General features: G+C 30.7%; 3 protein-coding genes, 1 long non-coding RNA gene and 2 other non-coding genes across 12 annotated transcripts; 4 read left to right on the top strand and 2 right to left on the bottom strand.

Moving 5' to 3' along the window:
- The first annotated feature begins 1,210 nt into the window (after positions 1 to 1,210).
- LOC146919373 (small nucleolar RNA R71) lies at positions 1,211 to 1,317 on the top strand. The gene has a single exon (XR_015013022.1). It is a non-coding gene; the product is annotated as a small nucleolar RNA R71 (small nucleolar RNA).
- Positions 1,318 to 6,525: 5,208 nt separating this feature from the next.
- Positions 6,526 to 15,556, top strand: LOC146919372 (SNARE-interacting protein KEULE-like). 4 transcript variants are annotated; one of them, XM_085712730.1, is made up of 20 exons: positions 6,526 to 6,692; positions 6,847 to 6,905; positions 7,679 to 7,760; positions 7,965 to 8,043; positions 8,581 to 8,631; positions 8,721 to 8,817; positions 8,930 to 8,962; positions 9,712 to 9,837; positions 9,947 to 10,138; positions 10,232 to 10,315; positions 10,404 to 10,502; positions 10,572 to 10,648; positions 11,481 to 11,577; positions 12,548 to 12,673; positions 12,842 to 12,937; positions 13,068 to 13,286; positions 13,557 to 13,741; positions 14,870 to 14,960; positions 15,052 to 15,141; positions 15,243 to 15,556. In XM_085712730.1, exons 1-20 carry the CDS (start codon positions 6,614 to 6,616, stop codon positions 15,294 to 15,296), a joined length of 2,016 nt encoding a protein of 671 aa, XP_085568856.1. In that variant the 5' UTR covers positions 6,526 to 6,613; the 3' UTR covers positions 15,297 to 15,556. The 4 variants fall into 4 exon arrangements, with proteins under 4 accessions (XP_085568856.1, XP_085568858.1, XP_085568857.1 ...); XM_085712732.1 differs by having other exon boundaries at positions 7,679 to 7,776; XM_085712731.1 differs by lacking the exon at positions 8,581 to 8,631.
- A 580-nt stretch (positions 15,557 to 16,136) lies between these two features.
- PHR1 (photolyase 1) lies at positions 16,137 to 19,641 on the bottom strand. Its single transcript, XM_085712735.1, has 9 exons — positions 19,294 to 19,641; positions 18,498 to 18,841; positions 18,055 to 18,295; positions 17,790 to 17,947; positions 17,680 to 17,716; positions 17,503 to 17,561; positions 17,234 to 17,315; positions 17,049 to 17,120; positions 16,137 to 16,723 (listed from the first exon to the last, which is right to left on the bottom strand). The coding sequence occupies exons 1-9, from the start codon at positions 19,609 to 19,611 to the stop codon at positions 16,535 to 16,537; spliced, it is 1,500 nt and encodes a 499-aa protein (XP_085568861.1). The 5' UTR covers positions 19,612 to 19,641; the 3' UTR covers positions 16,137 to 16,534.
- Positions 19,642 to 21,268: 1,627 nt separating this feature from the next.
- Positions 21,269 to 21,341, bottom strand: TRNAK-CUU (transfer RNA lysine (anticodon CUU)). Its single transcript has one exon. It is a non-coding gene; the product is annotated as a tRNA-Lys (tRNA).
- A 668-nt stretch (positions 21,342 to 22,009) lies between these two features.
- LOC146919369 (uncharacterized) lies at positions 22,010 to 26,405 on the top strand. 4 transcript variants are annotated; one of them, XR_015011483.1, is made up of 10 exons: positions 22,010 to 22,069; positions 22,273 to 22,360; positions 22,471 to 22,497; positions 22,696 to 22,776; positions 22,996 to 23,125; positions 23,258 to 23,376; positions 23,685 to 23,739; positions 23,840 to 23,984; positions 25,255 to 25,369; positions 25,674 to 26,405. It is a non-coding gene; the product is annotated as an uncharacterized LOC146919369 (long non-coding RNA). The 4 variants fall into 4 exon arrangements; XR_015011482.1 differs by having other exon boundaries at positions 22,010 to 22,164; XR_015011485.1 differs by lacking the exons at positions 22,010 to 22,069; positions 22,273 to 22,360; positions 22,471 to 22,497; positions 22,696 to 22,776 and having other exon boundaries at positions 22,987 to 23,125; positions 25,570 to 26,405.
- Positions 26,406 to 30,039: 3,634 nt separating this feature from the next.
- LOC146919368 (PPR containing protein) lies at positions 30,040 to 34,178 on the top strand. The gene is given in 3 exon segments (XM_085712729.1): positions 30,040 to 30,532; positions 32,647 to 32,865; positions 33,673 to 34,178. Coding segments are annotated over 3 exon segments (756 nt in total). The 5' UTR covers positions 30,040 to 30,222; the 3' UTR covers positions 33,900 to 34,178.
- Positions 34,179 to 60,948: the final 26,770 nt, after the last annotated feature.

The following is a 60,948-nucleotide window of genomic DNA, read 5'->3' as shown; positions in this document are numbered from 1 at the left end:
AAGTGCTATGTTCTCATCATCCTTAGGCTTCCTTCGTTTAGTCAACAAGTCTTTCATGAACTTAGCATACAACGGCATTTGATCAAGAGCTTCACCGAAAGGAATATTCACCTGAAGTTGTGAGAAAAGTTGCATGAACTTCTTGAATTGGCCTTCATCCTTTTCTTTCTTCTTTGAAAGGTGAGGGTATGGAAGCTTCACATATGATGGAATAACTTGTGGTTTGTCTCCATCTTTCAAAATTTGACTCTTCGACTTCCTCAAGATTGAATCTTCATCAATTAACTTCTCACTTTTTTCTCCCTCTATTTTTTTCTTCCTTTCGTTTTCAACTACTCCATGATCATTTTCTTTTTCAACTACACCCTCATCATTTTTTTCAACTACATCATTCTCCTCCACCTCAACTACTTCATCAACCTTCTTTGGAGCTTTTGGAACTAAAGGTGTCAAAACCTTTTTGCTCCTCAGTTCAATAGCATTACAAGACTCATTCTTAGGGTTATCTTTAGTGTTACCTGAGAATCCGCCTTTGTTTTGTTCAGCCAACTGCTTAGCTAATTGCCCCAGTTGAGTTTCAAGCATCTTCCTAGAAGCTTCATTGTTCTTTCTTTCAGCTTCTTGACTCTTCTTCATCTCTTCAAAGTTGCCTTGAGTCATCTTCATGAAGTTCATCATAGTTTCCTCAAGAGCAGATGGCTTCCTTTGTTGTTGTTGAGGAGGAGTTAGCATCTGAGAGTTCAAAGCATTGTTGTTTGAGTAGCTTAGATTTGGATGCTTATTAATGCCTGAATTGTAGTATTGATTCTGCCTTTGATATCCTCCCATGAAGTTAGCTTCTTCACTTGATCCTTCCGGAACACATTCACCGTTTGGATGTTCTTCACCACATAAGTCACATTTGATTGCAGCCACTTGTTGTTGCTTATGAGCCAAAGTGAAGCCTTGAAACTCCTTAGTTAGAGCTTCGATTTGTTTGTTCATAGCTGCTTGGTTAGCAAGGATAGCAGTTTGTTCACTCACCCCAAACACTCCTCTTTCTTTCTTTTTAGCTTGATCACGATACTCATTGCCAGCCATGTTTTCAATTAGAGCTTGAACTTCATGATCAGTTTTACTTTTGAGACTACCTCCCGCGGAAGCATCTAAGAACATTCGAGTGTTTGGTGTTACCCCCTCAGTGAAGATTTGGAGGTATTGCTTCTCGGTGAACTCATGATTAGGGCATCTCTTGAGAAGCAAATTGAATCGCTCCCAAGCATCATACAATGATTCACCTTCTCCTTGCTTGAAGTTAGAGATCTCCATCTTCTTGTCCCAATACTTAGACATAGGGAAGTATTTCTCCAAGAACTTCAGCTCTAACTCTTCCCATGTTTGGACAGTCCCGTTTGGAATTGTTAGCAACCAATCTTTTGCTCTTCCCGTCAAGGTGAAAGGAAACAGCCTTAACTTCTTTTGTGCTTCAGTCACGGTGGCTGGTTGCACACAAAACTCACAGGTTTCAGCAAAACGGCTCAAGTGTTCATGAGGACTCATAGCTTCAGTCCCATCGAATTGCTTGTCCCTCAAACCATTGAGGACAGTTGTCTTGATGTCGAACGCTACGGGGTTAGCTGGTTGAAAAGTGTGGGTCAGTTGACCGCGATGAGTGGCTAACCCGTAGTCTCCAAGCTTAGGTCTTGGTGGTACAACTCCTTCTCCTTCCATCGTTGCAGATTTAGGAGAAGAGATTGTTTCAGATTCACTTGAGAGTTGCTCCGGTACTTGTTCTCGAACACCCGGTGGAACGGATTGAGCTAACCTTTGCGATCGGACAGCTTTCCGAAGTGCTCTAGCAGTTCTTTCAATCTCCGGATCGTACTCTAAGTCGTCAGAGCTCTGTTTACCTCGCATAAACAGCAAAATACCTTAGTAGCACTGCACAACGCAAAGTAATCAAGTGAATATGAAAACAGAAAAATAAAAATTAAAAACAGAAAAGTAAATTGCAAAAACCCTAAATTATAACGTAATTGCCTTGTTGAAATAATTCAACAGTCCCCGGCAACGGCGCCAAAAACTTGATAGATCTCTGGCAAGTGCACCAAATACTATCGAAGTAGTAAAAATATCGTTCCCACGAGGACTGTTTTTAACTTCAATTATTCAATTTCGTTATAAAAGTAGGATGTATAAAAGTTTATTTTGTTTTGCCACTAGGCAGTAGATTTGGTTTGATTTTAAGAAATCAAATAAAATAGTAAAGATTTGATTAAGAAAATAGGAGAGAGATGAGATCAGGTCTTCGAATCCTCTATGTTTCCCCTAATTGGTTACTGCACCTATTATTACTAATGATTCTCTAGTTTCACGATAGTTAACAAATTAGCCCTAATCAATCCCTTGAGTTAGGACCCTCTTTTTAAACTACAGCCCCTAATTCCTTAGGTGGTCTAATAATCATCAAAGGTTTAAGCACGTTAACCTAATATCACTAACAAACGATTATCCATTCCTAGACTAACCATGTTTATTAGAACAATTCAATTTAGGTCTAAGTCGAAAGCTATGGTCAGTAGTCATTCGATCTCACAAAATCATGTTTATATTTGATCAGGATATAAAAAGCAGTAAGAACAATTGAATTGAATGAAAACTAGAATATCATTAATAAGTAATAGAGTTTCACAGCAACATATGATCAATTAGGGTTACATAGGTTCATCTCCGACCTAATCTCTAAGAGATTTAGCTACTCATAATTGAGTTTACAAATAGCATAATCAATGAAAGAATTAAAACATACATAAACTGGGTTAGAGATGATGAAATCCTCTCCGCTGCAGCCTTCTGGGTGTTAAAATCGCACTTTCGTTCTCCAAAATCGTAACTCCTGTTCTTCAGATTGAGTGCAGTATTTATAGAAGTCATGGGCCTGACCCATCAAAATCGCGCCGCGCCTTGTTAATTGGCGTGCCGCGATTTCCCTCAAACAGGGAGGATGTAATTTTTCTTCTAAAATCGCAGCACGGCTTGAAATTGGCGTGGCGCGATTTCCTTCGAACAGACTTCAACATTTAAGCTTTTTGCACTCCAGAACAGTAGAAATTGCATAAGAACTCTATCAAAATGTCACAATAAGTCCCTAATATTACGTAATGACAGAATGTCATCATTTTGTATGACTACTAGCCCTAGCTTTTAATCCTGAAATAGTAATTTTGTTTAACTCAACACTAGGAACCTAGAGATAGGAAATTGAGAGTTATGATACATGAATTAACGTTCCAACATCGCTTCCACGGTTATTCAATCAAGTTAAGAGATTAATAGGGTTATAACTTAGGAAAGGGTTTTGAGTTAAGAGATTGATCAAAACCACTTAGTTAATTTATCGTAAAAACTGAGTAGTAATTGAGAGTAGAGAGACGTGGACTTTTCATATAAAGCAATAGCGGATTCACCGGCTTAACCATTCATCTCAATATAATTTTCTCTCGCACTTTGTCTAATTTACTAAGTCTGATAAAACCAAACTTTTCTGCCTAGGGCAACCAAATACAAACTCTACACATCCTAAAGTATAACGCGCTTGCTAAAATTGAACTTAACACAGTCCTTGTGGATCGCTATTTATTACTACTTCGATAGTTTTTGGTACACTTGCCAGATTTCTATCAGGAAGCTTATTCTTCGCGCCAAGAGCATGTTGCATTGATCTACTCCATGCAAGATAATTGGAGCCATTGAACTTTGGAGAAATCACCACAGAATGAGGACCTTCGCTAGGATAAACATAGAAATGAGATTCAGTATCTTGACTCGATTGTTGAGAACGAACCATGGTGAAGCACTCAGAAATGGAGAAAAACAGAGGATTGAAGAATAACGAAGAAAACAATTGACACAAATGGTGAACCAAGAAAGAAGAATCTCAACAAGAAATTGAGATCAAGAAGCAAGAATAATCGGTGAAACAAAGAAGAATCACGCGAAAAATGATGAGAAATCAGAGAAAGAAGAAGCTTGAGCTTCAAGCTTCCATGGCAGAAACAGTTAGAAAAGAAAAACGGATCGTAACAAACTTCTCTCTCTTGAGAGAGTCTCGTGATACCATATTATGAATAGAGAAAATAGTAATTGTTATTAATGAATGATAGAGATTACAAGCATATATATACATAAAAAGAAGTTAAAGTGCAAATTGGAGAAAGTTTCTAACAAGTTCAATTGTTCTATCCAGTGGTTGATCGAAAACTTCAAGGGTCCGTTTGATGATCAGGATAGGAGAGAGGCAAGATATGATATAAAGCTGGATAGAGATAGGATATGATAAAGACATGATAAGCAATTAAGCATTAATCATATCATGTGTTTGATGCGCACATGATAACAAACAGGATATCATTGTAATTAAATGAAAAAATTGCTCTAATAATTAATTAAATATTGTAAAAATGGCATGTTATTAATTATAATAGAAAATACATGCTATGATTATTTTTTTTTAAATGACAATATTTTAAAAATGGAAGAATATCAAGGTAATAAATAAGGGATGATCTTCTAATCCCATCAGGATAATTTCTAACCCAGCTTATACTCAGGATAGAAATTACAAAGGAAGTCAGGATAGGATAGGAAAATGGTTTATTTTATCCTATCCCTTTGGTGCATCAAACATGAGATTTAAGCAGGATATGATTAATGTATCATATCATGTCTCCCTATCCTAACCATCAAACGGACCCCAAGAGTTCAGTAATATCATTTTCAAAAAATGACAAATAGTAGAGAATAATTGTGATGTATATTTATGCTTCCAAAATTTCTGGCTCTGCCACTGGATTGACATCACCAACAAACCAAAACACCGACAATTCGAATAACTATGTTCCATGATTCATTCATCGGGTTGATCTCAGATATGTTATCAAATTATGGTGCCATTATGATTTTTTTTATTTTTAATATTGATAACATTATGTAGAAGAGAAATAGACAAATGAAAAGATTGAATAACGATGGAGTTTTTATAGGCTAATAGCAAAATTAAAGTATTGTTTGAAGCAATAAAAAAATTTAAATTATGATGTAAAACAACAAAATAATGCTATCTGATTGGCCCAATAATATTAAAAGGACACATGTTAAATAAACATTGGATTAATTAATTCAAAAAAAAAAAAAAACATTGGATTAATAATCATCATTTACGTATGAAAGAAAATTGTCTAATTTGATTTCATATATTTTTAGGATCATGTTAACTTGTGCCCTTAGGGCACAAGTTAAGAAACTTAAAATGAAAATTAAAAATAAATTTTATATTGAAAGTATAACTTTTACAACTTTTAAGACATTGAATACACAAATTTCAAGAAAAACCTTCTACATTTGCTTTCTTAACTTATGCCCTAAGGGCACAAGTTAACATTTCCCATATTTTTATCTCATTTAAATGATAAATTAATTTGATTGCGTTACAAAAATCATTTCCAATTACATCACTGAATTCAATTCTCGTTGCGTTTCTTTTTCTCTTTGTTTTTACCGTACACACTTATTGGCATTTAATATTCACTTTATGGTTATTCATTATTCATTTAATGACTGTTTAATGAAACATTATGCAATAACATGATTGATTATAGTAGTTATAAAAAAAAACATGATTTTTTTGAGTAATAAAAAAATTTAAAAAAACATGATTGATTATAGTTGAAAAACAATTTTGGTTACATAAAGTGAAAAATTAATAAAAAATAATTTTAAAAAATATAGTAAAATAGAGATGAAATCATAAAAAAAATTTAAAAAATCATAAAAAATTGAGTTCAAATTTTGTTTTGTTACGTAGCCCAAATAAAAAAAATCATAAAAAAAAACAAAATTAATATGTTGAAATTGAGTAGTAAAATTGAGTTGAAATCACATAATAAATTTGAGTTGAAATTTTGTTTTTGTTACGTAGCCCAACTCAACTACCTAATAATTTTTTGGGTACAAAATTGAACTTTGTTAGTAGCATGAACCAAAAACACCACCATTAAATACAAACCTATGCAGTATAATTTTTTTTAAAAAGGAATAGACTTCCATGTCGAAAGTAAAGATTCGGTTAAAAACAAAGAACATATAAACACCAAAAGAAAAATTTTAAAAAGAATATGAATAAGAAAATAAAAACAAAAGAAATCACAATAAAAAGTAACATACGAATCAGAAATGTTAAACAAACAATAAAAAAAATAAAAAATTATAAATAAACAAATAAAGGAAAAGAGAATGAGTTGAAAGCAATGATTTTTTCTTGGAGGATGATGTAGATTAAAATAATGAAAAACAAATTATCTATATATAGGAAAAAAAAATCACGACATGATCAATTTTAATTGGCTCGTGAAAAATAAATGCATCATGATCCATTTTAATTGGCTAATATAAATGATTTAATATCCATTTTTATTGGTTGATATAAAAGCATTAAATGAAAAGAAGAATGTGAAATTATAAAATAATAAAATTAAACTTGGAAGAAACAATTTGGTTTTGTTGAATTGAATTGAATCAAAAAAGTGATCAAATCAAAGAGGAAGCGTGAGAAGAGAGAGAGAGAGAGAGGAGCATCATGTCTATGTCGGATTCTGATTCCTCCTCCTCTTACGGTGGCGCCAATTACCAAAATTTCAAGCAAATTACACGCGACCGTAAGCACTCGGAATTCTTCTTAATTCAATTTATATGCTTATAGCTTTAATCTCTCTTGTAATAACTTAGTATTTTTCAATGTTTTCTCAGTTATACTTTCTGATCAAGTAAGTTCATGTAATTTATGTATGATGATGATGATATTGTTTTCAGGATTATTACACGAAATGCTAAGGTCAACAAAAACAGGGGATTCCAAATCAACTTGGAAGGTATGTGAATGTGATGCTATCTGTTAAATGCATTTTTAGTGTAAAAGTTATTTTTCTAGTTTTCATTTCAAGTGTTGGCAAGTTGTCATTGCCTCATTGGTTGTATGTGTAAAAAATATTTACATCGACAGTGTATAGTTTTTCATATCAAATAATTATTCAGCTTTACTTTGGATATCTAGAATTAGGAGTTACCTGTTTGTTTCACATTTAGTTTGTAGTTTATATAATTTAACTCACGTGTCTTAATTGCTTGTTTTATTCATTGCATCATCTAAATATTTTTTCCTCTAGATATATGTACTGGTTTATGCACACTAAATGCTGGTAGGTATGTTTTTCAAAAGATTGAATAAAGAGCTACGCTATTCCTTATGATGAGCAAGCAAACCAAAACCGAATAATGCGAACTGGGCTATGTGCAATTGGTTTGTAAATAAAATATTTAATATTTAAAGATGGAAAAATATAAACTTTGACTTGTATGGAATTACGCCATAATTATGCCACTAAGTGGGGTCCGCTACATGTTGATCCATGTTGCCGACCCCACTTAGTGGGATAAGGCTTGATCTACAACATTTCTCTAGAATAAAATTGTTGCTAGATATGCATGCATGTTTGTGGACAGCCAGCCAGAGTAGCCGAAACATACTTTACATATGAGTGAACTGTTGAAGGTGAATTTAAGAAACAAAAAAGTATAACATAAACGTTCAATTTATTGATCAGTACTGCAATCTTATGCTGCTTCATCGTTTGCTTGCCTGTAGGTACTAATAATGGACAAACTTACTATAAAGATAATGTCTAACTCATGCAAGATGGCTGATATCACCGACGAAGGTGTTTCATGTAAGGATCACAAAATGTAAATGACCAGTTTTAGTGACTGTCAATGTATTGTATCAGTTAATTAACACATCTATTATTAAGGTTATTTAAATTGAAGTTTCTGATGCTCTCGTAACATCAAAATGGGGGGCATCCTCATTTATTGGGCATCCTTTTTTAGTTCTATTTCCTTTATGGTTTGATATTTTGGTGCTTTTTTCGTAGTGGTTGAAGACATATACAAACGAAGGCAACCATTACCAACAATGGATGCTATATATTTCATACAACCAACCAGAGAGAAGTAACACATCTGATTTTCTTTTCTGTTCCTATTGTTCGGCACTTTTCTGTTAAGTATGCGAGTAATGTCTCAATGATCATGCCGTTTACAAAACATTTTGGAATGTATAATTCCCTGTATCTTAGTTGCCAATAAATGTATGAAGTAATTTTTAAGTTTTGAATATCAAAGGGTATAATTTGTTCCAACTTTATCCGTAATTCTCTTTGACTTTCTGCTGTTTAGTTTTCCTTTTATTTTTCACCTTATGTTTACTTCCAAATATGACATGAGATTTGTATTACTTTTTAATTTTATCATTTTTGTTTTGAATTCTCCTTTCTATTCTCTACAAATAACATGATAATGAATTACATGGTCACTAAATATCTCTCTTCTAATTATTCATTTTCAATGTAAATTTCTGAATGATAATTATACCATAACCTTTTGGCTGTAAAATATTTTCATTTAGCTTTGCTGTAGAATCTAGTTACTAAGTTGTCGAGTTTTTTATTTCATCCCTATTTAGTTGTTTTCTCATCATTTTGTTTGCAGTATAATTATGTTTTTATCAGACATGGCTGGAAGGGCTCCCTTATACAGGAAGTATGTGACGACCATTATAGTATCTTATGTGTGTCATTCATCCTGGCTTCAACTTATTTATTTTCAAGTTTTTTTTTCTCTTCTTGTAGGGCATTTGTTTTCCTTAGCTCACCTATTTCCAGAGAATTAGTTTTGGACATTAGAAAAGGTCTGAGGGTGTCGTCTCGATTAGGTGCATTAAGAGAGGTGAAGATATTTTATTAATTAGAAACAAAATTGTGCTTAAAATCCATACTTTTAATGCAACAGTTTCATTGCCTATTGTGATTTTCCCCCTTATTTGGATGATACCATGCAGATGAATTTGGAGTATTTTGCCATGGATTGCCAGGTATATGGTTGTATCCTTTTCTTCCGTCATATTACCTTCGTTCATTATGACTATAATTAATTTTATTCCTTTTTGGTTCTTAATAAATTTCAAAACTTGTGAAAAGTGATGAATCATGATTTCTTCTATTTAAATTAATCATAATCTACTAACTGCTAAAGAATACCTTCTCCATATACAAAAGAAGGCTTAAATTCACTAATAAAGAGCACAACTTAACCATACCTAATTGCATATTTTTGAGTCGGGTGAGTTAGAAGCTTTGATGTGGGATATACATTGAAGCACTTTTTAAGAAGTGAACAGCCAGAAAGCATGTTATTGTTGATTAGAAAGTCCATCAATGCAAATTCGCAATTTTGATTATTCATGTGCGGCGGAAGAATCGGGAATTTAATATTAGCGGGCCAATAACCAAAGATATAAAGTGAAAGGCTCGCTAGGGGACAAATAGCCTAAGCCACAGACTTATTATACGTCTGTACCACACACAATAACTAAAATATTAAAAAATAGGTAGAATAATACGAAGTTTGGGGTGGCCATGTCATACCTGTGGTCATGCGTATCTTATTAGGAACTCAAACTTCATGATATCTGCTTGTTGAGATTCTTCCCTTGAAAGATACTAAATATGTATCAATTTATAATTGATGTAATTAGAAATTCTTTGTTAGTAACTAATCCTGCCATGGTCTCATTAGTTTGTACCTTCAGCTTGAGGTGTGTTTTTGGTCATATAAATGCAGGGTTTCATCACAAATAATGAGAGAGCATTAGAGGATCTATTTGGGAATGAAGAGAATAATCGTAAAGGTGTTGCATGTTTGAATGCAATGGCAACGCGAATTGCTACAGTTTTTGCTTCATTAAGAGTATGTGGATAGTGCTTCTGTGACGAATACTAAAATATTGTAGTAAATTCTTTATTCTTTTATTATTTTTAAAATTGAGAAGTTTTCTGAAGCATGTAATATGTTTTAGGAATTTCCTTCCATCCGCTTTCGTGCTGCCAAGTCCCTAGACGCAAACACAATGACTACATTCCGTGATCTTGTTCCTACAAAGCTTGCTGCTGGAGTCTGGGACTGTCTTACAAAATATAAAAAAACCATACCTAATTTTCCTCAGACTGAGACCTGCGAGTTGCTCATTATTGACAGAACTATTGATCAGGTTTCCTTGGAAAATTTGTTGGTTATTTACTTGTAATATATTTTATCAGACTGTAATGTTGCTTACAATGAAGATATTATTCTGATTTTTTAGATTGCTCCTGTAATACATGAGTGGACATACGATGCCATGTGTCATGATTTGCTGAATATGGAGGGAAATAAATATGTTCACGAAGTAACTTCAACAGTTTTCCTTTCTCTCTCTGAGTTTTTGGGTCCAGTCTCTTGCATATAAACCTGAATCTAGTGTTTGTTTTTTTAAGGTTCCTGGCAAGGCCGGAGGTCTACCTGAGAGAAAAGAAGTTCTTTTGGAGGATCATGATCCTGTATGGCTCGAGCTTCGCCATGCTCATATTGCTGATGTAGGTCCTGCTTTTACTATCCTATACTTAAGCCATGTGAATACCTTTTGATATTGATGACAATGTCAGGCTAGTGAACGGCTGCATGCGAAGATGACTAGCTTCATTTCAAAGAACAAAGCTGCACAAATTCAGCATGGTTCAAGGTGAGTAGTAGTAATCTTATGGGGATTTCAATTGATGGTGAACAAACTGATGTAACTGTTTAGTCATTATTAGAAATTATATGCTTTACTAATTTTTTTTATTTATTTAAAATGGTATAGTTTGACGAACCCTATGATTTGACCTAAATTCATTCCCCGCTGTGGGTAAAAGTTGACGCTTTGCCACCATGTGGTGTATTCGGTGATCTGTTAATCGCCCCGAGTGTTTCCAGCCATTTTTCTGTGACTAGTTATCTGTGAGAAGACTTTGAATATATTTAGTGATGGGCTAAGGGAACAAATCGTAGATGGCGAAGTATTGATATTTGTTCCATTGGACAATTTGAATCCTGTTCTGTTAGAATATAATAAAATATCTTATAATATCTTCAATATTATCTTAGTATCGTAGTTTATTTCTTAAAATTAGTTTATAATCTTAGAGTGTTTTAGATTATCTCTTAGGATTAGTTTTTATATTACTTATTATTACTATGATTATTTATTTGTTTCCTGATTTCTCTATTTATTTAAGATCAAGTCTATGTATCCTATAATTACAAATTAGTGTTTAGTCTTTTGTATCAAGTTACTATGTACTTACTATCAAGTTATTATCAATAATATCCAAGCTCTTATTCTTAGCTCATGTTTTTAAAACCCATAATAATTTCAACATATTCAAACTATATATGTTGTGAATATTTGGCCTTTTCATAATTTAAGGAAGCTTCGATTTGTAGTTTGATGGAAATATTTATGTATTTATTTATCTAGTTATCTAGATCATAATAAGCTTCACTTAAACTATCAATTTGTATTGTATTTACAGAAGTAGCAGTGAAATGTCAACAAGGGACTTACAGAAGATGGTTCAAGCACTTCCACAATACAGCGAACAAATTGACAAACTCTCCCTCCATGTAGAGGTTAGTTTTGTCGCAATGCTATCCTGATACAACTAATTTTATCTTCTTAAAATGATAACACGATATGGTCTGCATAAATACGTGTACTATCTTACTGTAATATGGTAATGCCACTTCTTTTATTGCCTCTGGGCAATTTCCCTTCTTACCATCCTGCTTTTTAATAAAACTGAACTTGTAGATGTTATCTGTTATCCCACTTAATATCATTGCTTCCATCACAATTCTCGCTGAAGGATGACTGAATTAATAAATTTCTGCGCCTGAGTGTTTTATATATTTAAGAATGTTAGATGGCATTTGGTAGACAGTTTAGAATAAGTAAAATAGAACATGTGGGTTTTGTTCATGTTTTGGTGTATTTTTAATATTTAATGTAGAACAGAAGAAACAAAACACGATGCAATAAAACTGGTACATTTTGGGTTTTTGGTTTCATCTACAAATGTGGAATAATGTAGAGCAAAATAAATCCAGGAGAATGAAATAAAACAGACTGTTCTGTTCCATTTTCTCCGCATGTCAAGTGCTACCTTATTTCTTTTTCACAATTAAGATTAGAGTATAATCAAGGGATATAAGGTTGGTTTGGTGGATGAGGTGTGGGGAAGTTAAGGAGTGGAGTGATAAGGAGGTTGAGGGTTCTATCACACCTACAACATAACACTAACATTTGTCATTTAAAAAAAAGAGTATAATTGGATGTTGTGAATTTAATAACTTTAAATTAATTTGTAAGTCCCTACAATTTAAAAAAGTGTAAATGGGTCCCATGGTTTAAAAAGAAAAACTGAAATTCAACGGAGTCCCTAAATTCACTATTGTTTTGTTTGATCCTAATAGCTTACAAGACTCCGTTGAAAATTCTTTGCAACTATAGGGGGACTCATATTGTAGTTTCAAACGACTGAATCCTATTTTAAAATCTTAAGTTATACAAGCTTTATAAATGATGGTCTTCTTGATCCAGCTTGCAGGAAAAATTAACAGTATCATTAGGGAGTCAGGACTGCGGGAACTGGGCCAGGTGGAGCAAGATCTTGTTTTTGGAGATGCAACAATGAAAGATGTGATCAAATTTTTGACTATGAAAGAAGTAAGATATTCTTAATATGGGAAAGGAAACAGCGTTCTTTAACACCTAATCAATGTACATGTTAAAATGAGAAAACTTTTTAGTGAACACACAATTTGCAAAATCAGACATGCTAGCTTTGCACTGATCCATATATTAAATTTCATACATGTGCCCGCTTTTACGCAGGACACAACCCATGAAAATAAACTGCGCTTGTTAATGATTCTTGCGGCTGTTTATCCTGAGAAATTTGACGGAGAAAAGGGTCAGAATTTGATGAAGGTGTGATTTCTGTCTTGCTGGGTGCAGACTTAATTTTCCCTTTCTGTTCATTTTGAAGAATAATATCTTTCTATTATTCCCATCACCTGTAATGATGTTATCCAATTTTTACGTTTCAAGTACTTTTCAGGTAGCACGGTTAACAGATGAGGATATGACTATTGTGAATAACTTGAGAATGCTTGGGGGACAACCAGATACCAAAAAACGTTTGACTGGTGCTTTCGGTCTTAAGTTTGATATCCAGAAGGTAAAGGTAATTTCTAGTAAAAAGAAGCGTGCTGCAAGGATAGAACGTCCTGGGGAAGAAGAAAAATGGCAACTATCACGCTTTTATCCCATAATAGAGGTACAGGTTATGTTAATTAATACTTGATATGATTTTCCCACACAAAATATGTATCCACTTAGGAAATTTCACCAAGACGATGGCTTTATTTAGCATAAAGATTCAACAACTATGATTCTCTTTGAAAATATGTTATCAGGCAAATAAAGGCCAACCCCGTTTTTCCATATGATGAATAATTTCAAGTTTTTAATAAGAATATATTTATGATTGCTTATTTAGCCTCAAAAGTTATATAGCCGCATATGTGACGAGTGGATGAATATTCAGGAACTCATTGAAAAACTCACGAGAAATCAACTGTCTAAGGAGGATTATCCATGTTTGAATGATCCAAGTGCAACTTTCCACAGCTCACCTTTTGCTGGCACTTTACATCAAAATCCTCATTCAATGAGATCAAGACGTACACCAAGTTGGGCAAAACCGCGAGGCTCTGATGATGGGTATTCAAGGTAATATTTTCTGTAATCCTTAGTAGTAATCAGTAATCTAACAAAACTTTTGCATTGATATTTTATTTGTTAGATCATTCTTGTTATCAATTGTTTCAATGGTTTAGTGGCTGGACATGCGTTCCACTATTTAGAAACGTGTGCTTCATTGTCTGGGGTTCAATTCCCAGAAGTTTATTCCATGAAAGATCTAGAGATTAATGAATGGGAGAAAGACATGGTTTTTGATAGAACACTATGGCGTCGTTTGATTCATGTAGCCGACCCCACTTAGTGGCATAAAGCTTGGTTGTTGTTTGTTTGATCAATCTTGTATTTTACTGTCCTGTCAAACTCTTGGAAGATTTCCTAGTTACTGATTAGATTATTCCATGGAGCAAAAAAAAAAAATCAGTAATCTAACAATTGCTTCTGATGGGATCGGTTTTTTCTTTCACTATACTTGCTTGCTTAATATTTCCCTTCATTTATGAGTAGAGTAGACTTGCACTGTTGCACACGTTTGTTATTATATAGATCACTTCCCACGACCAAGCGACGGCCTTGTTTTAGACCAAAATAAAGTATCTTTAGTGGTTAATATTCTCTTAGAGCAAAAGTTAATCTGAAAGGAAGATGCTAATTAACTAGAAAGTAATTTCAAGGGTAGGAATTTTCTTCGTATTAAATAGGCTCCTCATCTTGTCCAAAAGTTGTCAAAAAGTGGTTGTCAAAATATCATTTCTCTTTCTAGTTAGCTATCTTTTTCTGTTCTATTAAGCTTGGCTAATGAGATGCAGTTCAAAATTCAAGTAAGATTAAAAATCTATAAAAATTTAATTGAAGTTAGAATGGCTCTATCTTTGAACTTATTTTGGATGTAGATATACCTTGAGTCAGACCCTGATATTTTGTAGTGAACTGTATCATCTATTTGTTTGAGAGTTCAAAGCATGTGATGAGATTTGTTATCATGATGTCACTTTGTTAACATTATTTCCGCATGTAACTCTATTGATATCTACTTGATGAGATATGATTGAATGCATGTTATTTTTTAAGGTTTTTTTAACTTCATCTTTGAACTCTATGTTTGAATACTCTCCCTTAGTTGCAAACAAATTTTTATATTTTCTTGTCGGCACGCAGTGATTCGGTGCTTAGGCATGCTTCTAGTGATTTCAAGAAGATGGGCCAACGACTATTTGTATTCATTGTCGGTGGCGCAACCCGATCAGAGGTTTGAATAATTTTTCCAATAAATTGGGATTTGTGAATTCTGTCTTCTCGTTTTCTTATCATTTGGTCTTATATGATGCTTTAATCTTCAGCTAAGGGCTTGCCACAAGCTTACTAGAAGGCTGAATAGGGAAATTATTCTAGGTTCATCGAGTCTTGATGATCCTGCACAATTCATCACGGTATTGAATTTTCTACCTTTTTCTGTGCCGAATGTGTGCCGTAATTTGGAATAGCCGTTTTGACAAAACCATAATTGCGTGCTATTTTTCTTGTTTTGCAGAAATTGAAGATGCTAACAACACATGAACTTACATTAGATGATATCCAGATATGATGTACAATAGTCGAAGATGAGCTTCTGCTTACGTGTAAAATATTTGTTGTAATTATATAGATAAATCATCCCATTGCTGCAGTTAATTTGGATATTCAACTCCTTGTGGCTGGTTCCACCCAGTCACTTGATGACATATTCTGCATGAACTAGGAAATCTTCATTGATTACTAACCAGAATAATTTATTTAGTTTTCCATGAATTAACATACACGCTTGGATCCGAAAATTGAAATAGTGAAGCTAATACTTTGTTGCTATGCCTTTTACCAAAATATATGCTCTACATATACTACAGGAAAAAGAAACTGAGACTACTGTTGAGTGAAATGCTTCTCAACACAAATTGGTTGAATGGAATACAAGGCTGGAACGCATGTTAAACTGTTGATAAATTGCTCTAAAAAATACCAGGAAATTAAGACATTTACATTGTATCGCCGCAGATTATTCAATTGATTTTTACATATTTTGATTTGAAGAAAGACTGCATAAAACATTGTACCAATTTAAAACATGTATCGATTAAGTATTGGAGTATACTTCAAATTGATTATTTTGCCATGCCCCTTAACTTCTACAATCTCACAGCAAAATGAGGAACCGAAAATTGTACTGAAAAGAATATTGCAAGAGACCACTATCCCAAACGACGGTGCATTTACCATTAGTTCCATAAAAAAAGTGTCTTAAAGAATAACTACCCGCAAAAGCTTTACTTATTTGCCCTTTCTAAACAACGTCCTTCGAACACTCAACTTCGCCACTCCCAACAATAAAAAAAAAAGTCCTTAGAACATTGGCTTCGCCACTCACAACAAAAAAAAACTTGCAATCATATTGTAAAAAATCATTTCATAATAGTTTGATTGTTTCTGTCTTAAAAATAAACAAACACTCAACAGTTGAGTATCCTCTTTTTAATGTCAATGAGACCAACTCTTTCGAGTTGGAGTACTACAACTCAGTTTCGTCCTTGAACTGCAAGGTGTGCAACTGATGCAAAACATTGTACTCAACATAGACCTATTCCTACTTCAAGTATCATCAGCCAAACAATGGCAAATTACCAGGCTACTATACCTAAACAAAAAAGATTAGTGCAATGATGCTAGTCATTGTACTCCACAATCCACATAAACCTATTCCTACTTCAAATATCATCAGCCAGACAATGGCAAATTACCAGGCTATTATGCCTAAACAAAAAAGATGTCTAGAAAACAAGTACATGTTCTTCAATCCTCAGGATTACAACAGCGGAGTACTTTCTCCTTTTCAGATAGCAAATTTTCCGCTTTTCTCTTCCTGAGCTCACCAACTATTTTATTAACATATGCAATGTATCTGTCAACATCAAATTTTCTTTTGCACCCTTCATAATTCATGTATCGAATTTTCCCAAAAATGGGACGCTCTCGCCACCCCTGAAATGAATAGAAACACAAATACCAAAAACTCAGAAATCTTGAAGAAAATTTACACTTCTAGTTCTACTTGATTTTTATACAATCTCCTGCAACACCAAATTTTACAATTCATTAGGTTCTAATGAAATTAGAAGGAAAACACAAATCAGTTCCACATAAAATGGAACTACCACAGCCTAGCTAGAGGCACCAAAAGCACTTCACACAAAAAACTATACTTCATTCTTCCTCAACATTCATTTTTTTATACATCCAACAGGAGTCAGAAATTCCTCAACATTCAAATTAAACTGTGTAGCAAACAAGAACAAAGCAGGCGAACCTGATCATGTACCCCACATATAGACCACATGCAGCCATTATAACCACTTGGATCCCTCCCATCCATTTCATACTGCAGTCAGGTGAAATTGTAGTCGTTTATAAAAAATCCTTCATCTCATGAAAACAAACTGCATCTGTAATTAGATTGCTTCTCTACAATGTTGACTAATGGTTAGTATATACCTTATCATTTAAATATATACATATCTCAAGTGCTTCTTCAGGTCCTCTTGTCCATTCAAGTATCTTCTTTGCCCAATACATTCTGTACAAGAAAACTTCTACTTAAGAAAACATATTTATAAGATGCAACCAATAGAGAAAGAGATTATATGAAGACCAAGTAAACTGTTTTGATGAATACTTATTATCGCATAATGACATGACGATGTAATAAACTTACGATTAGAATGGCCAAAAAAAAGGAGGCAATAACTTATGAAGTTACTTACCGCATAAAACCGTGCATTTTCCCATAGTGAACCATCTCCAATTGAGAAGCATTCCAAAGCTGATATTTGCCCCAAAAAAAAATGAAAGGCATTAATATAGGGGATTAATAAATTGAGCTCGAGCGCCATGTAGTTTTAATATGAGAAATTATTATTATCCATGAAAGATTAGCTTACAGGATCAGCAGTTTGTGCCTTCTCCAACTGCTCCCTTCTGTAAGAATAAAAAAAATCACATCAGTTTACAAGTAAACCTTAGAGCTAGAAAACAAAATAATGTGACTCACGTGTAAACATGTGGTCGCTTATCAGAGGCGTGGTCGAGTAAGGTCTTACGAGCCCACTCCCATGCTCCTTGTAATGAATCGTAATGAGGCTGATAGAAGCAAAAGTTATCAGCAAGTTCTCTCCGAACAATCAACTCCTCCAAGAAAGTATCTACAGCCTTTACACCAATATTGAAGAACAGAAAAAGTTAAGTCCAAGATAAGATCTCACCGTTTTCTTAGGAAAAACAAAATAAAACGGCATAAACAGCATAGTAAAACAAACCTGAGGATATGAAGCTCGTAGCTTACGAGCTTCTAAAGCACATCTTTGAGCAGATATCTGTCCAAAATGCAAATAGGGAGATAAACCAGAAAGTGCAGTTGGTTTACAAGGGTTATTGCGATCTGTGGAATAATTTCTCAACCTTTTAGTCAAGAATCCATTTTTACTTCCCATCAACACTTCCATTGCAGCAATTTCTCCAGGCTCACACCAATCCACTTCAGGAACCTCAGCTCCACTCCTAATTTAGGAAAGAAAAAAATGCAATAACAATGACATCAACATATAAAACCATGTGAATCTTCGCACTGACACTGACATTAGACACGGCTGACAATAAGACGGTTGTAATAATTTAAGAAATATTAGTGATTGAAGGCAACCATATCTGTCAGTGCTACATAAGACATGATTAAGCACATAATAAAAATCAAGTCTCAAACCTTAACACTTGAGCAATGATATCATCCCAGTCTATGACATGGTCCTCAGTGATGACCCATTTCGCAGTTGGTGGTTCGACATCAGGAAAATCAACAAGATAATCAGAAAGCTTTTTGTTTATCTTTCCCCTTATTGTTCTAGCACTATACTCCAACTTCTCAGAAGCAACCCAAAGAGGCACAACATTGTGAGCATCAACTTCATGAACAGTAACCAAATCACTAACCCTCTCACAAATCTCAGATTTGCATTTCTTCACTTCTCTTAAAGGTGACATATCTGTCACCAAAAGTGAAGCTCCACATTCTCTAACAAACTTCGATACAGTTTCCTCCGCCTCACCCTATAATATAAAAAAAAAATCAATTAAAGTTTAAAGAAAACGAGTAAATCACCAATTAGCCCTGTGAAATTGTCCGGCTCGAGCAATTACCCCCATAACAAATACGCAAATATAACCCTAGTTATGAATGATGTCAGGCAACTTGGCGTGTCTGCTAACTTGTAAAGACTAGTTTGACAGTAAGTCATAACCAAGTCACTTTATGTCATGTTTTTTGTCTCTTCGCAAATTTCAAGAGTAAATGAGAGACTAAGTGGCAAATATCATCTTAAAGTCACACTCAGTTGCAAGGTCCCTCGTATCCAGCATAACAATATCGACATTTTTGTAGTAAACAAACACAAAACAACTTATGCTTTATTCATCAAAATCACATTTTTATAATCTATATGAAACTGACCTATAATTGAAATTTGAATTTTGAAGAAAAAAAGAGTAAAATAAAGATATACCCGAACTAAGAAAAAGGGTATATGAAGAGAATGCTGAAGTTGGTGACACAATTGGCGCAAACCCTTAAGCATAAACCCTAAATGACGCGCCTTTGCACCAAGAAAATTATCAAACAGATTAAAAACAACGGCAACAGGAACTTTGGCTTTGTTAGCTTGATGAACAGCGTGAATGAGAGCCCAATTATCTTTCAACCGTTGATCTCTGAACATCCAGTACACGACGGGACCCGTTTTTCCAGAACCTTCTTTCAAGGTCCGAATGCGACCAGGGTTCACCGACGGCGAAATTGGCGGCGGCGACGGTGTGGTAGCCATGATCGGAGATTTTTGTTGCGTGGCGTAGGTAGCTGATGTACGCCTTTTGGAGGGAATTTCAACCGTTTTGATGTTTAGGTGTGTGGTTTTGAACCAATATACGTACATCCATTCGTTGTTTGACACGTGTTTAAGATATTATTTTATATTTTTTTCATTATATTGTATCCGAAGCTTAGAATAAAGGGCAAATCCCTAATCTTATACAACATCACTATCATGTTAATAGCATACAATGACAAAATATCTATAAATATGATAAAGTTAAAGTCACTGGAACACCAATGATTTCAGATTAACGCTCAAATCATTGATTGAATAGCCGTCTTGAAATATGAACCAATTGAATAGCGCAACATGACGAGAAATCAAAATAACGTCGCACAAGACAATGAACAACACAACGTTGTATTCAGACGACAGAATCATTAAGAAAAAACTTAGATCTATGTGAAAATCACTTATTTAAATTGAAACATAGAAAAAAGGACGTAGAGAAGTGATTTCGAGACAAAAATTAACTCAAAACCATCTCAATGAAGAAAAGAAAGAGATAAGCTAGAGATAGAAAACTAAGGCGGATGTGTCATTCTAGTCTAAATATATTATAATTATACATTAAAAATTAATATAGTCCTTTTGTTTTTTAATCCTTCGTCCTTCTGGTTTTTAGGGTAAATGGACTCTTATACTCCGTTTAATTGCGAGAGGTCAATAAAGTTTGATAAAAAAATTGTTCAAACTAAGAATCAAACTCAATTTTTTTTGAACAATTTGTACTTTAAAGGAGTTTATTAATCGCGTGATCTCATTTGTTTGATTTTGTTATACCTCATTTGGTCTTATATTTAAGCAGAAAATTATTTTTTCTTATTGTTCCAATACGTCACTGATGTATCAAGTCCATATTATAAATCAAATACATCTGTTATTCAATAAACAGTAGGAAAAAAAATATTTGCATACATACGAGGTCGGAGGGACATAATTATTTTCTTAAGATGGCACAACTAATATGATACGGAAAAGTTACTTCGAAAGCTTGATGGGTAAGAGATTAAGGGCCTTTTTTTTGTGTAAGAGATTAAGGGTTCGTTTGAATTGACTTATTTATTAGCTTATGCAAATAAATAAGTTTTTACGTATTATTTATAAGTTTGTCATGAATCATGATAGTTTATGAAAAAAAAAATAGTTTTTAAAAATACAATTTTCGTTAATCAAAACTTATGATCATAAAAGTTTATTTATTATTCATGAATTAATATAAAAGTTTACTTATTTGCATAAGTTATTTTCATAAACTCAAAAATAAATCAATTCAAACGGAACATATACTCTTCGGCTACTACAAATGTAACAAGTTAACAAAAAAATTGACTGCTGTAACAAGTTATGTTTTAATATATCTATTAAAAATAATTGAGTTTTTAATTTTAATCAACAAGAGAAAATTTCATGTCAAAAAACAAAAAAAAATATTAAAGATTTTAATTTGTTGGTTTTTTTTTTTTTGAATGGGTCAACGAATAATGCATGAAATAACCAAAAAAAGAATAATGCATGAAAAAAACCGTCCAACGTTGTTTGGTCAATACAAAAAAAAAAAAAAAAAAAAGTAGCACCAAAAAGGTCAAAAATTAATAAAAAAAATAAACGCCCACCGTGGGGCTCGAACCCACGACCACAAGGTTAAGAGCCTTGCGCTCTACCAACTGAGCTAGACGGGCTGTTGAAAGATTTTGACGCATAATATTATAAAACTTAATTCTGAAACTTCAATGTAAGAAGAAGTCAGCTTCACGTAATCCTTCTCAAACTGATCCCATTCTATATAGGTTACATAAATAAAATAAGTGAATTATATTCTTACATAAAGAAAGATTCCAGATGTACGAGTAGTATACCTCTTTAAGGGAATATCTATTCTATATATAAAAGTTGTCCCAAGCCAATTTTGAAGCCCTAATTTTTCCTAAACCCTAATGACTAAAATTCCTGTTTTAACCCTAACCTAAATCTTAATTACGAAACCTAATTTAAACCTAAACCTAACAATTTTTCCTCTCTTTCTCTCACGCGTTTCTTCTTCTTCCTCTTAACATCGTCACCACCGCCAACCCTCTCCCCCCATTCCTTATGCAATCACGTATTACCGCACGGTCAGTTCTCTCCCTCTCTCCTTCTCTCTGCGACACTGCTGCTGTGACCATGGCCTTTTCGATTTCTTTTTCTTTCTGCTTCAATCATTTAAGCGAGTTACTCGCTTGCACGCATCAATTTGTTGAACGCACAAATTGAAGGATCCAAGACGGCGACCGAAGGGTGATTGTTTACGTTATGAATTTGTTCTGTTGAAGTTCGATTTGATTCTGATGATTTTTGTTTTGTGATTTTTAGGTCTGAATTCAGAGAGAGGTTTAGGATAGAGAATCCAAGCAACAGATCCGTTGTTGTGGTGAGTTTTGTGAAGCGATATAGTTTTACCGTGAATTTGAATTAGGTTGGGAAAGCTGATGGAAAGAAATGGAATGGATATAAAGGTTGAATTAGGTTAGGATGTTGTGATAATTTCACCTCTGTTCCACTGAAGAAAGTTAATATAAATCTTAATCCGTGTTTTGATTTTAAATCATTTTTGTGATTTATGTGTATTTTAAGATCCGGGTCATTTTGAAGATGTGATGCAACATGTATTTGTTTATGGTATATTAAGAGGATGTAGTTGGTTCTGGAATACAGAAAGGAGGTAACAAAATCCTAAATTTTGTTGCACTTTTTCCATTCAAATTTGTATGTCTATTGTTTTGATTTAATTGTTGTGTCGTTCATGTTGTCTATTCATTCCATTGTTCAAAGAACTAGCTACAATCATAAGCAAAAAAGGTACGAAAATTGTATTTTTTGGTTGTTTCATTGGTATCACTTCAATATCTTTTTATAAATATTATTTCATCTCACCAACTTCGCAATTTGATAGAAGTGATTTAACGTGGTTTCAATTTTACTATTTCCTTCTCACACAATTTATGCTAGCATATTTTTTTTCTTCTGTTTCTTTAGGAGCTGTAACTTCTCTTATAGTTAGTGTGACTAGGTTTGAGTTCATATGTTGAAGATGATGATGGAGAGTGAGGCTTTGATGAGAAGGTGATGCTTTTACAGGTTTCTTTCCCCTTCAGGTTTTTCACTTATAGTTCTTTCCTTTTTGTGTCCTGCTTTTTGAAACATTGTATTTGCATCAGGCTTGCCTTGATTTAAAGCTATATATGTTTTGTTGTTCTCCACTTCTTTGTGTGTGTCGCTGATATTTGTTGTAGTATCTTGCTTGACAATATGTAATTACCTCTTAATTATTTAACATATGATTTTGGTTTTTGAAAGGAACATATGAATCTGCTATTATTTTTCATTCTGTGTTGCTAATCATTTGGCAAGAACATATGAAGTGTGTTACATATTTTTGCAAGTGGGCATACTTATGGAATCACGTTGTAGCTTACTTTATATCAAGGTACTTTGCTATGTTCTTCTCTATTGACTTCAACTAAGGCACGAGTATTTTCTCATTTCTCTATAGTTTTTTTTTTTTTGAGGAATCATTTCTATAAAGGTGTTTGCTCATTATCTGTATCATTTTATGAAGGCAGAGTGACGTATGAGAACGATCAGAATCTTAAGGCGACTAAGCTTGGTTTGTGGCTTCTAGGGACAAAGGAAAATGAGGAAGAAACAACATTATCTATTAGAGTCTGCTCTACATGTGTAATGTCTTCCTTTTTCATATTATTTCAAGTTGCAAGTAATTTAAATTGAGTTTTAAGGTAGTTTTCTTTGACTGCTATAAGGAGCTTATTTCATAAGGTTATACTTAGATGTGTATATTTTTTTATCCAAGCTTATTTTGGGTTTCTGTGGTGACTTTATCAAAATCACGGTGCGCCACCGTGATTTAGAAAAAATTATAAGGTGCAGCTTTTACAATAACCATTATTCTATCCTTTGTGTGCATTTAAAAAATTAACTAATGATTTGCCTAAAGTTTCTAATTTGTTTTACTGGTCTGATTACAGTCCCTCTCTCTGATAATTTTCTACAACTATCGAAGATTTGGTTGAATCAGCTGAGGTTAATTATTTTGTTCATGATTTTCGCAAGATTACTCTTCATTCTACTGTTTTATGCCAAAATTAATTTATTTTGTGTGTGTAACAATGTTGCTTCATAGATGCTTCAGTTCAGTGTTGGCAAGAACCTGTGAGTTTAAGACTGGTATAGGATGGTCTATCAGGCATACAGTAAATGTGCATCGAGAATTATTACTATTATTATGAAGATTTTTTGTGAAAAATGACAAGGTCTGCAATTCTGAGGCAAGTTAAATAATCTCTAATTTTAACTTAAAAGTGTATTGTCGATAAGTTTATACTTTTTTTTTTCTACAATCAATGATTTAGGATACTACTGAAGGATGTTTTCTTTTTAAGCTTGAATCTCATGGATTTGATATTCGCTCTAGAGTAAACCATGTGAATCTGTGGATGCCTATTTTATCTTTCGATGAACAGCAGCGACATCCAATTTGAGTTTTCTATATCAACTCATATTTTGTATGTTTAAAAAAGATAGATATTCACCCAAATAAATAATGAAAATCCATTTCATCTTAATTTTATATATGATAGTAATTGCTATCATGATTCTCAATCTTTTTGTATGATGGACAACCAATTAAGTTAACAATCCTTAATCAACACATGGTTGACATTTACTTGCCGTGCATCGAAAAAAATTATGGTAAGCTAGAAGTTTGATCATGTCAATGTGTATGGTTGTTGAATATATGGTATGGTAGACTATTATCCATTTTTACCCTCAGTTGCAGGGGTAATAGTTGCTGAATAAATTATGGTTGTTGAACTTTGGTCTGTTAGTAAAATGAGTATGTGGTAAAATAGCTATCAATGAATGTGGTCAGAGATTACGCGCTTTCTGAATGGCAGTTTATCAGAGTTTAAAAAATATACATGAAAAGGACATTGAAAAAAGTTTAGTTTCATTAGTTTATACCAGATGTTATGAACAAAAACTCTTCAAAACAAATTCATGGAAACCCTTCAATCACATTAAGTCCTTATCTGTTGTATCATTAAATTTAATGATTGGATGAGTGAGGGTCATTCATGTTCTGATGTGAATGATGCAGAAAGGATACATGAGGATGCGCAAATCATGTATATTGTAGGTGCCATAGTGTCATGGTTAAACCAGATGTCCATAAAAATGGCTGATATACCTGAGCCTTTTTTTTTGGAAATTAGGTTAAGGTTTTACCATCTACAAGCAAGCTCTTATATAGCAAGGTTATCAATCTGAGTGTGTTTATAAGGATGCCTGTCAATTAAATCCATTCATTATGATTTCAATTGGATGTGAGCTATAGGCTATCAGAAGGATATTTGCACAATTTGTTAAAATGACACAATGGACTTGCTTGCACGTTTTACCACATATTATGTAATTAGTGCACTCTATTCTATGTTGTCATAGTTTTTTATTTATTTAAGCAATCACGATTTCTCTTGCACAGGTTTATGTTATCAATGAGATAAGTACTCATCATTTCTCTAAATACATGTGAAGGTGTTGGCATGGTTTGATTTCCCTTGAAGGGCGGCTGCATTCCCCCATACATAAGCCACTACCATTTTGGATAACCATGATTATCACTTCCTGTGATTGTTTTGTAAAACTTCAGGTAAAGTTCATAAATCTTTAGTCTTAAAACTTTTATGTCAACTATAGTGTTTTTATATAAAATTCATCATATATTGATTTCAACCTCTGAAGTATCATGAACTCGATTCGAGATGTGACTATTTTTAGTAGCGAAATTGAGTAGTTGTGATGTGATGAAGTGTAGTATTGATCAAGTGATGTTGATGGAGTTTTGTGCAGAAATGAAGAAATTAATAGGGAATACTTCTATGATATGGCTGAGTTCAAGCAAAGGGGTCGACTTCATCTGAAATTATTGTTATTTTTATGAAATTGCATTGCAGGTTTGTGAAGATGAACCTTTATCAATTATATTAAAGGTGCAAGCACAAATGAAGATAGTTTTTTTGGTACCTGTGTTGAAGCTAGGCTCCCATAAAGGATAAGTATACAAGACTCTCAAAGTGGGTTGGAAAAGTGGGCAAATGTTTAAGTCTTCCATATAATTAGTGTACATAATGAAATTTTCTATTATGTTGCTTTGATAGTGGATTGTACTAAAAATGAGGGGTGAACATCATGATGTGCTCTTACTTATTGCATGTAGGTGGGCAGTGGCTCTGTTGCTGTCATGACAGTGCAGCACCTGTTTCACCTGTTTTTTTTCTGGTTCGGCACCTGTTTCTGCTGCTGTTTTTTGACTGATCTCTCTGCTTCAGGTGCTTGGGGGGTTCCGGTTTTTAGTGTTGCGATTTCCGCAGGTTGTGGCATAGTTATGGGTCTGAATTCCGGTGGTTATTATTGGATTTCAGTGTCATATCTTACGCTATTTAGCTTCGTTTCGTTAGTGGGGCTGTTATGAATATAGTTTTGGTTGTTTGGGTGGATGTTACGCATATATGCGGCCTCTTTGTTTTTATTTTCCACCGTCTCTTAGCGTCTTGCGAGTGTTTTGGTTATCCATAATATTTTGCTGATTCAAAAAAAACTTATTGCCACTTAAGATCCTTTTCACATTGATATTTTTTTGGCTATACTTAGTGTTTGATTATATTAGTGCACATTTGAAGCTTCAATTTTTTTTAGTTTTTTTTTATACTTAGTAATATCTTTTGTAATTTTTTTGTTGATCCTTATTCCCTTAAAGTAAAGCATTTTTTCACTGATGTTAACAGTATGAATGCATGATTCAATGATATTGAAATCACTATAAAAAAATATGATATTGAAACCATTGTCCATTTGAAAAAGCTATTGAATGAATGATTATTTATTATTTTTTGCTAATATAAATGAATGATTAAATGACATAGCAAATCATTTATGTGATTGCTACTATTTTTAAGGGTCTTTCTAACAATTGCTTCAATGATCCATAAAATGAAAAATTGGGTTAAAAATAATTGTGTATTTTGTCAAGTAATAATTATACCATCTTTTCTTCCAAAAAATTACACCACTTTTCTTTCTATTTATTTTTGTAACAAAAAAAAAATTAGAAGCAACTATACATTTTACACATGTTTTACAAACATTTCATGTGTGCATCACAAAGACCTGTGCATCAATCGTGATCTTTCAAGTTTCAAAGACGACAGTTTCTTTTAGTTGTCTCATTTTTCGTGACAATTAACGAGAGCCAAGGGCAATTACTGTGACATGTTGGATTATATTTCTCAACGCCAGTATTTTCACATTGACAATTATATGTTGTTGTCTCGAGAGTTACATCCAGAGGAGGGCGATAACCAATGAAGATGGTGAAGATATTGATGTGACGTCTAATGTTGTGTACGAAAAAGTATTTTGAAATGTGTAATATTCCATAATATATGCTATGTTGTCATTAAAAACCGTTTATTTCTTTGGTGTAACATGTTTGGTTGGCAATACAATATTTATCGATATTGTAGCTTTTGTTTGGCGATAAATTTCATTTATGTAGTTTAATTATTTAAATTTCATTCCACTATATCTCGGTCTATTATATATCAAATTATTCTAACTCATAAGACCCGTGCGGCGCACGGGTCTGCGTTCTAGTATAAAATTATCAATAGCATATATACTTAGTGAAATGAACATACTTGGGATAGTCTGGTCGTGTTGGCTTGAAATCTTTGAGTGTGCTTATCTCAAAGTTTCAAATTCGATTATCTTTAGTACCAATTTTGATGGATTAGTTTAGTTATTTAAAAGAAAATTTAGCGAAATGATTCTTGCACATATATTTTAACATCGGACACCATATTTCATACAATAGAATTCTCCTTTGGGTTCTCTCTAAAAAAAAAAATCTCCTTTGGGGTTGTTTAATATTTTCTCCTACACCACTGGCTACGTACACACATTGAGTTGTTGGCTTGTATATGTATGGTGTCTATAAAATGTTGGCGAAATTGTGTTCTGACAACACATCTCATATACTTGTTTTTTTTTTTTTTGAACGAACACCTCTCATATATTTTGATTCTTGTTTTTTGCAGTTATGGAACCCCTGAGGTACATGAAATTCCTGCAATGATTTTGTGATCTTTGTTGAATGCAAAAAACAAAAAGTTCTGGGAAGGAAAAATAGAGGACACGCGACTGGTTGTACAAAAAGCAGCCAATTTTTTTATTAAATTATGACTCAACGGAGAAGGTGTTGGACCAAACCTCCGACTGTCCACGCCCACTGGACAACAATAGCAACGACGACATGTGGTGCTCGTTGATGTGGGTTTTGTGAAATGAAACATCACGAGAGCACCACGTTTGACATGTGTCTTTGCGACCATCTTGAATCTTTATTATCATGGCTTATACGTATCACATTCCTTTCTATCTTCCAATTGGCTAAGGAGAAGTACTTGTGCTCCTTAAAGCTCTTCAATTGTGGGTAATTTTGGTTTTGAAAATGTGAGTTTTGAAATGAATTCTCGATCAGTAGTGGAACAAAGTATGAACACAAACTATGATGTCTCAGAATTAGGCGATATTCTTAGAGCAATAGAGCATGTTCTAATATTTTAATTGAGTCTACAAACTTCGGTCTATGTTTTGTCAGGTTCAAGTGAATGATGTAGATCAATCTTTAGCTAGAGCAACTTTTTTTATGACGGGTCCGCAAATTTCCTTTCATATTCTACTTTGTATTGAGGTTCCCGACCATCTGCAATGGCCTGTTGAATGGCCCATTCAACCTATTGAAACCATTGGAGGGAGGGTGTTGAAGATGAGCTGGAGGAAAGAGTAGATGAATGAGTTCAACATGTTTAAATCTGACCCGCCTTGCCACGCGTCGCGATTTAATTGCTGAAAAACGAACGCGTGCAATACACGCGCCGACAGGGCGCGTGAGGCGTCAGTGGACGCGGAGAGAGAAAAAGTTGTGGGGAAAGGAGGGACACGTGGTGCAACAGGATTGGCTGTTTCGATTTTTATCTTCTTAATTCTTTGGACTCAATTATTTCGTTGCAAATAATTTTTTTATTTTTTATTTTTTTTACTAAAATTCATGATTTTTTTTTCTCTACAAATAGAGACTTGGATCATTTGATTTGGATACAGAAACAAAAACCAAGTTTTTCACTCTCTTAATCTCATTATTAGTCTTTCTTTTAAAGTTTTAGTCTTTGATTAGTGAAATGGATCCCAATAACAATCAATTCAACACCCAAAATTCTTCTGATTACCCATTTAGCTACCAAAATCCCAACAATTATCAACACCCAAATCAATTTCTCAACCAACATCCTCAAAACCCAAATCAATTTCCCAACCAATATCCTCAAAACCCAATTTCCTCAATAGTTTTCATCACAAATAAATCGTGGTGGAATGACAAGAGACAATGAAGTCACTCCAGATCGTCGCGTGCTTAGTTTGTTGTATTGCATTTTAAGTTAAGAAAAAAATTATTTAAATAAATATTGTTTTTAAAAAAAAATTAATTGTATTATTTTAATTTAATTTAAATCGATAATTATAATTTTATGTAATTATAAAAACAAAAATTAAATAAGAATAAGAAATAAAAAGTGGTGGGGTAGGGTGTTGAATGTTTACCATTGGAGTGGTAAAAATTGAATGGGTGTTGAATTAAGAGAGAGAAAATGATGTGGAGTGTTGGGAATTGAAAAAGTGGGTGTTGAAGGTTGTTGAATAAATTTTCCCATTGTAAAATGTTGTTGAATTCCTTTTGGTCAAAAATAACTAAATGAGTGTAATTTTGACAATTGATTCGATACCATATTGGACGGTTTCAAGTTTCACGACCAACCATTTACAAGAAAAAGCTCGACTTTATGCTTTTTTGGTACTTTTTTTATGCTTCTAATTAATATTGGTTGGTTCGTAAAAATAATCTAATATTGGTTGTTTCTTTAAAATAAAAACTAAACTAGTTTTATTCTAAACAAATAAATATTATACTAATAAGAAGTGTTTTTACTACCAATAAAGTAAGAAGTGTTTTCTTGACCAAAAAAAAAAAAAAGAAAAAGTAAGAAGTGTTTTAAACTGTAAAAACGTTAACTTTGATACGTAATTTTATATTTTTTTTCTTCTTGAAACATGACTTTTATTGACAAAATGAAACATGATTTTTAATCATTTTTTTGTTTATGTAATCCGCATAAGGACATCCTAAATAGAAAAACATCATTATCTATGTATTAAAAAATATTTGTTATTCCTTTCATACTTGGTTAAGAGGAGTGGGAGTTGACAAGTGCAGACGTGCATTGGACATGCTAGTTGCTACCATTCTCAATATCATAATTCATAACCACCATTCTTATTTCTCTTCTCATCACCCATTTATCCATTCCAAATAAACTATTAATATTTTATCTTCTTCACCAAAGCCCATACCATACCATACCTTTCCTAATTCCTATATTATATTGCATGTCGCAAACCTTAAGATCGCCGGTGATTACATCACGGAGAAAAAAACCACCGCATCCATCCCCGTCGCCGCGTTGTAGGACAAAGAATAAGTCAAAATTGGTCAAGACCTTGAAGCGTTGCTCATCAGCGCCACTGCTAATTTCACGAGGAAGTCATATTCATGAAGATGATGATGATGGCGTTGATCTTGTTGCTCAATATTCTTTTAGGAGTGGAAGAGGAGGAACACTTTTCCGACCTCAAACATTTTCAAATGCCTTTGTTTCTTCTCCTTCACTGTTTCCTTCCTCTCCAACGATTTACTCTAAGACCATGTACAATGGTTTTTATCTTTCAATAACCTTCAACACCCACTTTTTCAATTCCCAACACTCCACATCATTTTCTCTCTCTTAATTCAACACCCATTCAAATTTTACCACTCCAATGGTTTTCATTCAACACTCTACCCCACCACTTTTTATTTCTTATTCTTATTTAATTTTTGTTTTTATAATTACATAAAATTATAATTATCGATTATAATTAAATTAAAATAATACAATTAATTTTTTATTTCAAAATTGATTGTTATTGGGATCCATTTCACTAATCAAAGACTAAAACTTCAAAAGAAAGACTAATAATGAGATTAAGAGAGTGAAAAACTTAATTTTTTTCTGTGTCCAAATCAAATGATCCAAGTCTCTATTTGTAGAGAAAAAGAAATCACGAATTTTAGTAAAAAAATAAAAAAAATAAAAAAATTATTTGCAATAAAATATTTGAGTCTAAAATATTAAGAAGATAAAAATCTAGGCAGCCAATCATGTTGCACCACGTGTCACAGCTTTATCAAAAATTTCTTCTCTCTCCATGTCACGTGGCAAGGCAGTACAGAATTCAACTTACTGAAACAATTCATCACCTCTTTCCTCTTCTCTCATTTTCAATACCCCACTACAATGGTTTCAATATGTTGAAAATGGCTTTCAATAGGCCATTGTAAATGGTCTAATGAGGTTAGTTAATTACACTTAACTCTTCTAATTCATGTTATCATCATTGTTAATTTATTAGTATTACTTTTTTCAACTAAATTCATGCATATGTCTAGTAGTTTGATATTAATATTGAGTCTTAGAAATTGTTCCAACTTGCGATGCGTGAAAATTGTTTTCACTTATAAATATTTGTTCAGATAATCTCTTTATCCGGATTAGGGACTTTTAACATTGAGTTTCTTAATTTACAGAGTTTTTTTTTTCCTGGCTTTCAATATTTAGGAATTTTGTTTGTGTGTTTGTTACACATCGATTGGGGGTTTTGCTTGGTTCCACGTGGAGTTTGATAGATTTCTTCCATTTGAGGCAATGGATATTAGAGATTGCGTGAAACAGAAAAAGATGTTTGGTATAAATTAACTGACTTTGTTTCCTGAATGATGATGTATTCCCAAAATGTAAAGATTCTTACAACTTTTGCCCAAATATTTACACCCTCCGGTCATAAATATAAGCAAAAATTTATTTTTTAGATTCATTCAATGAATGATGTATGTGGTCTATTTAATGGTCCACATACATCATTTATTGAATGAACCCAAAAAGTAAATTTTTTCTTATATTTGTGACCGGAGAGTGTATATTTTTAGGATTAAACTTAGCTACAACATTCCAATATGTTTTTATGTTTTCAACTATAAGTTTAGCATAATTCCCTATAAATTCCTCTTTCCATATTTCAAGGGATGCATTTGTTACATTATCTTTTTTTGTGGTCGTTCGGGTTTGAACTCCAAACCTTGCATATATTATGCATTGTCCATACCGACCGAGCTAAGCTTACAAGGACATTTGTTACATTGTCTACAACTACAAGCTTGCTACCTAATATTTTTCTTCCGTATATTATTTATTTATTTATTTATTTATTTATTTGATGAAGTAAAATTAAAACAGGGAAAAAAACAGGGTCGGAATAAGCAAATTTATGTGTAGCTTTAGTGGGCCCGGGGGCGGTGTGCAAATTTATAAGTAACTTTGTTTTCAGTTGATCTCACAATTTTATTTTATTAGACAAGGTGACAAACCAATAAATTAATTTCATTGTATTTTTGATCTACTCGCAGACAAAGACCACAATTTATGTTATTCTCTAAATTTTGTGACGTGAGTCAAAGTTTCTTTTATTTTACTTTTTGTATCATCCAGGTTACGTAACACAAATGGAGATTTAATTTAAATATTAGGTGTAACTAATGACGTAGAAAGCATGCCATACCATTGATTACTATTAGTTCACTTGATCAATATTCACCACAAATAACAATTATGTAAGATATATTACGTACTTTAATATACAATTAACAATTAAAGCATGCCTTATATTAAGAAATCACGTATTGTATTCCTGTGGGTGATGTTTGTTTACCAATATTTGATTAGATGAAGGGGTACGACAAGGAGGCTAAGGTGGTGGTTAATGTGACGGTTGAAGGAAGTACAGGACCTGTCCGAACAATGGTTAAACTGGGGTCCACTGTGGAGGATACAATAAGCCATGTAGTGGATAAATATAGGGAAGAAGGAAGGAGCCCTAAGATTGATTCCAATGTGCCATCTTCATTTCAATTGTATCTTTCCTATTTCAGCCTCCAAGGTAATCTCAATAATTTTAGGTTTTACAAAGTTTCTATAATTATATTTGAAGTTTGTTTGTTGTAAGTCTCCAATTGAGATTTGAATTTTGATTTGTTAAGTTGTGGTAATCTAATCCCTTCCATATATCCAAACCTCATAGGTCTCAATAATTTAATTAGTAGTATAGTCAACTTTTCTATCTCACATGAAGACAACAAATATAATCAAATATATTAAAAAAGAAAAGAAACATTCATATCAATGGAGCTAGTTTATAAATTTGCCAATTTTGAAATTGAAAATGAGAATATGAGTGTATTGAGTTATATTATTTTAAGTCAATAAAGTTTGAACAAACTTTCACTCTTGCTACAAAACGGTTTAGAATTATGCTCTTTACCCAACATATTTTGCTCGTTCCCAACTGAAATTCCAAAAATACATCTACGTGAGTTAATTCACGCTAGCGTTAAATATGAGTTAACTGACGCAGCGTGAGCTAACTCACACAAGGACATTATAGTCATTTCAGTTGGGAATGAACATTTTTTTTGTTGGTAAAGAGCGGAATTCGACGGTTTATGCGTACCTATGTAACAAAATATAATCAAAACGGTTTATGCGTACCTATGTAACAAAATATAATCAAAATGATCCAAAAAAGTCATATACTATTTGATCCAAAACTCAAACAATAAAAACATTCGATTTTTTGTATTTTTTTAATATATTCTATTATGGATGGAGTTTTTTTTTTTTTTTAGTTGTACAAATTACGGATGGAGTATTATTTAGTTGGCTTACGTTTTTTCAATTTCTTTCTAAGGTTTGGATAAATCAGAAGTAATTGGGAATGTAAATAGTAGAAGTTTTTATCTGCGGAAGAGTAATGGTGAATCTTCTACATTGAATTCTTCAGAAAGTGATCATGATTTAGCCAACCGTAGCTCTGCAAATCCTCAAATATTACTCCCATCTTTCGTTTCCCGGAAAATTAACAAAATTGTTAGAAGAGCTCATAGGCTTTGGAATATTCTAGTTTGCTCCCCATGACAGCCAACCAAGTACACCTCCTCAAGCAATATTATGGGCTACTTCAAGTCTTCAACCCCATGACATAGAAAAGCAACTATTTTTTATCTGTTGCCTTTCGATTCATCTCTACCTTGATCTATTTGATGTATATATATTTATGTATTTATATTTTTTCAAAGTGTAAAACCAGTATGAAGATTTATCCCAACAAGAGACTAGGCGATTCTCGCAATTAGATGTACTATGTAGAGATGCATATTCAAGATGATATAAGAAGGGCTATAAATCTCGCACTAACATTTGTCATTCAAAATCTCTCATTCAAATAAATGAGACCTTGATAAATTAATTTTAATGAGTTGAAGATCTCTATTTAAGTTCAACTAGTATAGTGACCCGTGCCAAGCACGGGAAATAAAAAACTTTTTTGATCAAACGTATAGATTTTATATTATGTTATCTTAAAATTATAAATGTGGTTATAATTTAAATTTGATATGGAAAAAAATATCATCTTAATGTTGTTAATTTTGTATTTATTTTGAAATATCTAAACATTGCACATAACGATTAAAGTATTTGGATTTATACTTATACAAATTATTTGTAGTATAAGATGTACTCATTGTTAAACTTAGCATATGTAATATTTATGCAAAAATACGCCGATGTACTGTATATTATTATTGGTTGACATAATATATTTTATTAATCATAAAAACTAAAAAGATTATATTTTTTTTATATAATAGTCAGTGTCAGATGTATACCCATAGTCTGTGAATGCAAACGTTAAATTTTTTATGGGTGTGTCTAAATATAGTTTGGGCTACAGAAACGTCGATTGTTATTTGTTTTTATTTTTTACAAAACCAATGGTCTAATGTAAATTTGTATTTTGGGGTAACAACGATGTAAAAAAAAAGTTATGCGTACTGTTATACCTGAAAAGTGCATCAATTAAAAGTTAATGGCAGGAGGATCTGCTTATATAGAAATTGCATGTCCTGTAATGACTAATACGTAGACATGGCAACGGGGCGGACCGGGGGCGGGTTTGAGAATCCCCGTCCCCGCCCCCGCTTCCATGCACCCGTACCCGCCCCCGCCTCCGTCCCCAAACCATATCAGGGGTAAAAATTGAACACCCAACCCCGCCCTCAACTCCCGGCTCCGCCCCCACCCCCACCCGCGAAAACTTTATTTTTTATAAAATATTTAAAAAATGCATATTTTTTCATTTTTTCATAGCAACAAAAACACAATAATTATATTAATAATTATTTATCTAATAAACTTTTTTCAAAAGAGCAAAATAATTATAATAAATATGTTTATAAAGAGTAATATTATATTAAAATAGGTTGGTACTTATGGAAATAAGATTATAAAATATAAGAAAGAAAGTTTTAAAAAACGGGTGCGGGGCGGGGGTGGGTGCGGGGCGGGAGTAAGCATACCCCGCACCCGCCCCCGTACTAAAACTCCAAATTTCCCCCACACCCGTACTGCACCCGGTTAAATCGGCTTTTCCCTGTTAAATTTGGGGCGGGGGCGGCCGGGTCTTGCGGGGGCGGGGTTTGTTGCCATGTCTACCAATACGCCTTACAAAGAAATTAAAAAAGAAAAACGACTTCCAAACAATACGTAACTTTAGTTTTTTAAATTATAGCAACAACAATTCTAAAACATAGCCAATGATCATACTTTTTGAAAAACTTCACGATACACAACATTTTTGGTTTCCTTGCAAACATTATTATCTTCATCCAAGATGAGCAGCTTCAAACCTTTTCTAGAAGTGACTCGAGAGACAACGACCTAGAGTTGTCCATGCGTGAACACGGGCTTAGGAAGATAAACCCCCACTCGAGATAAAGATTGACCCTGACTTTTATTTATTGTCATCGCAAAACAAAGCGTCAATGAAAATTGCATGTGTCTGAATTTGAAGGGTAGTTCTGGATCACTCGGAATAAGATTCATCCTGAGAATGAATACCCTGGTACCTGCCCTTTCTCCTGTAATTACAGTAGCAACTACCGTGCTCTTCCCTAGATGTGTAACTGTCAGCCTCGTACCATTACACAGTCCATTGGCCTGATCGATGTTTCTCATCAGCATAGCCGGACATCCCACCCTTAGTTTCAACCGGTGATTTGGAATTCCAGAGCTCTTAATACCATTAAGAAATTCTGTTGTGAAATACTCGCTTTGGACATCATAATTTTCACATGATCGACAAACAGAATCAGAGCTTAAATACTCTTTCTCTTCACTTGGAATCAGCGACATCATATATTCGTTAACATGCTCAACTGAATCAAGCGTTGGTGCGAGTATTCCCCTTTCTCGGAAAAATAGTTGGTCACCAATGTTATCATTCAAATCAGGATACACAAAGTTTATAATTGACATCAACGTATTTGTTGTGTCCGATATGAGCAAATATTCAGGAATTTCTACCTTCATTTCACCATTCTCATCTGAAGCGTCATTGTCGTCTCCAGTTGAGAGTATCCACTTGCCAAAATTAGGAATTTCTTCCTGCTCTGCATGCTCTGCAGGTACCAAAGATGCACCCAATCTCATATTAACAGTAAGCCTCAACAAATTACAATAAGCCCATATCTTTGATGAATTGATTGAGGCATCAACAATATCATGCCTCGTTCCTTTTCGGACAACAGACAATATCTGCCTGAAATCACCACCTAAAACTACTGTCATTCCACCAAAAGGTCTAAACTCGTTTAGGGGATCATTCTTGGACATCACACATTGATCGGTCAACTGCCTCAAAGCACCATCGGTGCATCATTGGAGTCTCATCCCAAATTATCAACTTTGCAGCGCACACCAGGTTGGTCCTAGGACTATCCTTTTCCATCGTAAGCGATGATGCCTCATTAATCTCAATAGCGACTGTCAGCGTCGAGTGCGCAGTTCTTCCACCTGGTAATAGAAAAGTCGCTATACCGCTGGATGCAACATTCAATACAATTAACCCCTTCAATCTAACAGCATCTGACAATGTTTTCCATATAAAGGTTTTTCCAGTACCACCGTAACCATATAAGAAAAAGAAACCATCGTCGTCAGAACCAACAGACTCCATGATCTTGTCATGCACACATCTTTGTTCATCAGTCAACATCAGCGTGTGTCTTATCCAGTTCATCTTTGTTGTCATTTAGCTCATCAACGATAAGCTTGTTTGTGAAAGTTGGCATGTCTGCTGCATTTGGCCTGGGCATAGATTTGAAGTCAATAAGAGACCGTCCGTTTTCCTGAAGCAACATTTCAATTTCAATCAAACACAGCTTCTTCAAGTCATCATCACTGATACGCAGATCTGCATATTAAATGTAAAGTCCCGAAATTAATATTAACACCTTTGCATGCATATGTGTGCACATTGAAGAGAAAGATAAAATATTAGCTTTATATGAGAATTATTTATATTTAAACATATCAGCTTAAAAAATGTAGAAAATGTTGAATGGTATTGTAGAGTTAGTAACTCTTTGTTTGTTCTTTACTATAATTGCCTCATCCATGTCATTTGCACCCTGATGCTAAACTCGTCATCCCAGAATTCCAAGCAGTATTTGAATTGTGTTGCTTCAAAAACAACAACACAGGAGTACGCAAAGAGAAGTGCAGTGGAGACAACACTAACAAAGCATATCTCAGTGGAGACATGTTTTTACTTTGAAGTTTTATGTTACCTCTTAATGCATTTTAAGTGCAGCTTTTCCTTTTAAAGTTGCATAATGACACGCCATTTGTTCTAATTCTCATCAATGACAATTGCAACATGTTCTGGCCTTAAAAAAAATATATCATTATGTCTTGAAACATGTCTATTTTCACTTCTGTCTTTGTCATAAAAACTAAAAATGATAGTAAGAGAATATATGCAATGCAACGGAAAAAATGATATTAAAGTTACGACTCAATTCTTAATCGAAAAAAGCTTCTTTCAGCTTAACTCAAACTACAAAAATAAGCTTATTTGTAAAGGATTTCCCAAGCCATTATCTAATTAACGCGAAAATAAATAGATATAGAAAGTGCTACAAAAAGATGTCATGAATGCTCACTAATCTACATAACGTGAAAAATTAATCAATTAAAGAACAGTTTTGTGGCGTTGATAGTAGGTCATGCATTAACCTTATGTTGTTTGCATTATTTGTGGGTGTGTTAGTGTCAGTTCTGCGCTGCTATTACGTGATGTAGCCGCTGGCTGGGAGGCTTTTGTGTGTGCATAATTGCTGTTGCGTCCGCTTGGCTTTTCTGTTTTTTAGTTGCAGGTATTTCAGCCTGTTGTAGTGCAGCTTTGCTGCTGTGCAGCTGCGATTTTTTAGAGGATCTTTGTGGGCATTAGGCTGTGAGACAGTGGTACTCTCGTGTAGGCAGCACCACGGTTTGTCGTGGTACTTTGCTGGGTTTGGTCTTTGATTAAGGCAACCTAGTGTACACCTCGGCCTCATGATTATTGCACCCGACCCTTGTATATGAATTTACCATCCGCATATATCTCCCTTAGATCATACCCCTATTCAAGCCTTCAAAACACTCCCTACATTCACATTTAGGTTCCCTCGTAGAAAAATATTTTCTCCTAGTGGTATATTTAGAATTAAGCCTCCTAAATCATCCCAAAATTTACTTTAAAAGTTTTTTTTAACCCTGCCCAGGGTGCATAAGCACTAATGACATTAAAGATGTATTGTTCCACTATAACTTTTTGGAATATGATATGATCTTCTATCCTTTTCACATCTATAATATCCTTCTTTCATTCCTCATCAACAATAATGTCTACCCTATTTGTCGGTCTAACTTATAACACTAAAGACGTATTGTTACACTATAAATTGTATAACTATGATATGATGTCCTATCCTCTTTACATATACAACATCCTTCTTTGATTCCGTATTCACTATGATGTCTACCTCATTTCTCGTTCTAACTTTATTAGTGTACCAATTCTAAAACCTTGAACTATCTAATTCTTTCGCCCTTTCATCCACCCACTTAATTTCATGATATTAAAGATGTATTGTTCCACTACACTTTTTCGGAATATGATATCCTATCCTTTTCACATCTATAATATCCTTCTTTCATTCCTCACCAACAATAATGTCTACCCTATTTGTCTGTCTAACTTGTAACACTAAAGACGTACTGTTACACTATAAATTGTGTAGATATGATATGATGTCCTATCCTTTTTACATATACAATATCCTTCTTTGATTATGTATTCATTATAATGTCTACCTCATTTCTCGATCTAACTTTGTTAGTGTACCAATTCTTAAACCTTGAACTATCTAATTTTTTCGCCCTTTAATCCAACCACTTATTTTCCTATATGCACGTACAATAATCTTCCTTCTAGTCATAGCACCAACTATTTCAATATATTTTTCTATAAGAGTGTCTATATTCCATGTTCCAAAACTGATCATACTCTCTTGTACTAACTTCTTTATCCACACATCATTTTTAGAGGTCCATATTACACCTCAAAATGAATGTGATACAAATAACATACATTTTGCCCAAACCATGGGTCGTTTATGCGTATGATGGTTTACCGAAAATTATCATTGATAGTTGAAAGACCAATTTTAAAAGGCTATATTGTGGTAGCAAAATATTTGCATTGATTTTGCTAGGCTGTATTTTTTATTCATTGTTTGAAAAATGGAATATGTTATTTTGTATATCAATAATATTAATGGGATTTATACCGTCTTCAATAATTTTTATTTTTAAACCAAAAGTGGGCAATTAGAGTATCACCTCACCAAAATATATTAAATAAAAAATATATACAATAGAAAAAGAGGAGAGACCAAACCAAAACTCTCAGAAATTTAAGAATCTAAAGTTTGATAAACCAAACTTGTTTCCAACAGAATACTCACTAATTTGGGCAGAGATGTTATTGCAGTTAGTATAATCATTAAGAGTCAGACCTAAATTTGCTAAAGCATATAAGCAAAAATTTAATTCCCTATAAATATAAGAAAATATAACTTTCATAAGCATATATGTTCCAAATTTGTTAAACACTCATACAAACTTCTATAAGTAGCTAGCATTTCTCTTTATATATGTTTATATTTGGGTTTCTTAATTAAGATTTCTTTTGTCAAAAAAAAATTAAGATTTCTAAAACTTTTTTATATATACATTCAAAAAAACACTTTTTTATATATGTTTAAAATTATATTTGTATAAAATTTGTTAAACACTCGTACAGACTTCTTATCGAAGTCAAATATCTCAAAATTCAATAATTTTTTATATACACTTAAAATTATGTTTGTATAAAATTTATTTAATAAAACACTGATAAAAATGTCTCAAGTAAGTCGAATATCTGTAAAGATTAAAACCAGTTTATATGTGATTAATGCATTAAAATCACGTGATTCTCCTTTATTTCTCCATTAAATATCTAAGGTATTTTATTAATGATATTAAATCGATTTAAACAAAATTAAATCATTTAAATAATGTGATTCTCATTACCTGTATAGGAGTAAAGTAGTCATTAAGGAGAATATCTTCATTAATATTAAAATGTGATCAATGATTTAGAATTTTTTTAAAATGTGATTCTCATTAACGATATATATATATATATATATATATATATATATATATATATATATATCAATAATATATATATAAAGTAAGGTTTTTTATGCCACATGTCACTTCCACATTCATTCTCAATATTTTTATTTTTTTTTCTATTTTATTTAACATAAATATCTCAACAAACTTTTGATCTTATGCACTCAGTATTTTTTATCTCAACAAACTACACATCAATCAATCAATCAATAGTATATATATAAAGTAAGGTTTTTTATGCCACATGTCACTTCCACATTCATTCTCAATATTTTTATTATTTTTTCTATTTTATTTAACATAAATATCTCAACAAACTTTTGATCTTATGCACTCAGTATTTTTTATCTCAACAAACTACTCATCAATCAATCAATCAATCAATCAATAATATATATATAAAGTAAGGTTTTTTATGCCACATGTCACTTCCACATTCATTCTCAATATTTTTATTTTTTTTTTCTATTTTATTTAACATAAATATCTCAACAAACTTTTGATCTTATGCACTCAGTATTTTTTATCTCAACAAACTACTCATCAATCAATCAATCAATCAATAATATATATATAAAGTAAGGTTTTTTATGCCACATGTCACTTCCACATTCATTCTCAATATTTTTATTTTTTTTTTCTATTTTATTTAACATAAATATCTCAACAAACTTTTGATCTTATGCACTCAGTATTTTTTATCTCAACAAACTACACATCAATCAATCAATCAATAGTATATATATAAAGTAAGGTTTTTTATGCCACATGTCACTTCCACATTCATTCTCAATATTTTTATTATTTTTTCTATTTTATTTAACATAAATATCTCAACAAACTTTTGATCTTATGCACTCAGTATTTTTTATCTCAACAAACTACTCATCAATCAATCAATCAATCAATAATATATATATAAAGTAAGGTTTTTTATGCCACATGTCACTTCCACATTCATTCTCAATATTTTTATTTTTTTTTTCTATTTTATTTAACATAAATATCTCAACAAACTTTTGATCTTATGCACTCAGTATTTTTTATCTCAACAAACTACACATCAATCAATCAATCAATAGTATATATATAAAGTAAGGTTTTTTATGCCACATGTCACTTCCACATTCATTCTCAATATTTTTATTATTTTTTCTATTTTATTTAACATAAATATCTCAACAAACTTTTGATCTTATGCACTCAGTATTTTTTATCTCAACAAACTACTCATCAATCAATCAATCAATCAATCAATAATATATATATAAAGTAAGGTTTTTTATGCCACATGTCACTTCCACATTCATTCTCAATATTTTTATTTTTTTTTTCTATTTTATTTAACATAAATATCTCAACAAACTTTTGATCTTATGCACTCAGTATTTTTTATCTCAACAAACTACTCATCAATCAATCAATCAATCAATCAATAATATATATATAAAGTAAGGTTTTTTATGCCACATGTCACTTCCACATTCATTCTCAATATTTTTATTTTTTTTTTCTATTTTATTTAACATAAATATCTCAACAAACTTTTGATCTTATGCACTCAGTATTTTTTATCTCAACAAACTACACATCAATCAATCAATCAATAGTATATATATAAAGTAAGGTTTTTTATGCCACATGTCACTTCCACATTCATTCTCAATATTTTTATTATTTTTTCTATTTTATTTAACATAAATATCTCAACAAACTTTTGATCTTATGCACTCAGTATTTTTTATCTCAACAAACTACTCATCAATCAATCAATCAATCAATAATATATATATAAAGTAAGGTTTTTTATGCCACATGTCACTTCCACATTCATTCTCAATATTTTTATTTTTTTTTCTATTTTATTTAACATAAATATCTCAACAAACTTTTGATCTTATGCACTCAGTATTTTTTATCTCAACAAACTACACATCAATCAATCAATCAATAGTATATATATAAAGTAAGGTTTTTTATGCCACATGTCACTTCCACATTCATTCTCAATATTTTTATTATTTTTTCTATTTTATTTAACATAAATATCTCAACAAACTTTTGATCTTATGCACTCAGTATTTTTTATCTCAACAAACTACTCATCAATCAATCAATCAATCAATCAATAATATATATATAAAGTAAGGTTTTTTATGCCACATGTCACTTCCACATTCATTCTCAATATTTTTATTTTTTTTTTCTATTTTATTTAACATAAATATCTCAACAAACTTTTGATCTTATGCACTCAGTATTTTTTATCTCAACAAACTACACATCAATCAATCAATCAATAGTATATATATAAAGTAAGGTTTTTTATGCCACATGTCACTTCCACATTCATTCTCAATATTTTTATTATTTTTTCTATTTTATTTAACATAAATATCTCAACAAACTTTTGATCTTATGCACTCAGTATTTTTTATCTCAACAAACTACTCATCAATCAATCAATCAATCAATAATATATATATAAAGTAAGGTTTTTTATGCCACATGTCACTTCCACATTCATTCTCAATATTTTTATTTTTTTTTTCTATTTTATTTAACATAAATATCTCAACAAACTTTTGATCTTATGCACTCAGTATTTTTTATCTCAACAAACTACACATCAATCAATCAATCAATAGTATATATATAAAGTAAGGTTTTTTATGCCACATGTCACTTCCACATTCATTCTCAATATTTTTATTATTTTTTCTATTTTATTTAACATAAATATCTCAACAAACTTTTGATCTTATGCACTCAGTATTTTTTATCTCAACAAACTACTCATCAATCAATCAATCAATCAATCAATAATATATATATAAAGTAAGGTTTTTTATGCCACATGTCACTTCCACATTCATTCTCAATATTTTTATTTTTTTTTTCTATTTTATTTAACATAAATATCTCAACAAACTTTTGATCTTATGCACTCAGTATTTTTTATCTCAACAAACTACTCATCAATCAATCAATCAATCAATAATATATATATAAAGTAAGGTTTTTTATGCCACATGTCACTTCCACATTCATTCTCAATATTTTTATTTTTTTTTTCTATTTTATTTAACATAAATATCTCAACAAACTTTTGATCTTATGCACTCAGTATTTTTTATCTCAACAAACTACACATCAATCAATCAATCAATAGTATATATATAAAGTAAGGTTTTTTATGCCACATGTCACTTCCACATTCATTCTCAATATTTTTATTATTTTTTCTATTTTATTTAACATAAATATCTCAACAAACTTTTGATCTTATGCACTCAGTATTTTTTATCTCAACAAACTACTCATCAATCAATCAATCAATCAATAATATATATATAAAGTAAGGTTTTTTATGCCACATGTCACTTCCACATTCATTCTCAATATTTTTATTTTTTTTTCTATTTTATTTAACATAAATATCTCAACAAACTTTTGATCTTATGCACTCAGTATTTTTTATCTCAACAAACTACACATCAATCAATCAATCAATAGTATATATATAAAGTAAGGTTTTTTATGCCACATGTCACTTCCACATTCATTCTCAATATTTTTATTATTTTTTCTATTTTATTTAACATAAATATCTCAACAAACTTTTGATCTTATGCACTCAGTATTTTTTATCTCAACAAACTACTCATCAATCAATCAATCAATCAATCAATAATATATATATAAAGTAAGGTTTTTTATGCCACATGTCACTTCCACATTCATTCTCAATATTTTTATTTTTTTTTTCTATTTTATTTAACATAAATATCTCAACAAACTTTTGATCTTATGCACTCAGTATTTTTTATCTCAACAAACTACACATCAATCAATCAATCAATAGTATATATATAAAGTAAGGTTTTTTATGCCACATGTCACTTCCACATTCATTCTCAATATTTTTATTATTTTTTCTATTTTATTTAACATAAATATCTCAACAAACTTTTGATCTTATGCACTCAGTATTTTTTATCTCAACAAACTACTCATCAATCAATCAATCAATCAATAATATATATATAAAGTAAGGTTTTTTATGCCACATGTCACTTCCACATTCATTCTCAATATTTTTATTTTTTTTTTCTATTTTATTTAACATAAATATCTCAACAAACTTTTGATCTTATGCACTCAGTATTTTTTATCTCAACAAACTACACATCAATCAATCAATCAATAGTATATATATAAAGTAAGGTTTTTTATGCCACATGTCACTTCCACATTCATTCTCAATATTTTTATTATTTTTTCTATTTTATTTAACATAAATATCTCAACAAACTTTTGATCTTATGCACTCAGTATTTTTTATCTCAACAAACTACTCATCAATCAATCAATCAATCAATCAATAATCAATATATAAAGTAAGGTTTTTTATGCCACATGTCACTTCCACATTCATTCTCAATATTTTTATTTTTTTTTTCTATTTTATTTAACATAAATATCTCAACAAACTTTTGATCTTATGCACTCAGTATTTTTTATCTCAACAAACTACTCATCAATCAATCAATCAATCAATAATATATATATAAAGTAAGGTTTTTTATGCCACATGTCACTTCCACATTCATTCTCAATATTTTTATTTTTTTTTCTATTTTATTTAACATAAATATCTCAACAAACTTTTGATCTTATGCACTCAGTATTTTTTATCTCAACAAACTACACATCAATCAATCAATCAATAGTATATATATAAAGTAAGGTTTTTTATGCCACATGTCACTTCCACATTCATTCTCAATATTTTTATTATTTTTTCTATTTTATTTAACATAAATATCTCAACAAACTTTTGATCTTATGCACTCAGTATTTTTTATCTCAACAAACTACTCATCAATCAATCAATCAATCAATAATATATATATAAAGTAAGGTTTTTTATGCCACATGTCACTTCCACATTCATTCTCAATATTTTTATTTTTTTTTTCTATTTTATTTAACATAAATATCTCAACAAACTTTTGATCTTATGCACTCAGTATTTTTTATCTCAACAAACTACACATCAATCAATCAATCAATAGTATATATATAAAGTAAGGTTTTTTATGCCACATGTCACTTCCACATTCATTCTCAATATTTTTATTATTTTTTCTATTTTATTTAACATAAATATCTCAACAAACTTTTGATCTTATGCACTCAGTATTTTTTATCTCAACAAACTACTCATCAATCAATCAATCAATCAATAATATATATATAAAGTAAGGTTTTTTATGCCACATGTCACTTCCACATTCATTCTCAATATTTTTATTTTTTTTTCTATTTTATTTAACATAAATATCTCAACAAACTTTTGATCTTATGCACTCAGTATTTTTTATCTCAACAAACTACACATCAATCAATCAATCAATAGTATATATATAAAGTAAGGTTTTTTATGCCACATGTCACTTCCACATTCATTCTCAATATTTTTATTATTTTTTCTATTTTATTTAACATAAATATCTCAACAAACTTTTGATCTTATGCACTCAGTATTTTTTATCTCAACAAACTACTCATCAATCAATCAATCAATCAATAATATATATATAAAGTAAGGTTTTTTATGCCACATGTCACTTCCACATTCATTCTCAATATTTTTATTTTTTTTTCTATTTTATTTAACATAAATATCTCAACAAACTTTTGATCTTATGCACTCAGTATTTTTTATCTCAACAAACTACACATCAATCAATCAATCAATAGTATATATATAAAGTAAGGTTTTTTATGCCACATGTCACTTCCACATTCATTCTCAATATTTTTATTATTTTTTCTATTTTATTTAACATAAATATCTCAACAAACTTTTGATCTTATGCACTCAGTATTTTTTATCTCAACAAACTACTCATCAATCAATCAATCAATCAATCAATAATATATATATAAAGTAAGGTTTTTTATGCCACATGTCACTTCCACATTCATTCTCAATATTTTTATTTTTTTTTTCTATTTTATTTAACATAAATATCTCAACAAACTTTTGATCTTATGCACTCAGTATTTTTTATCTCAACAAACTACTCATCAATCAATCAATCAATCAATCAATAATATATATATAAAGTAAGGTTTTTTATGCCACATGTCACTTCCACATTCATTCTCAATATTTTTATTTTTTTTTTCTATTTTATTTAACATAAATATCTCAACAAACTTTTGATCTTATGCACTCAGTATTTTTTATCTCAACAAACTACTCATCAATCAATCAATCAATCAATCAATAATATATATATAAAGTAAGGTTTTTTATGCCACATGTCACTTCCACATTCATTCTCAATATTTTTATTTTTTTTTTCTATTTTATTTAACATAAATATCTCAACAAACTTTTGATCTTATGCACTCAGTATTTTTTATCTCAACAAACTACTCATCAATCAATCAATCAATCAATAATATATATATAAAGTAAGGTTTTTTATGCCACATGTCACTTCCACATTCATTCTCAATATTTTTATTTTTTTTTTCTATTTTATTTAACATAAATATCTCAACAAACTTTTGATCTTATGCACTCAGTATTTTTTATCTCAACAAACTACACATCAATCAATCAATCAATAGTATATATATAAAGTAAGGTTTTTTATGCCACATGTCACTTCCACATTCATTCTCAATATTTTTATTATTTTTTCTATTTTATTTAACATAAATATCTCAACAAACTTTTGATCTTATGCACTCAGTATTTTTTATCTCAACAAACTACTCATCAATCAATCAATCAATCAATAATATATATATAAAGTAAGGTTTTTTATGCCACATGTCACTTCCACATTCATTCTCAATATTTTTATTTTTTTTTTCTATTTTATTTAACATAAATATCTCAACAAACTTTTGATCTTATGCACTCAGTATTTTTTATCTCAACAAACTACACATCAATCAATCAATCAATAGTATATATATAAAGTAAGGTTTTTTATGCCACATGTCACTTCCACATTCATTCTCAATATTTTTATTATTTTTTCTATTTTATTTAACATAAATATCTCAACAAACTTTTGATCTTATGCACTCAGTATTTTTTATCTCAACAAACTACTCATCAATCAATCAATCAATCAATAATATATATATAAAGTAAGGTTTTTTATGCCACATGTCACTTCCACATTCATTCTCAATATTTTTATTTTTTTTTTCTATTTTATTTAACATAAATATCTCAACAAACTTTTGATCTTATGCACTCAGTATTTTTTATCTCAACAAACTACTCATCAATCAATCAATCAATCAATAATATATATATAAAGTAAGGTTTTTTATGCCACATGTCACTTCCACATTCATTCTCAATATTTTTATTTTTTTTTCTATTTTATTTAACATAAATATCTCAACAAACTTTTGATCTTATGCACTCAGTATTTTTTATCTCAACAAACTACACATCAATCAATCAATCAATAGTATATATATAAAGTAAGGTTTTTTATGCCACATGTCACTTCCACATTCATTCTCAATATTTTTATTATTTTTTCTATTTTATTTAACATAAATATCTCAACAAACTTTTGATCTTATGCACTCAGTATTTTTTATCTCAACAAACTACTCATCAATCAATCAATCAATCAATAATATATATATAAAGTAAGGTTTTTTATGCCACATGTCACTTCCACATTCATTCTCAATATTTTTATTTTTTTTTTCTATTTTATTTAACATAAATATCTCAACAAACTTTTGATCTTATGCACTCAGTATTTTTTATCTCAACAAACTACACATCAATCAATCAATCAATAGTATATATATAAAGTAAGGTTTTTTATGCCACATGTCACTTCCACATTCATTCTCAATATTTTTATTATTTTTTCTATTTTATTTAACATAAATATCTCAACAAACTTTTGATCTTATGCACTCAGTATTTTTTATCTCAACAAACTACTCATCAATCAATCAATCAATCAATAATATATATATAAAGTAAGGTTTTTTATGCCACATGTCACTTCCACATTCATTCTCAATATTTTTATTTTTTTTTTCTATTTTATTTAACATAAATATCTCAACAAACTTTTGATCTTATGCACTCAGTATTTTTTATCTCAACAAACTACACATCAATCAATCAATCAATAGTATATATATAAAGTAAGGTTTTTTATGCCACATGTCACTTCCACATTCATTCTCAATATTTTTATTATTTTTTCTATTTTATTTAACATAAATATCTCAACAAACTTTTGATCTTATGCACTCAGTATTTTTTATCTCAACAAACTACTCATCAATCAATCAATCAATCAATAATATATATATAAAGTAAGGTTTTTTATGCCACATGTCACTTCCACATTCATTCTCAATATTTTTATTTTTTTTTTCTATTTTATTTAACATAAATATCTCAACAAACTTTTGATCTTATGCACTCAGTATTTTTTATCTCAACAAACTACACATCAATCAATCAATCAATAGTATATATATAAAGTAAGGTTTTTTATGCCACATGTCACTTCCACATTCATTCTCAATATTTTTATTATTTTTTCTATTTTATTTAACATAAATATCTCAACAAACTTTTGATCTTATGCACTCAGTATTTTTTATCTCAACAAACTACTCATCAATCAATCAATCAATCAATCAATAATATATATATAAAGTAAGGTTTTTTATGCCACATGTCACTTCCACATTCATTCTCAATATTTTTATTTTTTTTTTCTATTTTATTTAACATAAATATCTCAACAAACTTTTGATCTTATGCACTCAGTATTTTTTATCTCAACAAACTACTCATCAATCAATCAATCAATCAATAATATATATATAAAGTAAGGTTTTTTATGCCACATGTCACTTCCACATTCATTCTCAATATTTTTATTTTTTTTTCTATTTTATTTAACATAAATATCTCAACAAACTTTTGATCTTATGCACTCAGTATTTTTTATCTCAACAAACTACACATCAATCAATCAATCAATAGTATATATATAAAGTAAGGTTTTTTATGCCACATGTCACTTCCACATTCATTCTCAATATTTTTATTATTTTTTCTATTTTATTTAACATAAATATCTCAACAAACTTTTGATCTTATGCACTCAGTATTTTTTATCTCAACAAACTACTCATCAATCAATCAATCAATCAATAATATATATATAAAGTAAGGTTTTTTATGCCACATGTCACTTCCACATTCATTCTCAATATTTTTATTTTTTTTTTCTATTTTATTTAACATAAATATCTCAACAAACTTTTGATCTTATGCACTCAGTATTTTTTATCTCAACAAACTACACATCAATCAATCAATCAATAGTATATATATAAAGTAAGGTTTTTTATGCCACATGTCACTTCCACATTCATTCTCAATATTTTTATTATTTTTTCTATTTTATTTAACATAAATATCTCAACAAACTTTTGATCTTATGCACTCAGTATTTTTTATCTCAACAAACTACTCATCAATCAATCAATCAATCAATAATATATATATAAAGTAAGGTTTTTTATGCCACATGTCACTTCCACATTCATTCTCAATATTTTTATTTTTTTTTTCTATTTTATTTAACATAAATATCTCAACAAACTTTTGATCTTATGCACTCAGTATTTTTTATCTCAACAAACTACACATCAATCAATCAATCAATAGTATATATATAAAGTAAGGTTTTTTATGCCACATGTCACTTCCACATTCATTCTCAATATTTTTATTATTTTTTCTATTTTATTTAACATAAATATCTCAACAAACTTTTGATCTTATGCACTCAGTATTTTTTATCTCAACAAACTACACATCAATCAATCAATCAATAGTATATATATAAAGTAAGGTTTTTTATGCCACATGTCACTTCCACATTCATTCTCAATATTTTTATTATTTTTTCTATTTTATTTAACATAAATATCTCAACAAACTTTTGATCTTATGCACTCAGTATTTTTTATCTCAACAAACTACTCATCAATCAATCAATCAATCAATAATATATATATAAAGTAAGGTTTTTTATGCCACATGTCACTTCCACATTCATTCTCAATATTTTTATTTTTTTTTTCTATTTTATTTAACATAAATATCTCAACAAACTTTTGATCTTATGCACTCAGTATTTTTTATCTCAACAAACTACTCATCAATCAATCAATCAATCAATAATATATATATAAAGTAAGGTTTTTTATGCCACATGTCACTTCCACATTCATTCTCAATATTTTTATTTTTTTTTCTATTTTATTTAACATAAATATCTCAACAAACTTTTGATCTTATGCACTCAGTATTTTTTATCTCAACAAACTACACATCAATCAATCAATCAATAGTATATATATAAAGTAAGGTTTTTTATGCCACATGTCACTTCCACATTCATTCTCAATATTTTTATTATTTTTTCTATTTTATTTAACATAAATATCTCAACAAACTTTTGATCTTATGCACTCAGTATTTTTTATCTCAACAAACTACTCATCAATCAATCAATCAATCAATAATATATATATAAAGTAAGGTTTTTTATGCCACATGTCACTTCCACATTCATTCTCAATATTTTTATTTTTTTTTTCTATTTTATTTAACATAAATATCTCAACAAACTTTTGATCTTATGCACTCAGTATTTTTTATCTCAACAAACTACACATCAATCAATCAATCAATAGTATATATATAAAGTAAGGTTTTTTATGCCACATGTCACTTCCACATTCATTCTCAATATTTTTATTATTTTTTCTATTTTATTTAACATAAATATCTCAACAAACTTTTGATCTTATGCACTCAGTATTTTTTATCTCAACAAACTACTCATCAATCAATCAATCAATCAATAATATATATATAAAGTAAGGTTTTTTATGCCACATGTCACTTCCACATTCATTCTCAATATTTTTATTTTTTTTTTCTATTTTATTTAACATAAATATCTCAACAAACTTTTGATCTTATGCACTCAGTATTTTTTATCTCAACAAACTACACATCAATCAATCAATCAATAGTATATATATAAAGTAAGGTTTTTTATGCCACATGTCACTTCCACATTCATTCTCAATATTTTTATTATTTTTTCTATTTTATTTAACATAAATATCTCAACAAACTTTTGATCTTATGCACTCAGTATTTTTTATCTCAACAAACTACACATCAATCAATCAATCAATAGTATATATATAAAGTAAGGTTTTTTATGCCACATGTCACTTCCACATTCATTCTCAATATTTTTATTATTTTTTCTATTTTATTTAACATAAATATCTCAACAAACTTTTGATCTTATGCACTCAGTATTTTTTATCTCAACAAACTACTCATCAATCAATCAATCAATCAATAATATATATATAAAGTAAGGTTTTTTATGCCACATGTCACTTCCACATTCATTCTCAATATTTTTATTTTTTTTTTCTATTTTTAAAAACCAATATCTTATTTAACAAAAATCGGGTTTTTGGGCTACTTGATCGGATTGCTCCGAAACATCCCCAGAAAATCAGAAAAAATTCAAGGACCATGACTCCCATAGAAGGGACTTCTTACGGGACTCCGCCCCTCAAAATCCAAAATTCCATCGTTTAGGCCCATTTTTCATTTTTATTAATTTTTTATATTCTCAGAAAAATCCGAAAAAATTTCCATTAGTTTTATTTGATTTTTAGAATTTTTTGGTACTATTTTTATATTTTTATGATTTTATTTGACAGGTTTTTAGCATTTTTTACTTAGCTTTTTGTTGTTTTTAAAAGGAAATCTCAAAACTGTTGAAATGTGAGAGAGTCTGATGGCTGATTATACGTAAGAATTGTCCAGATTATAAAATCTGAAATTGTAAACATGAATCCGAATTTTAAAATCCGGAATGCACAAGGGCATTTTTAGAAATTTTACAGGGCGCGGGAGAAGGCAATAAGGTGGGAAAGTAATAGTCCATGTTTAAAGGACCCAAAACTATTACCACTTGGACTAATTCATTATTGATTTTGTTACACTTTTTATTCTTGCATTGGACATTCATTTCATCGTTTATATTTATTTTTAATTTTTTTTGAAATATTTATATTTATTTTTATGATATTATTATAATTGTAAATTTAAATAAATTCAATCTAATATACTGACAAGTGTATTCGTGCACACAAACTTATAAAACTTATTTAATATCTAACCCGGGCAACGCCGGGTCTCTAAACTAGTATATATATAAAAATATATGAGTTAGGATCCGTTGACACCAGGTGTCAACGAATTCGTTAACACCAAATGCTAACCGTTGATCTCTTTTAATCCAAGGGCTTATGTTTGTTCATTTAAAATAACACGTGAACCACTCACACACGATTGTGGTTTCCTGCATCCTCTGAAAATGTGAGGGTACCTCTTATGCGATCATGCATTTCTGCGGTTGCATCTTTTGTGCCATCAACCAAAAAAACTAGTGGTTTGTTAGGATTTACAGACAGAGAATAATAAATTGGAATTGGACATCATAGTTACATCAGATTGAGAACAAAGGCAAGATGGGTCGTTTTGACCTAATTTAAAGCCAAATTCCTGAACCTAATTGAATATGCCAAGATATTTTATAATGGTCAAATTTCTTCTCAATTTCTAAGTTTTGGTATATTCAATTAGGTATGAATTTCAATTATATAATTATATTAATATAATTGAAATTCATATCAAACGAAATGGGTCAATTATATTAATATGAATCGTGGAGGCCAAAGTGATGTATATATGCAAGTTTTGGTATGAATTTCAATTATATTAATATGAATCGTGAAGTTTTGGTGGGATGTTAGTGTTCCTGCTTATTAGAGAAGAAATGGGTCGAATGGAAGAGGAATACAAAAACAGATCTGTTCCGGAAAAGACCGAAGGATAATCCTGTGAGAGTAGTTCACATGGTATTTTAAATGAACAAATATAAGCCCTTAGATTAAAAGAGATCAACGGTTAACATTTGGTGTCAACGAATTCGTTGACACCTGGTGTCAACGGATCCTAACTCTAAATATATATATATATATATATATATATATATATATATATATATATATATATATATATATATATATATATATATATATATATATAAACACATCCCTCTCATTAAGGAGAATATCTTCATTAATATTAAAATGTGATTAATGATTTAGAAATTTTTTATTACATTAATATCAATTGTTTTTTTTATGGTCCTTTTGAATATTTGTATTTCTTCATCAGTTTGAAAACAAATCTTTATTGTTTGATGGTGAACAACGAAGACCATATATAGAACTTGAGATTCTTAAAATGCTTTTCCAAAGAATAAATATTTACACCAACAACACAACACGATAAGAAAGTGGTACACATCATATTATTGTAGCCAATATACATATGATTTACTAATAAATCCTTGAATGTCTACACATGACAATTGTCCACAAGTTCATTATGAATATTTCTAAAAAAAAATAATCATTATAAGCAGTGGTAGATGTGAATCCTTTAGTTATTTTCGTTTTTTTATTAAAAAAATTGATAAAATTTGTCATTTATTATTCTTAATGATTATCAAAAAATAATAATTATTCTTGCTTTTTTTTTAGGCATTTTATACTTACTTGTATAAAACTTATAAATATTACCATGAATTGGACCATGTGACATTGAATCCGTAATCCGTATTTGTAAATGATAAAAAGCGAATTACTCCTTTTTAGGCATTTTATACTTACTTGTATAAAACTTATAAATATTACCATGAATTGGACCATGTGAGATTGAATCCGTAATCCGTATTTGTAAATGATAAAAAGCGAATTACTCCTTTGATATTATACCAAAAATATAATATCTACTGAGTATATGTGTCTGCAATTAAATGCTCAAAAGATCTGCTCATAGCAATTATGTTTTGTCTTAAGCCAATAGCTTCTTTTGTTTAATGAGTCAATTGATTTTTGAAATTATTGTGAGACCATTATTGGTTAAATTTTACTTAGACTCAGGTCAAACTCCATACTATCATAGACCTTCCATAGAAACTGGAGGGTCAGCACAAAAAATCATTATCATTCAAAATTATTATTTGAGAGTTTAGATTATCGGAAATTAAGAAAGTAACTTTTTTTTACATATATTACTTCAAAAAACATTTTTTTACATATATATAATTTGTTTTTTTTTATCATGATGGCCTACTATATTTATCTCTTTTTTTTAGGGATATTATATTCATCTTTTTAGGTGTTAATATTTATCTGTATATTTAATTTTAGCAACATTGTTGTGGTAAAGAGATGAAGATAATAGGAAAAAAAAGTCATATATATGATACAACACTCATCAAAGAAATTAAATCAATAAAAAAGGATAGTGTCCACTCTAATTTCCTAATTACACAAAGCAAGTTAACAACAACTATCTATAATATTCAATATGATTTTAATCAATATTAAAATCATAACATAGTCGGTGAGCAAAAGAAACATTGCAATTTGAAATGTAAAATATGATCAACAATACAAATCGTAGCTCTAAAATTAAGTGCATGAATAGTTTTAAAAAAAAAGTAGTCATCGTGTGCATCATATTTCATCAAATTCGTTCTTCGAGATCCACATTTTGAACACCTAAAGAGAAGGTGAAATAGGTTTCCATATGCTGAATTTCCATATGTTCAGCTGAAAGAAAGAAAATTAGAGTGAAATAAGTTTAATTGTTGTACCCGTGGAAAATATAAAAAATAGAATCAATTTTTGGAGACAGATCTATGAAAATAAGAAAAAAAATCAATACATTGAAAGATGGATTTCGAAAACTATTTTAAAATTCTTGTATGAAATTAGAGATGATCTGAAAAATGGTGTGGAAAACATGAGCTTCAAAAGCAATATTTATAGCCAAAAAACACCAAATAACCACAAAAATTATTCCATTGATTAATGGATGCAAACACATACACATACTCATGATATATTAGCCTTTTAATTTGAAATAATCAAAGTCACAATTTTTTTTATTATAACAATATATTGATTGCGAAAAACGAAAAACATATAATAAAGATTTTTTATTTACGTATCGTTTTTTTAACCCTGTGTCGATCTAGATTTAGTCTTATAATTTAAATGTGTTAAAAAATCAAATGAATAATTATTTAATTAAATATGTACAATTTTTTTTGAAGAATGCACAATTATTTTTTATAAAGCGCATATTTTTTTTCCACATCAAGAGTACACAATAAAAACAAATTATTTTTTTATAAAAATATATAAATACTTGTAAAAACAAAGTAGAGTCTTGGAATAACGTATGTTCCATGATTTATGTTTTTTTTTTGAGAGAGTGATTTATGCTTTTTTGTTAAGACTTTTTTTTACTATAGCCATATTTACGGTTGTTTTTTTAACTAAAATTGAAATCAATCTTTATGCAATTAATTATCATCAAAGTCTTAATCAATTATTATTAACGCCCAGAAAATGTCATTTTTTTTAAAATTTAAATGTGTATAAAATATAAATTTCTAATATCAAAATAAAAACATTATTTTTTCATACTGAACACTTTTTTTAAAAAAAAATTCTTGGAAAATATAATAGAGTGGGGATATTTTTTTTAAGAATAAAAATAGAAGTTTAAATACTCCTCCAAAATTTTCGGTTCATTAGAGTAATTTCATATGTAAATTTTCGGTTGTCATTCTGGTACATTAAATACTCCTCCGAATTTTAGCAAATAACATTTTGATGTGTATATGAAATAAAATATTATTTTTTTGGGTACCAAGTAAAAAATACATTGATGTTAAATTATATTAATTGTGGTGGAATTTATCCTTTGACAAAAATAACGTATACTTTTTAGTCTAGTAAATATTTGTATCATACATGACCTTAACAAAATAACCAAATATTATTTTTTTGGGTACCAAGTAAAATGTATCTAGTTAAATTATATAACAAATTAATGGTTACTACCAAATCTAATTAAATTATTTTAAAAAGTTACACTTTTATCAAATCATTTTTTTTTGACAAATCAAATCATATTTTTATTATTTGACATATATCAATTATTTCATATCTTTGATATTTAAATAATTATTTCATTAATCGTATTTTAATTAGATATTACTTGTTTTATTTTAATATCTGAATTCAAATATATTAATTTAAATTATTTGATTATTCAAAAAAAGCATATTAGAATTTGAAATTGTAAAACTTCCTTTTGTATTTGTATTTCTAAAATACGAAACGTTTAGCAGAAAGAAAAAACATTTAATTATTTTTTGAATGAATAGGAAATGTTTGATTTGAAATTTGAAGCATATTAGAATTTGAAATTGTAAAACTTCCTTTTATACATAAACAATAAATACAAATTTGTGAGGATGAATGTGGTGAGAGTATTTTGTGAGGATGAATGTGGTGAGAGTATTTGAAAAAAGAATAGGATGAGAGTGCCACGTGTCATAAGAATAGGAGGAGAAAAAACATTTCCATAAAGGGTTATGGAATCGGCCGTAAATTTATATTATATAGATTTGGAAGTTTTATAGAAAATTATTTAAAAAAAAGAAACTTATTTGGACTTACTTGCCACACAAGCATTGTTATAAACATGTCAATGTCATAACAATTAATCAGTCACATAAGCTTTTTAAGGCATTAGACGAAAACTCCAAAAAAAATAAATACATCGTGCACATTTTAAGACCTAAAAGTTCTAGTTGATTGTGTTAAAAAAATCTAGTTGAAAAAAAATATAATCGATGTTACAAATAAATAATATAAAAGGAGGTTGGAATAATTTTTTAATATATTAAAATAAAATAAAATTTTGTATTTTCTATAAATTTACAGCACTCGGTCACTGGCACATTGAGATGGCCTATATGGGTCAGCCCATCCCGTTTAGGCCCAGTCCACTATTAGCCCATAAAAAATGGGGTGGACGGTGGCGAGCTAACCTAAGCTGGTGGGCTCAAAACACACACCCTGTCTCGTCAAGAGACGGGTGGGCTGACCGTTGAATCATTGAATTACTTAACTTCATAAAAAACAATGATGCAACTTTGCATCAAGCTTGAACCAAATCAACTAACGTTACAAATCACACACCAATTAAGCGTTGCTTGCATGATGCTTCGACAGAGGAGCTGGAGGAGAGAGAGCTCTGCCACCAGATCCAGCGGTGTTCGGTGATGATAACAAACAAAAGTTGTCGGTGGTGCAGGTCTCGTCGGAGATAGCAATACGTAAGTAAAACGAACGATGTCGATGAAAACTCCAGAGAGAAGTAACCATACGAGTCTCTCCCCTTGTCTACCTCTCTCACTCTCCATCCTCTCTCTCTCTCTCTCATTGTCTCCGCTCTTCTTTCTTGATTGGAAGTTATAAAAGATTTTAATTTTTTTAAAGTTTTTGCTCAAAATTTTTATTTTTATCAAAGAAGTTCAGATATAGTTTAACTGTTTAAGTTTGGTTAATTGAACTTTTTGAAATATGTGAGTTCATGAACCATTTAATTGGTTACAGTTTTTTTGGGTGTACTGCGGTTCAATTCACTAATTTGATTCAGTTAACCATATTTTTGCACAACCCTAACTGGCCCATCTGATATATTTTTTTCAATTTTTTTGTGACAAATGTTATTAAAAATATATGCTACCATTATTAGAAGTCATTTTTAGTTTCTCATAATCAGTTTGCTACCATTATTAAGACATCTTACAACTAATACAACGTGTTATATGCGTGGGGCTATGGTGGAAAATGACTTGCATAATCTTTGTGATTGCCCGAAAACTATGTATGTCTCAAGTTATTTTCATTCCTCTTGTTTAACTGATTTCTCTATTACTAGTTGTCAGATTTGGTTCAAGCATCATGCTATGGTTAAGAAAGGTTAGCTTTTCATAGTTATTTGTTGGGAGATATGGAGGAATATAAATGACGAGATTTTCCAAAATATTAAGAAGGATATCTGGGCTTCAGTTAATTCATATCATTTTTCTATGATAAATGCTCTTGCTTGACATGTGGATCGTCATGTCCTTCATCATGTTCGTTGGCACCCACCGACTAATGGTTATTTCAAATTCAATGTGGATATTTCCTCCTTTGGCAACCCAATTAATGTGGGTTTTGGTGGCCTTTGAGAGACTCTAATGAGATTAGGATTCATGGTTTTTTTTGTTCATGTGGTACAACATCTAATATGTTTGCTAAACTCTCATCCATTTGGCGAAGCCTTCCGCTGGCATGGGACCTTGGTCATAAGTTTATTATTTTTGAATTTTACTCTAAAGCGGTTCTGGATTTGATTGAAGATATTCATAACTCTTATTTTCATCCTCATGGGACTATTCTTTCTCTCACTAGGAAGCTCTCCTCTCTTCCTTGGAGAGTCTCCTTTGCCCATACCTTGAGGGAAGACAATGAATGTGCTAATTGACTAGCAAGTTTGGGACTACTCCTCCGCTACAACTAGTTCTCACTCTTTTTGCTGATTTTTTTGAGATCTTTAGGCAACCAGTTGATTAGTTTGGTTGTCTTTCTTTTTTTGTATTGATAAAAAAAAGTCACCTAAAGAGAAAAACAGTTGTGTAATTAAAAAATGGTCAATTAATTTTAGGGGAAAAAAGGTTAAAATTGAGTCACTTTTATATTTATTAGTACTTTAAAAATTAAATAAATATTTTCTAGTAATTTTGCATGCCAGCCCACCCTCACCCCGCCACGGCCCAGTTTTTCAATGGGATTAAACCGACCGACCCAACGGATCAGACCTGTTTTGCCACTATTACTTTGACACCCTACACCACAACTCTCTATTATATTAAATATTAAAGTTAATTTAACGATATGGTGTTTACGTACAAACTGACTCAAATAAAAATAAAAAATGACTAAAAAGCCAAAATTTTCATAAATTTTCTTTTATTCGTTTTTTTTAGTCGCACCTTATAACAAATACTAGGGATGTAAATGGATATCCATGGATGCGGATAGTGTGATATCCGTGTCTGCTCCGTTGGATAAAAATGAAATCCGTACCCTATCCATATCCACGCGGATATCCGTTTAGCGGGTAATCCACGGATTTTGAGGTATCCGCGGGTTTATACAGATATCCATAGATAACATTTTTAAAAAAATTGTTAATTTTTTTACCTAAAAATTAAAAACAAAAGTTCATCACATGCATTTTCTTTTCTTTTTAGCAAAACATAATATCCATACATTATAATAACAACAAAGATCATTGACTCGACAAAAACATAAATAAAGTTTCTTACATTTAATAAATATAAAGTTCTTTGATTTAACAAAAGCATAAATAAAGCTCATCATATTCAACAAAAACAAAGTTTTTTGCTTCAAAAATCCCGACCACTTTCACTTCCTTTTAAAGGAGTGTAATACAAATTTGAATAGTCATGTAATAACTAATAACACTCACAGTACCAATGATTTTTGCTTAGGAAGTTGAAAAAGGTATTAAAGTTATTTATGTAATTTACTCGGTTTAATAGCGGACATGGATATCCACGAGTGCGGATACCATTAAATCCGCATCTGTATCCATTAATTAGCGGGTAGTAAAATATCCGTTTATTTTATCCATCGATATCCATTAAGGTATCCGCTCCGTGTCCGTTGCAGATTTTATCCGTGGATATCCGCGGGTGCGTATTTTTTTGACATCCCTGGCAAATACCGCATTGATATTTTATCATCTTAGTCACAACTAACATAGATGATGATTCTATTTTAAAAATATCACTAATTTCATTTAGTTTTTGTATGTTCAATGAACCAAATTTTTTTTTTTGTCAAGTTCGATGAACCAATTTAACAACCTTTTTTTATGTTTGTATTAGTAACGATAAATATTATACCCTTTTTTTCAAAGAAAATATTAAATGTTTTCGATATTATTCTTTTCAATGAAAAATTCTATTTAAATTCCTTGATAAAAAGACTTTAGTCAACATTTATATAATAAAATGACCAAATCAATTCAATTATTATGATTTAAAAGTAATTTTCTGAAATACTTTAGCAATTCTTTTAATACTTTAGCAAATTTGATAAAGTATGAATGACATTTTAGCAACAAAAAACTTTTTTTACAAAATAATTAACACCGAAATATTCTTGAGTGATGTTATATTCTGCAAAAAAGATATTCATGAATATCCTGATTCCTTTTCAAGCTATTGGATAACGAAAATTAAGGAAG

Source organism: Medicago sativa, chromosome 5, assembly GCF_051527215.1.
Source record: "Medicago sativa cultivar Bolivia chromosome 5, Bolivia_mono, whole genome shotgun sequence".
NCBI classification, from domain to species: Eukaryota; Viridiplantae; Streptophyta; class Magnoliopsida; order Fabales; family Fabaceae; genus Medicago; species Medicago sativa.
Note: the sequence above shows the minus strand (reverse complement) of the source record. Positions and strands in the feature narration are given on the sequence as shown.

What these genes read in the sequence shown, in the direction of transcription:
- LOC146919372 (XM_085712730.1), top strand. Translation starts at nt 6,614, where the DNA reads ATGTCTATGTCGGATTCTGATTCCTCCTCCTCTTACGGTGGCGCCAAT. An exon ending in TTGACAGAACTATTGATCAG is followed by an intron (nt 10,139 to 10,231) that starts GTTTCCTTGGAA and finishes CTGATTTTTTAG; the next exon opens with ATTGCTCCTGTAATACATGA. An exon ending in AACTCTCCCTCCATGTAGAG is followed by an intron (nt 11,578 to 12,547) that starts GTTAGTTTTGTC and finishes TTCTTGATCCAG; the next exon opens with CTTGCAGGAAAAATTAACAG.
- PHR1 (XM_085712735.1), bottom strand. Translation starts at nt 19,611, where the DNA reads ATGGCTACCACACCGTCGCCGCCGCCAATTTCGCCGTCGGTGAACCCT. An exon ending in ATCATTGCTCAAGTGTTAAG is followed by an intron (nt 18,296 to 18,497) that starts GTTTGAGACTTG and finishes TTCCTAAATTAG; the next exon opens with GAGTGGAGCTGAGGTTCCTG. An exon ending in AAAATGCACGGTTTTATGCG is followed by an intron (nt 17,316 to 17,502) that starts GTAAGTAACTTC and finishes TTTCTTGTACAG; the next exon opens with AATGTATTGGGCAAAGAAGA.